The following is a 72,089-nucleotide window of genomic DNA, read 5'->3' on the forward strand; positions in this document are numbered from 1 at the left end:
TTGCTAGTCAGCGCTCCTTGAAATGGGAAGATGGTCCTGAATTGTTCAATAGATCCAATGTAATCACACCAGCCCTTCTAATTGTAAGAGGAAGGCAGAGGAGGAAATAAGAGTCAGAGAAAGATTCCAAGATGCTATATTTCTGGCTTTGAAGATGGAGAAAGGGAAGAAAATGGGTATTCTCCCTTGGCCACTAAAAGGAACTTATTTCTGCTTGATTTTAGCTCAGTGAGATTCGTTTTGGATTTCTAAGTTCCGTAACTACAATATAGTAAACCATGCTTCTAACCTGGTGTTAATGTGTTACCTTAGAATAGGAAACTAATGTTTCTTATTCAAACCAAAGGATCGCGGTTAGATTCCTAGTTAGGGCACATGCCTGGGTTGCAAGCCAGTTCCAAGCAGGGGCCAGTTCCCAGCAGAGGACACATGAAAAGCAACCATACATTGATATTTCTCTCCTTCTCTCTTTCCCTTCCCTTCTAAAGATAAATAAAATCTAAAAAATAAGTAAGATTTAAAAAAAATTTTTTAATTGCTTTTTCTGGACCCAGTCAGAAAACAAGAGAGTGATTGATACATCTTGTTATTTATGTATCAGAATGTGATCACTCTTTTACCTTCTTCCACAGAGCAAGCAGCAGATGATTCTTTAGCCAATGTTTTTTCTTTAATTCCTGAGTGAGATGGCATTCTTGTAAATGAATGCAAATCTACTCATCTTAACTGGGAAAACATATACATTGCTTGAAAGTTGAACATGCACACATGGGCAAAATGAAGGTCCATGCCTCTTTGTTTTTGCTCAGGATAAGTGTGTCTTTGTTCCACTTACTAATGATGTAAATTCAAATTGATGGAGGATGGGAGAGGCGCCTTCTCTGAGTCTGGGAGCCCCCGGGTGCCTACGAATGTAAGATTTGTGTTCGAGGCTACTTCTCCAGAATGTATCCCAGAGAGGGAGTTAAATATAGTCTTGCTACTTAAATTTAATTATAACTGTATTCTCGTGTTCCCATAAGAAATATTTCAGCATGTGAAAGTCTGGTGCAGATGGAAATAGGAAATTCATCAGGGCCTTGGGGTACCTTGTTTCACAGGAATATAAGGAGCCCGTTTCATTTTGAATACCAAACTTGTTCCAACAAATCTAGAGTTTTGTCACTGAGTGAGAAATTAGAGTTAATACTCAGAGCTGAGAGTGACGCTGAACCACATGGCTGCGAATGACCAAAGAGAAAGGTCGTGCTGCTCATTATTCTTAAGTAATCAATTATATTCTAATAAAATAAAAAGCCTGCTCCCTGCTTGCATTTTGGGACTATTTCTCTCAAGGGCGAGGAAAGACTTCCAAAAAATAGCTTCAAATAACTTCTGATTTAGCAATGAAAGGAAAAGGCACTTTGTGGCCAAGCAAGGATGCTAGTAGAGAAGAGGAACAGGCAGAGGGCTCCTCAGCATTCCTGTGCACACTGGTACATCACATTCTCCTTACTTATCGTCACTTATGAACAGACTCGCACACTCTTCTGTGTTCCTCTTATGTCCACTTTGACCACTGCAGGTGAGGTTCTACAGAGTTGTCATGTGGGACAGATGAATGAATATCCCAGAAAGAGATTAAATTTATATTCAATGAGTATATACTACCAGGGTGGGCAAAACTAGTTTTACTGTTGTGAGTACGTAAAATAGTTTATCCTTGTATTATTGTATTAATTACTGTGTTGTTTATTTGCATTACAACTGGAAACCTATTTTGCCCACTCTTGTATGCGTCAGTACAGAAGCTTAGTAAATTTGTACGTACCCATTTAGTGTGATTACCCATCTTCCCAATGAGGATACAGGTGCAGACTGGTTTACCTGCTTGCTCAGTGACTACACTGGCAAACTGTAGAACATGACAAAGAACCAAAGAAAACCAAATCCCAAAGTATAGACAGCTACCAGGTTGCCATACGATTTCCATTTCTCCTGTGATCTCCATACCACGTCCTGTAACTTCCATCCACCATTTTTTGGCAATTTCATTACAGGATTCTTCCAATACTAAGTACCAATTATTTGATGTCAGTGGGACTGATGAAGGGGGGCCGGGTAACGATGTGGCTTCAGACTGAAGAAAATGACTTCAGTTTTTCCAGTGCTTTTCGACAGCGGTTTTTTGGGTTCCGGGAGACAGTTGCCGCAGGTCTCAAAGGGGTCTTCTCACTGCAGCTGCTGAGATAATAGTGGTGTTTTGGGACCGTGTTTTGGGAGGATTTTTGAAAAGTACAACCACAATATAAAACTACTCATTTTATTTTCTTCAATTATATAACAGTGGGGATATGGGGCTTATTTCACTTCACTTAAAATGTAAAAATTCATGCGGGAAATTGAAGGGAAAGGGGGAACAGTTCTTGGCATAAGGAATATCCTGTGTCATGCAAGAGGCAGGTATACCCACCATGCTTAACTAGCACACCAGAGTTTAATACTGAGAATTAGATGACATTAATCATGATTCCAAGACTTTACATTAAACAGTAGATTGAGGTATCCATCTCTGGGCATGAAGGCAAATCCTCTTTTCTTACAATATGAGACAGGAAGAAATTAGATGAAGCAGAATTAGAAAAGTAAGCTTATGCAGCCATACTCTGACTCCAGTGTACAATCATAACAAAGTCTCCTCTTTTCTAGAACATGTATCTCCTACAGGATGGGCTTTATTTTTGTGGTTCCCTTGGCAGTGAGCTGAGGATCGGATGGGATAGACAAGAGCCTTGTATTGAGGTTTAGGCGAACCTGATCTAGTTTTTAGCTTTGCACGTGCCAAACTGCATCACCTGGTGCGGTGTATTTGACCTTTGTAGTTGCCAACTATAATATTTGGCAAATAGGGTTAAGTGAAGTACATCAAGAGAGAAAAAAAAAGAGACAGCTCTTGTGTATCTTTTTCTAGCAGTTGATAGTACTTGTCTAGAAAGCCATGTTGTAACAGTCACACACAACATCATTGAGGAAGGTTGCAGGGATCCATTAGTGATGTCTGCCATGGGCACAGGCTTAGGAGTCGTATCCTGCTTGATAGATGTTTGTCATCTCAAAATTTCACCATCTTCCACATTTAATATTCTAAGGGACCCTGACTCGCTTCCCCTTACTCTGGAATAAAACTTTTAGATTTAGAATGAGAGGTTGGCCAAAGAAGGGGCAACATTTGTGCATTGTTCTCTTATGCATTGCCCCAGAAATGCCATCATAGCAAGGAATTTGTGTCTTCTGGTTCTACATTGTATTTACAGAGATTAGCCAATTATTGGCACACAGTAGGTGTTTCATAAGCCTGTTGTAGAGCCACTGACTTTTTCAGCACTGCTTCTGAAAGAAACATGTACTATATTCCATCTCAGGCTGGCTTCCCCTGAAAAAAAAAGCAGGTGTTAATCTAGTTTGTAACATTGTAGTGTATTTAAGAGAAAGAAATCAACAAAACAAAACATAAAACACTATTTGACAGAGTTGATGCCTCTGGAATAAATGCTTGTAAACCAATAAAGAAGAAAGGGGAGGGTACAGAGTCCAGGGATGTGTTTATATTTCAATGTTGTCATGGTTTTTAAGGTCTACTATACAGTTTTCTTTTTTCTTAATTGTATTTATTAATTGAAGAGAGAGAAACAGGGAGAGAAAAAGGTCAGTTTGTTTTTCCACGTGTTCAGTGATTTGTTAGTTGCTTCTTGTATGTGCTCTGACCAGAGATCGAACCCAGAACTGTGGCATATCAGGGCAACACTCTAACCAACTGAACCACCTGGCCAGGGCTCTCCTCTGCAGTGTTCTGAATAACTGGCTGGCAAGTTCATCCATTCATTGATGAACCTCATAAGAGAGAGTGTCTTCCATCCCAGCTGCCAGCTCACTTTAGTCTTCTTCCCATGACTGAGAGTCATGGGGTTGGTGCATCTGGCAGATAAATGTATAAAGGTAAAGAAAAAGACACTATAATCATGTCAGCTCATCAGATGTCTGGCTCAAAAGAACGAAAGACAGACTGGCCAGTTTTAATACACCCAGCAATAGTTTGGGGTTTTTCTTCCCAAATCACCCTGGGGGGGAATAGTAGTAGTTGCCATTATTCAAACACTAAAAAGTTGGCATTGCCCATTTATTGAGAATATGTGATGTTCAGGGGCACTGGTATTTCCACTCTAACCTTCACAACAGTTCTCCCTGGAATACTTTTATACTCAGCCCACAGGTTCCTGAGTGTCTGTGTCTGTTTTTAATGGGGCCCTCCAGCTCTCTCTATAACGTTCAGACTTCTATTATAGGGCATTAGTTTTACATAAGGACAATTAGGATCCTCATGACCACATTTATGAGCAGCTTCTGCCACTCACATCAGTACCTGCAGGAGACTGACGTGACCATAGACAGAGAGTGTCTGGCATTAACATCAAGCAAAGCACCTTTCACACCAAGTGCCTTTGGCATCTGGGTGTTTGCAGATATTTTTCTTGATTGACTAATGTTTTCCTGTTTGAAAAACATACAAGAATCATTGTCTTGAGAGTCAGGTAGATCAAATTTTGATCTGTGTGACATCGAATAAATTATGTAAACTCTTTTTACCTCTGTTTCCTCATCTATAATATGGGGACATTAATACTTACCTTAAATGTTACAGTGAGATAGTAAATGTAGTAATGTTCACTAACAGCGCACAAGAGTTCTGCTTTCTCGACATCTTCCCAACACTTGTTATTTTTGGGGGGATTTTGGAGATGGCCATCCTGAAAGGTGTGAGGTAATACCTCACTGGGATTTTGATTTGCATTTTTTTTTCTGGTAATTTGTGATATTCAACATTTTTTCATATTCTTCGTGCCTATTAATATGTCTACTTTGAGATGTAACTATTTGCGTTTTTAACTCATACTTAAATTGGGTTATTAGTACATTTTGGATATTAACTCCTTATCAACTATAAGGCCTACAAATATGTTCCCCTGTTTGGTAGGTCGGCTTCCACACTGTTGGTTATTTCCTTTGCTGTACAGAAGCAACGGTGCCGCTGCTATGGAAACCAGCATGGAGATTCTTCCAAAAATTCAAAAGGAGACTAGGATGTGGTCCAGCAAGCAAACTTCTGAGTACTTATCCAAAAGATTTTAGATGAGGAGCTCATCTTAAATGAGCTTTTCCATGTTTATTGTAGCATTATTTACAATGACCACAGTGTTGAAACAGAACTAAATGCCCATTAACAGATGAATGGATAAAGAAAATGTGGTATGTACCCACAATAGAATACTATACAGCCTTAATAGTGAAGGGAATTCTGCAATATGTGACAACGTGATGAACCTTGAAGACATCGTGTTACCACAGGCAGCCGTCAGTCAGTGCTGGGCTTGACTGGCCACTTCAGAGAGGTGGGCTGCACAGGGGCTGTGCAGGGGGTGCTGGCACCCCAGAATCTGGGGGAACCCCGCGTACCCCAGTTGGCTCCCCTGGATGTGTAGGCACCATATCCAGTGTCAGGAGGTGGGCTGAGATCTGTGGCATCTCCAGGCTTCCTGATGGCTGGTCCTGCAGCCCTGGCTTGCCCACTGGCCAAAATGGCACAGGGGGAAGTAGTATCCCCCAGGCACCAAAAGCCAGAAAGATGAATGAGCAGTGCCCTGATGCTCCAAAAGCTAGAAAAGTGAGTGGAGAGGGCCTCATTGCTCAGAAAGATAGCAAGATAGTTAGATAGGAAAAAAGCCTTCCCCTTCCTACCCCTATGAGAACCAGGGGTCGAGATGGAAGGGAGATGGCCATGGAGAGGAGAGTCCACCATTCTTCCAAGTCGTGGCACCTGCGTACACCTCTTTCCTCTCGTGCCACAACTTATCTCCTGAGTTTGGCTTTCCCTGTGGCGGGCAGCCAAACCTGCATTTTTGGCTACAATCATGCTAAGTAGAATAAACAGTCACAGAAAGACAAATATCACTCATGATTCCACTTAATATGACATAGCTATAATAGTCAAATTTATAGAACCAAGGAGTGGAATAGAGGGAGGGGTCAATGGGGAATGACCCAACAAGCATGAAGTTTCAGTTAAGGAAGATGAAATGAAAAAAGCTCTAAAGATCTTCTGTGCAACATTATACCAACAGTCAATAATGCTATACTGTACTCTTAAAATGTGAGTAAGAGGGTACATCTCATATTAATCATGTTCTTACCACAATAAAAAATTTAAAAATGAATATAATAAGACGGCATGTTCTTAGAATGCTGCCTACTACAGTTAGTCATCATTAAATAATGACTGCTTGAGAAAGCATTATTTTTATCAATGTAGTAGACTGATCCCTACGTTGCATGGAGACGGGGTGGGGGGTGTGCAGCTTATGGGTAGAAATTCCCAAGTGATACTGATAACTACTTTTTTGCATGAAAATATTAGTGTATAAAGAAGACCCATTGCATGTTCATTCACTAACGTTAAGTTTGAGATAAATAAAGACATGGGAAAATATTTTGTGAATGACCTCTGACTTCCAGCCATTTGTATTCAGTAACCATAATGAAAGTGACTGAAGACTCTATGTATTTGTGATGTTTTCATTAGGCTAGTCTGAGCAAATCAGCATTTAAAAGCAATAACCCTTCCAACTTTTCATGAACAGTGTTCTACTAATTATCATGTAGATTTATCACATGCTTGACTAGCATCAGTGATGAAAACTCATATAATATTTATAAAGAAATAGAGAGGTTTTCAAAACATTCAAATATTGACTTTGAACATTAAAATATAGTTGTAGGAGCTCTCTGGCCAGGACTTTTACAAAAAGATTTCCAAGTTTCATACTGGAAAAATCCCCAGGGAGTCATTTTAATGTTAGAAGTCACTTAAACTAGTATTTGATGTTTCATAATCTCTTTATGATCTCATTATGATGTATAGGCTATGAAAATTTGATAGTGTAAACTCATTTGAAGGCTTAGGAACTGCTATAACTCCCAAATAAGCTTGTCAGTAATTTGGAAAATTGTCCACAGTGACACTCACTAAAAGCATTTACAATAAGTATATATTATCCCATTAGGACAAAGTTTTGGCTCCTGAAAACAAACTTAACCAAATGGAGAGATTTTTGAAAATGAATGTATATATTCCAGGAACAGCTCGTGGAAATATGTTGATAGGGTCACTACAATAAATTTATTGGGATAATTTTTTAGCCATATTCTTTATTATTCACACTTTTTATGAACATGTAAGGACAGGAGAAAACGATCCAATTACGTACAACTATTCATCTAAAAAGTCACTATGCCATTTAAGAAACTCAGTAGGTTTTAAAATAAAATAAAATAAAACTCTTAATGGCACCATTTCAATCAAACTGGAAAAGGAGGACGTATTGATTAATGCAGCTGGAACTCCAGCGGAAGTACTGTCTCCCATCACAGATGGATACAGAGCTCAGGAAAGTTACCGAGGTTTTCTGCAGGACTTCACATTGATATGCGTCAGATTTTTAAGTGGACTGGGGAGTGGAGAGAAGGATGGATAGATGGAGAGGTATATGAAAAATCAACTGTGGGGTAATGTTCATCTGAGAATCCAAGTGTTGATTACATCATGTGATTACAGTAAAAGAACCCTACCTTTTTCGCGCATATGAAAATTTAATAGCAGCATTAGCCTAAATACTCTCGGGTAATTTTGACTGAAATACTAGCGATCATCTCTATGGAATTTAAGGAAAACATTGTAGTGAATTTCATGGGTTGTTATTGCATCACCTGGCCCTTGCTGAACCAGTCACTGCAGTTAGGAGGCTGCAATACTCTGATTGGCTAGGAGTGAATCATGTGCTTCATTCTTCGATATAGGCTGAATCCCACCCCAGAACAAAGGATTGAGGGGTGGGGGAGGGGGCATGACTCTACCCAGCTACCAAAGCTGGGGGCTTTTTGTGGCTTAGCATTCAGTTCCTGGAAAATCATTCAGAGTTGATGTGTAGACTGTTAACACTTGTAATAACAGATAATTTCTGTTGTTGGAATAGAACTGTCTAGTCTCCAAAAGCTATTTGTCCTCTCAACAGAGTGTGTGATGTAATGCAAATTAATATAATCTTAGGCATTTCACCTGGTTTTGGAAGGCAGCGATGCTGCTCCTGGAACATCTGCAACAGATGAAATGAAAACAAGAGTGTGCCGGGATGTTTGTGCATAAACACTGGCTCTGAACAGTGCAAACCACTGAAACACTGTTGGGTTCCCTGCATTCCATGTCACACCCAAGAAAATGATTCCCGAGCATCTTCCCCGGCCTGCTCTCCTGTGAACACTTCTCTTGCGCACTTGTTTAGAAATAAGACACGACTCCCAAGTAGCAGTCAGCTGGGTAAAAAGGGATCGACAGTGTGTATGGAAATATTACAGGTACAGAATTCCCGTTGCCCTGGCCAAACAGCTCTCAATCTTTGAGATCCATGGACACACACATACTGTATAATCTGGATTCCTAGAAAAGAGGTGGACGGCATTATGTTGGAAGGTACGGGTTGAAATTCCAGATTAACTTTGGGAAGTCATTAAAAGTAAGCATTCTGGTTTTAGTGAAGTTGGATGCCAGGTGATTACTGGAGGATTAAGCAAATGCTTGTGTGTGATGGTTAAACAGCTTGGTATGAAACAGGTATGCATTATATAGACAGAAATAGATACAGAAATTAAAAAACCTAAGCTCTAAGTATAAATAATTATTTAGTGGCTTCAGTTATTTTAGGCTTTATAGTCCACAAATTATTTTTTCATACATTCTCTCCTATTCCTCTTTGAAAGTCCCATAAATAAGTCGTGACAAATAATATTAACCTCATTTGGCAAATGAGGAAACTGAAGCTTAGCAAGATGAAGTGTCTGGCTGAATTTTAATATAGCCAGTAGATGGAAGATTAGATTTAAACTAAAATCTGAACAACTTAGAGAATCAAAAGCGTGTGGAAATATATTGCAGATATTTTAACTAAAGAAAATCCTCCTAATTTTTAACGTGCGCATTGAATTTTCTCTGATTCCAAAAGAGAAATAAGTTTTAAGAAGAACCCCACAATGCGTTCCGTGCCTTCCTTCTATAGGTCCCAGCCCAGATGATGCCCCTTTCTTATTATAAAATCTTTTACTACAAAATCATAAACACGTAATTCTGTAACCCAACAATATCACACTCAAGCACACCCTATGTCATTTTAGGTGAAACGTTCAAATTAAAACTGTAAATTAGTACACCCATATTACTGCCCTGCCCACCGCACTCAAACAGGCCTTACCGCCACTGGACACTGCGTGTTTAGCTTCTGGGCAAAGCAACTCTTTAACCCTTGGCAGTCAGTAGCCTGGGAAATATAACATCAATGGGTTATAGATTATTCCGGTTTCTTAGGGGGAATAAGTATATTAAATGTGACACTGTATGGATAAAAAGAGCCCTCCAGATGGTCAGAGTGGTGTGTCCCAAAAGGATAGACACCTTTTTGTCACCTCCCTTTGCGGCACAGCCCAGGCATCAGTCTATTCAGGGTACTTGTGCCTGAGCTTCAGCCACAACAAGCACTTATTTTCTTTCTTTATGTCCAGTGTAGCTCTGAGTTTTCCTAGACTCCCCTTTTGCTCTAGCAAGAGGTTTTGATGGGTTTGGTTATAGATTCTAAGTCTCGGAAGTATACTTAGAATACTTTCTCCATGGAACTACAAGAAAGAAAAATATTGATAGCCATTAACTGAGTTCTCCAAACTGGACACGTCGTCTGGCTGTGACCACACTTTTCATGGTTAGGCCTGGTTGCCTGGTTTTAGGATGTTACTCTCGGGCAAACCTCGGGGAAGCAGCCCAACCCTCTTTGTTCTCAACGTTGCCCCGTTCTGTAGCAATGTGCTTCCTCAGCTGTTCTGTTTCGGTTGAGTGTTAACTCAAGTCCTTTTTCTACAGGCAGACAATGGAGGAGCAGATGGCACTTGTTCGAGTATATTTTAGCCAAGATTCCACTCCCGAAACATAGGCAGTTCTTATTCACTAGCCCTAAAACATGGGCCAGTTCATCTCACTTGATGTCACGTCACTTATGTTTTTCTGACGTAGGAAACCCGTGCTGCAGCAGTCCGTTTTTCAGTGCCGGTAACAGTGAGTTCTAACTCTACCCCGGGTCTTTCACACTCATTATGTCCACTGCCATCGCAAATCTGCTAAATAGACGCTCTTATTATCTCCACTTAATTTCTTTTTCGACCTCATCGTTTAGCTTTAAAGAAGCATAGTCCAAAAACACTCTAAATCCTAATCGATGCTCCTAATGATTATGTGGACTCAGACAAATAGCTATTTTACTTTAAAATCTTTAAAGTGGGGATGTAAGACAAGAGTGAGGCAGACCCAACACAGCAGACTCATGCTCCCCATTTCTCTTCTTTTACACTGAGCAGATTTTGTTGATTATGCCCTGCATTCCGCTTTTCATAGGACTAAAGACACAGCCCTTTGGGCAGTCATTCTTACTTTATGGGCCTTGAAGAGCTACATAAAATGCATATATATACACATATGTATGTGTATATGTGCATGCATATGTGTGTGTGTGTGTGTTGCTACTACCTGGCTATCTCAAATGTTTCCTCCAGCTCTCACATTGTAGCTCTGGAGCTATGTGTGCGCCTCTGGATTTTAGACTGATTTCAATGTTATTATGTGTACAGATAATTGCATCAAATATCTTTCAGATGCCAGTCACTATGGTGGGTATTTAAAATACAAGATTGAATAAAATAGCCTCTTGCCTCAAATGCATACCTAGTGAGAACTTTCATCAGTTTAAACCACTTATTTTCATTGAGATAAAAGTATGTTTTAATTTACTCCAGTTAAATTTATGTAAAGAGAAATGCCGTTGATTATCCAAACTTTAAAGCGTAAATTTCCTCATTGACAGGTTTCCATGACAACAGACACAACAGACAGATCTGTTGCCCCCAAATCCTCTTGGCCTTGGACCTGATTTCAGCCATGACCATGGTGCCATTTTTAGGCTTGCTACTATTTTTTCCTAACAGTAACACCTCACCTCAAGTACTGCGACTGTAGATTTCCATTTCCTGCCCTGAGCAATACCCGATGCAGCAGACCCCTGCCAGATTCTGAAAGCATCCATCTGTCCCTCAGCCTCCTTCCTCATCCCTCAGCTCTCAATCTTACCTCCAAACATGGCCCCTTTCCATTTATAAGAGAACTACATAGAATCCAAGTTCCAAATAGTCACAACGTTTGAATGGCAGAAGACTAAACTATGCCACAGTGTGTTTGTCATTTGGCTTAAACTCAGAAGTTCCCTGGGTACCCAGAATCTCAGGAATTAGATTGGGAAGCAGAAACTCAATCTAAGCTCAACTCTTAGCAAAAATGTTATGTTGCCAGTGTTTGGTTCTGGCTCAGCAAAAAGCTATCAAGGCAGAGGTCATTTGCAAGAGTTGAGGATGAGAGGAAAAAAAAAAGAAACTATTTGGAAGTGGGACAGATGCTTCAGAGTAGTTCAAGCAGTAGGTGATGGGAAGAAATCCAGCCAGGCACAGAAAATATCCTGTAGATGGCAAAGAGGAATACAGCACCACACACAGGCCAACGTGACAAGCAAAAGGAAAAGCTTTTGTAAAGTCACTAATAATATTTATTGAGCTTCTGTACTTTTATTTTTCTCCTATGATATGGTAAGCTCATTGAGGACAAGAGATATGTCTAATCCACTTCTTCATTCTATTACTTAAGACTTGAACCTTATTCAATGGCCCACACGTGCTTGAGAAATTCACATAGGAAATAAATGAATGCTAGAATTCTACCACTAACCAGACTTTAAAGTCTCATAGTTTCTTCTTCATGCTACTGGTCAAGACTTCGTCTTTTCAACAGGCACACCATTCCATTTATGTGAAGATTATTTTACTCTTTAATTTTTTATGTAAAAGTGATATTTATTCAAAGAATGGTAAAGAAGATTAGCATAGGCTATGTGCCAGGGCATCCTATAGAAGGTTAACGCGTGGTCCAAGGACAATTTTAACACTGAATCAACAAAGGGAATGGGAAATTATGAAGCGTAAGTAATGGCAAATGCTTACCATAGAGTATTACATTATCTGAGTGTTTAACTCAGACTCGTAGCTTATCACTCAGCACTCAATGTCCGGATGTCAACCGTTGCAAGGATGCCATTCCTTTCTATCTTCTGTATTTTGTACGCTTTCTTAAATTTTTTTCAGCTATGTTCAAAGTTCTGAAGACCATTAAATATATTTAGCAATGCTTTAAGAGGGTGCCTGGGGGCAGTGACTTTGATACATTAAAGATATCTTATCTAACCAAAGGACCACTGGGAACATGCCTGGGTTACAGGCCAGTTCCCAGCAGGGAATGCACGAGAGGCAACCATACATTGATATTTCTCTCCCTCTCTCCTTCCCTTCCCCTCTAAAGATAAAGAAATAAAATCTTTAAAAAAGATGTCTTACCTTGAGCATAATCGTTAACTTTTCTGAACCTTAGGTTTTATATACTGTTATAACAATAAACATAGAATAATTCTGTAACACACACAATACCTTCAAGTAAATTGTCTTGTCCAATGGCTGGAACACAGAAGCCCAATTCCCGTTTTCTCCAGTGGTCTTCTCTGTCCTGTTTATGGTTTTAGATATCAAGAAGGTGGGTAACACCCAGCAGTTACAGGCGGATGTTCTGGAAATGAATGGAACTTTGAACATTAGCCCATGATCAGGTCTTCAGGGCAGAAGCAGACTTCCAACTCTGAGGAGGATGGTCTCGGAAATTACACACGAATAGTATCCTGCCAAAATAGCGTTTGAGGGGGAACATGCCCCCCCCCTTCTTGTGGCTCTAGGGTGAAGATGGGAATACTGTGAACATATCTCAATTCTGTGGTTAATGCCACTGGAGAATTTGAGTAGAAAAGCAAGATCACCAGTAGGGTTATCAAACTACAGTGCCCTATGACTAGGTTTCCTAGAATTTGGAGTAAGACTGGTCTCCAGGAAGGGGCCAAGGGGAAGAATTTCTGAGTAGGAGAATCTTCAGCGATACACAGCTAAGTTGTCCCTACGCAAATGGTGCACTCTATTGATTCCTCTGGATTCCAAGTCCTCACAATGCTTCTGTTAGGATCCCCATTTCATAGCCAAAGAAACCATGAATGAGAGGCAACACAGCAGAATAAGAATTTCATCGTTTGATCTGATCATGATGTAATCTCGGTTGTGATCATTTCTCTCCCTGAGTTTCATTATTCCCGTCTGTGCACGAAAGAAAAATAAAAATCATGTCTCTCAAAAGCATGCACCATGACCTATTACTACATTTGACCAGATATAGGACTGGGAATGTATGCAGAAAAGGAGATTAAGAAATGGGTGATTCAAGGCAATAATCTATCCCTCTGTTAACACATTATAACTGTACATTTCTTAGGCCATGACAATCTTTGATTATCTTTGATTATCTTTGCAATTATGAGCACCAAAGTCCTGGTCCCATTTTTTCCTCAAATAAATCCACACACAAATGCTGGGAATTTAGTAGAGCCCACACAACACAAGTTTGCTCTTGCTCCTTGTGGATAATTTGCTTCATTCCTGATCTTGTCCTCAGCGTGTACCATTAATTTTAGTGACAGCCAAAGACACTTGGGATTAGCCATTAACCAGTAAATAGTACAGCCCCCCAGGTTCTTGGCAGTGCCACCCGGAAGTACAAGTTGTCTCAAACAGTGGCCTCCCTGGAGGGGGAGACCCTGTCCTTGGTCAATGAGGTGAGGATAGGACAAAGGGTAATGAACACAGTACAGATTCTTTCCCATTGTATCTCCCCACTGTTGTAAAGGGAAGCCCGGTGAAGTATCTGCGGCACGTTTTAGAGATTAGTTGATCATTAATGTTATAATATCACAGCCAATAAGGTTTAATGTTTCAACTATGTCCATATCATTCATTCTTTATTTCAGTTATTCATTTTTTAAAAAATATTAATTGGGTACCATCTTTTTGTCAAGTTTGGCCACAGCCAACAAGGATGCAATACAAATACGGTCCCTGACCCAAAGGAGCTCACACTGTGCATGGGGATATAAACAGTAAACATTTATTCCATGTTTTTAAATAAATATTTCATGTGCCTAATAATTATAGACAGTTATTATACTGGCTACGGAGGATTCGAAGCCCTAAACAGACCAGAAGCACGTGGAGCTTATGAATCCCTACCTAATTGTGAAACCATCGCGTGTGGCCTGTCTGCAGAAGGAGTCTGTGCAGGGTCTCTGTCAAACCTTCAGCTCGTCAAACTCACTGTCCTCTCGCTGTCCCCTCTGTCAGCTCTGCTGCTCAGTTCTCAACGTGGCAGGCTCTTCTCTCATCTTCAGACCGCGGTGCAGACCTTGCTCCTTCAGAGGGAAGAGTTCTGGTTACCTGATAGGAAGCAAACGGTGTCTCTTCTCCTGGTGATTCATTCTTATTACTGGGTTTTATAGATTTCAAAGTACTTGATAGAAAAATTCTTATGTTTATGCATCTGTTTGAGAGTAGGGAATGTGGGGTTATGAGAAGAATGTGTGTTCTAGAGTTAGAAAGAATGCGGTCGTGGTGCTCAATGGCAGCTCGCTGACTGGCTGTGGGAGTGAGCACTGATGGCCAGCAACCGGCCTTGAGCTTCTGTGTCACGGGTGGGGACATGGAAGATTGCTAACCCAGGGATGAGAATGCATGCAGGCTGCTGGTCACTGGGCCTGAGGAGAGGAAATAATCTGGTAAAAACTGGCTGTCTTGGCAGTGGCCTTAGCATATTAGAGAAAAGCTCAATAGCACCCAACTCTCAACCAGGCACTCTGGAGAGTATTTGGAACGGGATATTGGTAGCAATTAGCATAAAGGTGATCATTCAGTTTGCCTTTCCAAGAGCATCATAGATTCTGTGGGTGCCTGAGGTCACAGATAGCCTTTATGGGTGATGACAGAACATTCTTATTTTCTAAGGATTCTCTAAAGTTAATCTGTCACCAGTTTAGGAGAGAGGTCAATTTCCCTCCTAGCTCTGAAGGTCAGTAACCTGGTAGGGATTTTCTCTCCCCCAAGTCAGTAATTACCACCTGAAGGATTTACCAAAGATCCGTCTACAAGTGGTGTGTGTAAGGCTGCAGCCACACACACACCTGGGTTTAAATTGCACTTCTCTGTCACCAGAAGTGTCTGCCTGACAATTTTCTGAACACCTCTGAGCATATTTTCTTCATCTTAGCAGAGAGGGATAATAATGAATTCACAGCATTGCTATAAGGATCACTCATAACCGATCCAGGGCCTAATGCAGAGTGAGCTAGTCAATAATGGCGCTTAGTTAGTGTCAGGACTACAAGGGTATCATTAAGTGGTTAAGACCAAAATGTTCTTTGGGAGAATGAAAGTCAGATCTTCTGGCTTTCAACAAGAGTACAGGACTGCGTTTCTACCCCAGTGCTTATTCATCATGAGGGGGAACCTTTTTCTTTTGCAGAGAGAACGCCAGAACGAAAGGGCTGGAATGAGTTTTATTTTCCCATTTCTGTGCGGTCCGAATGGTGTAATGTTATCAGAGGAAATAATACTGCCCGTAAATAGCTCTGAGTGAATTTGCCTGGCAAAACCGCAGGAGAAGATTGACAGGATCTTAAACAGCAGTAGTCAGGGAGGCTGTGGCGGGGGTATTGACAGGGAGTGATTTCGTGAGTAATGAAGAAGGTTATATGATTAAGTTTCCCGAAGCGTGCAGCGCCCACCGCGTGCACTTGCTGCCCATGGCCACCCTTCTGCGTTGCTGACCGGCCTCCCCGCTTGGCAGGCAGGATCGATAAGGTTAGAAGCTTTGCACAGAAAGCCTGCCTGCAGTTTCTTGTTAGGGGTGTAGGGTACCTTGGAGCTCTCCTCTCTGGCATTCTGCACCATTGCGCGCGTTAGTCGCGTAAAAAGCCATCCCCTGGTTCTGTTTCATGACAATTTTTCTCCTACTGCTTTTTTTCAAACCTCAGATTTTGATTTCCTGCTCCCCTCATCCCCGCCCTGGAAATAAGCTAGTGCCCAAGATAGCATCCAGTATGGTTAAATCCTACAGATTCTCCAGGGTGTCGGGCTCATGTTCCCTCAGCCAGGGAGCCTTGATGAGGTCACAGACTTGACTAAGATGTCTCCATGGGTTCCCAACTCTTCATACAGTGCCAACTGGCACACTGTCCACCCATAGCACTTCTCCCCACTAGAGTGCTCGGTTCTCCAGGACAGAAACGGTATTTTGTTCATCTTTGTAACTTTATATATATATAACCTATGGTATGTGTTCAGTGAACATTTGCTGAGTTTTCTAAATCACATGGTCAGTCATCTAAATGCAAGTAGCTTAATTTATTTGTTTAAAAAAACACACAAAATAAATCTTTGTACCAGCGCAATGGGGTTGTTACAGTGAATAAATGTTTCAGAGACTCTAAGGAATGGAACCAGTGACAGAGGTGAGCAGTGAGGCTGGCACTCAGATGTGGGTTTGTCTGAATTAAAAGTCCATATAATTGGCCATTCTCTTCTACTCTTTCTGGAAATGACACGTCGCATTCATTAGGTACATTGCATTTATTTTTTTAATCTATTTTTTAAATTTAAATACATTCTCACGGTACTCCTCTGAAATCTAATTTACCTATCTCTAATTCAGGTAAATAGCTGCTGCTCTGCATAGCTCTAAAGTTCAATGACGGGTGCAAGGTCAAGTGAACATGACAGACAAGGCAAATCAAGAGAAGATGAGTACATTTAAATCCGTCCAATTACTCCATCTCCCTCTTTGTCCCCCTGGGAAATTGCCTTCTTCCTACAAATACGACACTGATAGCAGCCAGACGTGTGTCAAAACCAAAATCACGTTTTCTTCTTTCTCTGTGTATCTTCAGCTGTTAATATTCCCTACGCTTAGGCATTGTGGTCCAGGTCCGATTGCTCTCACAGCATCACTTCCCCAGGTATTCCAAGTGCTGCAACCCAGCTGCCTCCACTCACATTGGGTCCTGGCGGAGACTTCCACCGTCTTCTTACATGCCCGGCAGGTAATCACAGGTGGAGAGAGACTGAAATTGTCTTCTAAACCCATACACCTGTATTAAGTTATCCTAAAATTTCAGTCTCCGAGGGGGAGAAAAATACTTGTAGCCATCTGTGATTCAGCAGACCACCCTTATTACACAGCCCAGTGTGGTGTATAGTTCGAACTTCCTGCATTTGTGCCTAGTGTAAAAGTTTCTATGTTCCTCTGTCCAATATTTGAGTCAAATTGATCAGTTAATTCATGATGGCAAATAATTACTGAGAAAGATTAAGTACATTTTGCATTAATAAGAGAATTAAGAATCCCATTTTTAATGGCATGTGCTCATAATAAATACATTAAAAGCCCGTATTCTGTTAAATTATTTAGGCTGAATGAAATAGTATCTGTCATGACTCTGAAAATTCTCTAATATCCCAACAGTGTATAAACAAGTTTCAGTATTTTTATTTGGCAACTACAAAGCCCATATTTAATTCGTAGAAAGACTTAGAAACAACATTGGCCACAATGCAATCTGTGTACTCATCTGTGTAACCCCAAGGTGAGGTTTGCTACATGCCTAATATTTACTTGCATGTAACATTTGTTTGTATGTGTGTGTGTTGAATATTTGCATTCTTGTGGGGTTCACAAATAATGAATAAATAATACATAACATATAAATAAGCAGACACATAATATTTTATATTTCCAAAAAATTAAAGAATGAAGGGCAAGTTGCTAGAAATATATGATGACACAGAAAGGAATCCAAACTGGTGACGTGATACTTGCTCAGACATCTGAACAAATTGAGAAAGATGGGTCACGGAAAGGTACTTGGAGAACTATTCACCGTGGTAAACACTAAAATAAGTAAAGATGAAGATAGAGATTCAGGACAATGGAGGAAAGAGAGAGTGTCTGAAATAATAACCTTTTACTCCCTCTAACATCTAAGGTAAAGGAATTACTACTCAGTGTCCCCTGCCACAGATAAGCATTGGTGAGGATGAGAGGAAAAGGGAAGGCTTGAACCCTGTTGCGGGGATGGTAAACCGGTACGGCTACTGTGAAAAGCAGTGTGACGCTTCCTCAAGAAATTAGAAATAGAATTATCATATGACCCAGCAATTCCACTGTAGGGTATTTATCCAAAGAAAATGAAAACACTAATTTGAAAAGAATAGCCAAGATATGGATGAAACCTAAGTGTCCATCAGTAGATAAATGGATAGAGAAAATGTGGCATATATATAACGAAAGAGTACTCAGCCATAAGAAATAATGAACTCTTGCACTGACTGGTGTGGCTCAGTTGGTTGGGCATTGTCCCGCAAAGCGGAAGTTCTCATTGTTGCTGTAACAAATCGCCACAAGCTTGTTGGCTTTGAACAGCAAACATTTATTATCTTACAGGTTTGGAGGTCAGAAGTCCTACAAATCAAGGTATTGGCAAGGATGCATTTGTTCAGGAACCTCTAGAGAAGAATCTTGAACCCTTCTCGTGGTCTTCTTCAGCTTCTGGAAGGTTCTCAAATTTCTGGGCTCATGGCCCTCTTCCCCCTTCAGAGCCAGCAATCTCATCACTGTGCTTCCCTCATCAGATTGCCTCTTCTGACTCCAGCCTATCTGCGTCCTCTTATAAGGACCTCGTCATTGCATTGGGCCCAACCTAATAATCTCAAGATCTTTAACTTCGTTACACTGGCGATGTCCTCTTTGCCAAGTATAATAACAAATTTGCTGGTTCTAGCAATTCATATGTGATTGTATTGAATAATAGGGTACTATTATTCAATGTACCCCACCATTTTTAACTACCTCCCTTCTCTCTGTGATTTGTCATTTTGCAGATATCAGCCAAAGTGTCCCTTGCTCGGAAATGCTTCGTATGACCCCTAGGGTCAAGCAGGCAGTGTCATGTGTTCTCAGATGACTACCTTTCTCTCATTTACAGCACAACTCTTGTTTTTTTATACATTGATATGTCTCTTCTGACCTGGAGTATGAGCTTCTCAAGATCAAGGAATGTGGTCAGTTCTACTCAATGTAAATCCAAAATGCCATTCACAGTACCTAGAACACAGTTCAGTAATCAGTAAATATTCCTTCTGTGAATGAACAAATTGTGTATAACTGCACCCTAACTTTTGAGGAAGGTCTCAGTCCCACGCCCCAGAGGTCAGCTTTCATTGGCACCAAAGAACTCTCCATCAGCCTTTATCAAATAGTATATCAACAACTGACTCTGATCAACTCATTTCATTAAGATAGGTTGTTGTTTCACTACACATTTTTATTAAAAAATAGGTTCAGCAAGAACCCACTACAATGATTATTCTTCTAAAACTTTCACTTGCCCTCCACACAGTCATGAATTAAATGAGCTAAATGAAATAAATACACCCTCTAGCTGTGGTATGCAAGTCTACATTAAAAATGCACATTATTCTATCTTAGCTTAACAACAACAACAAAAAAACCTGCATCTGCTTTTTGCTTCTGGTTGTCCTTCTCATTTTCCTTGCCTGCAATGCTGGCTGCAGCAAGTTGGGAAGCAGATTCCTGTAAGCATTATGCATTATTTAGTGTGAATTTACATACCGCTCTGTGTTAAGTGCTTTACAAGTGTCCTGTCAATACAGGGAGTTATTTGACTATCTAGGCAGAGAGAAAAAATAAGTTTGGAAAAGGAATTTGCAGGATGACACAGGTCTAATTTGAAAATGCGACACTGATGAGCACTCTATTCTTTTTGGTTGATTTGAATGTCTTAAATGGATTGAGACTGCATAATACATCCATTTTGTAATATTTACTGTTTTATACTCCTATAATATTATATTGATATGTTTCATATAAGTTTCCATATTGTCAATCTTTCCTCTAATCTTCACCTTCAGCATTTTGTGTACATGTAACATAATTAATGAAATAATTTACATGGGAATTATTTTCTAAAAGTAGCCCACAGAAAGAAAGAAGGAGGTAAATATATTATGGATTTTTTGATATATGAAATATACAGAAGAGCAAAATGATGTTGGACTATCAGTGGCTTTCAATGCCACCTGGAAAGTGATTGTCTCTTTTCTTAAAAAATTAAGGTCATATTGAGGATTTCTAGGTAGGGAATGGCAAGGAAGAGTTGAGCTTTTAGAAAGATAAATCGCATTGATGGTGTTGAGGAAGGACTGAATGAAAAAAAGGAGGAAACCATTTGAAAAGGAGGAGCTCATTTCAAGCATCTAAGACTTTAGATGCACCCAGAAAGACTTTAACCTAATTGAGAAAACTGACTACCACTTTAAGCCAAAGTCAGCAAATGTTTAAAATTCCTCAAACGATAATCAGTTCTCTGGGGTCAATTTATTCTAAACATCATAAAGATATATCTTGAAAATCTGTTTATAGTATGAAATCAGGTTTGAAAAAATGTTAATACTTATAGAAAATAAACTAGTTTTGTATTTGGCAGCATCGGATATGAAGGCAACATCTCACCACCATATTCAAAGCATAGAGTGATACATAAAATCACCCTCGCCCCCAAAATGTTTGTCTTAATGCCCTAGAAGTGCCATTGGTACACCCACAGCTGAACATAAAGGTTTTTACCTGCTTCTCATAATGGTGGATGGCAGCCTTCTCTCACTCTGTGGCAAGATAAGGCGATCAGTTCTGTGTCTAATTCTTAACCCCAGTATGTTATGAAATGAACTTGGAGGTCTAATGGAAAATTCAAATTGTTCTTTCACAAATTCTTCAAAGGCGGGGGGAAAATGAATGTTTATTTTTCTGACATACCTTAAAGATAACTGAAATTGCCCATTTTAGAGTGTGCTCTAGGTGTTCCATTTGTTTTGAATTCCTTAATTTAAACACCTCTTGATAAAATGTTGTGATTATGAGAGCAACGAAGAGAGGAAATGGTGACCGCACACATAGTAAGTGCCCAAGGCTCCAAGTTCACACTGCATTTCACAACAGTGGCAGTTTTCCTAGCCACCCAAATGGCCAGGAATAAAGAAAGGCCCTGCCCTAGGTATTCTCCTGGGTCAAAGACAGAGGGAAGGGCACCTTCCTCCAGGCCCACGGTCACCAGGCCCCTGTCACCAGGCCCACTGTCACCGTTAGTATTCTTAAAGAGCTCGGGCCATGAGAAATTTCAGGCATTTAGTGGAACAATTTTTAATATATTGGTTTTTTTTTCTACTGATATTCCTTGTTTTTCCTTTCTATTGACACTGGTTAACCATCTATCCCTGGTGGTCTAGTGGTTAGGACACTGGTTAACAAAATTATACAAGTTTCAGGTACACAGTTCTCCATCATCTGTACACTCTATTGTATGTTCACCACCCCAGGTCAAGTCTCCTCCAAACTAAAGTGAGAAGCATGCAATGGAGGATATCCAAAGCATAACCTGACTGGGGTAGAGAATATATTATTTTTTATAATTTTTTAAAGATTCTATTTATTTATTTTTAGAGCAAGGGGAAGGGAGGGAGAAAGAGAGGAAGAGAAACATCAATGTGTGGTTGCCTCTCATGTGGCCCCCTCTGGGGACCTGGCCGGCAACCCAGGCCTGTACCCTGACTGGGGATCAAACCAGCGACCTTTTGGTTCGCAGCCTGCACTCAATCCACTGAGCTGCACCAGCCAGGGCACAACATGCATTCTTCTGGAGTACTGATGCTATGGGAAGGCTCTAAATTTGACACCTGTTATCAAAATATAGATTTCTTTAAAGTAGCTTAGAAAATGGAGACATCTGTAATAGTGTCAACAATAAATGTTAAAAAAAGAACATGATAGGTGTTTGAGACACGTTATCATCATTGACATAATCTCTTAGTCGAGAGCAACATATAAGTGAAATGAGAGTAATTCACTATTGAATTTAATATTGTTTAATACTATGTTTATAGTCAAAAAGCTCTCCCATCTAAATCATGACTTGGGCACCACGCTTTGGAAAACGTGGGCATTTCACAGCCAGCTTTCAGGAAAAGCTCATTAGGGGAGCAAGTTACTCGGTTGGTTCAGAGAGAGAGCAAACTCTGGCCCCCCTACACTGGGGAAAACAATGCCTGATTCTGCCGTCCACATTGCTGCTGTTTTTGCTCTGCCAGCTGACTTCTGGACGGAGCTCCCAGTAAACGAACAGCAGATAAAATAGGCATCAGTGTGTCAGCACGGACAGGCTCAGCCAATTCGCGAAGAAGTTGCAGGAAGCCCTTCCCCGCATAGTTCTTCTAAATGGCAGGTGTATTCTCAGTTAAACCTGCTTCTGTCTTCTAGTGAATTTGCCTCTCTGGACCATGGCAGCAGCCTATATTTTAGCTTGCAATTTCCCTTGTTAAATTTTCTGACAAATATGGAAATACTTTCTTAGTAATCAGTTCAACATTTCACAGAGAAAATTCCCCCAATTTTCCAATGTTTAAACCCTCAAATTTGTATACACTTTCTGAGTGGACTACCCTGCATTCCTTATATATCTCATAAGAGATGGGGTTTTTGGTCTAGTCAGCAGCTTTCTTGAGTCAGATTGTGAAAACTTGCTTTAAACAACTTCGTTTTTGGATAGTTGGGAGGAATTGAAATACAAACTCTTTAACAGGATTTCCGGTCCCTTTACCTATAAAAGCATCATGGTCTTCTGGCTCTAACTTCCAGTCATACAAGCTTCCAGAGTTTTCTTTTGCTTTGTTTTTTGTTGCTACACAGTTTTTTATGTCTTTGGTCCAAGATTTATGCTACAACCCTTTTCCTGTCTCATCCTCCAATTCAACCTCAGCTCTTTCTACAGCAGAAAAGAAATGCCTTGTAGAATAGGCTAAGTCAGGTCTCTGAGTTTACAGATTTTTTTTTTTACCACCCTACACATTTCTGTCCACTGGGGACCAAAATACTGCAGTCACTTAATTATGTCACACCTAATTATGTGACTCTCTCATTGTGTAAGCTCATAAAAGCAAAACCAGGATTTTCTAATGTTACTACCGTGTTCCTAGTGCCAGGCTCAGTGTCTGGTGCAGAGTAGAAGCTCATGGAATAGTCCCTGGGTGCAACTCAGTGCACACACAGATGTATGAATGAATAGATGGGTGACGTCTCTTTAGGGATTTGTATCCAAGGAGGAAAGGGCATTTTCCAGATAACTACAATGGTCTCCATACATAGCACATCAGACATTAAATGCAGCACAGCTAAACGTGGCATATGTAGGAACAAGGAGGTGAGGTATAGGCAACTAGGTTGAAGCTGGATTTCATTTTATTTTTTTCTTTCTTGCTCTCGTAGGGTGACACCTATGCACTGCTCTCGCTAATTAGCATCACCTGGTGGTGATTGCGCAAGGAGAGCCTGTGAATCAAGATCTTGATTGGATGACTGTTCAAGATCCGTTTTCCCTGCAACATTTTCTTTTTCCTTTGTAAATTATCTGTGACTCTTTTTTTTATATTCTCCCATTTATGGAACTTGACAATCTGCTTTATGTATTTCCTTTGAATCAGCACGAAGGCGGCTATCAGTCAAAATCATTTGGCAAAACATGATATTGGCCATGGAACAGCAAAAAAGGTTTCAAGGTGAAGGAAGGCAGTCATGGGGTTTGCAGGCCCCAGTGCTTGTCATTATTATGCCCTTCACCTTGGCTGTGCTCCTCGCCACACCCCTCCCCTCACCCAACTGCTCCACGCTCACCCGCTTACCCTACCCACCCATGTGTTTTGGACGAGAGGTGAGGAGGTGGAGGAGGGGGGTGGAAATGGAAGAGCAGGTTTAGAAGAGGAGGGGAGATGCAAAGCAAGAAAATAGATGAGAGCAGCAGGAGTCAGCGGAAGGCCGGCTGCGAGTGGAGACAGGCAGCATTTATATCCCAACCTTATGTCTCCCAGGCCAGTGTTGGCTCTGTGCTCCTCCTTACCATGCTGGTGTTCTCTCTGTCTAGAATGTCCTTGTCACCTAGAATGTTCATACTGTCTTCCAAGACTCAGCTCAAAAATCACCTGTAACGCCCACATTAATCAGTCCTGTCTCTATGTTCCATTTTTTTACATTAGTTTTAATGTATGTGTTTATATGTCTCATTCCTAGTAGACTGTGAGTGCCCGAGAAGTAAATGTTTGTTTATTCATGTACATATTTCAGAATCTGTCTGGTGTAGGGTAGATGCTGAGTAAATATTTGTTGAAAGAAAATAAGACATAAAAGAAGGAAGGGAGGGAGGAACGCTGTTTGTAACTTTTTTCTCTTTTCTTTTTAATTTATATTTTATTACTTTTTTATCGCCATTAATCCTCCTTATACTCCCCTCCCCCAATCACCACACCATTGTCCATGCCCATGAGTCCTTGTCCCTTTTTGATTGATCCCTCCACCCCCAACCACCTCCCACCCAGGACTGTCAGCCTGCTGGCCATCTATGAGTCTGTCTCTATGTGGCCTTTTACTTCATTTTGTTCATTAGACTCCACATACGAGTGAAATCCTATGGTACTTGTCTTTCTCTGATGGGCTTATTTCAGTTAGCGTCATGTTCTCCAGGTCCATCCATGCTATTGCAAAGGTAAATTTTCTTTTTTATGGCCAAGTAGTATTCCATTGCGTAAATGTCCCATCGTTTTTTTTGTCCTCTTATCTATTGATGGACACTTGGGTGGCTTCCATATTTAAGGGATTGTAAATAAGGCTATAATGAACTGAGGGGCTTATGTTCTTTTGAATTAGTGTGTTGGGTTTCTTCAGATAAATTCCCTGATGTAGAATCACTGGGTCACGATGCACACTGGTGTAGCCACTGTGGAAAGCAATATTAAGATACCAGAAAAAATTTTAAATGCAACTGCCTTATTTGTAATATATTTTTAAAAATCTGTTAGCCTATTAAAACAATATTGGGCATTAAAAAGTGACTGGGTTTTGGAGTCAGGCAGGAGTCCTGATTCCTCTTGTGTTATATGAAATTTCTATAAATACTTAAACCTTGATTTTCTCATCTATCATCAAGCACATAACGTCTAAAGTAACTCATGTAATGCCTACGGCGTATTTAGGGTTCATCACTTCCTGTTACTACTCTCTCTCCCACAAGCATATAAACGTGAAATAAGATACATACCTATTGTTTATGACTCAGGTGATATAAATTGCATTTGTTTAATGCTTCTGTCTTTTTTTTCCCCAATGACACCAATGGTTTTGCCACTTACCATTGAAAGGGAAGTCATTCTTGTGGGTGCTAGAAATTTCAGGGAAAAAACTTTGTAAATAATATGATTGTTCAGTCAGGGTGCTGTACGCCTGAAAGTACTACAACATAATATTGAATGTAGACTGTAATTTTGTAAACAAAACCAATTCATGGCCCTGGCTGGCGTGGTTCAGTGGATTGAGCATGGGCCTGCAAATCAAAGGGTTGCATGTTCGATTCCCAGTCAGGGCACATGCCTGGGTTGCAGGCCAGGTCCCCAAAAGGGGGTACGCAAGACGCAACTACATATTAGTGTTTCTCTCCCTCTCTTTCTTCATCCTCTCCCTTCTCTCTAAAACTAAACAAATAAAATATTTTTTAAAAAAGGAATCCATGAATATTGTACCATTCAACTTGGTAGTCTATCTGGAGGATTTTAATAGTCCCTCCCAGAACTGACTCATGGTTGAAAGATAGAAGAGTCCCCTCAACTCTTAAATGAGGTTCCTCACACAGTGGTTAGCAGGTTTTGTATTATTTCTTTTTTGCCTAAAATTTCCCAAACTACCCCAGTTTCTTCCACAGGCAGAGCACAACTAATAATCTGAAGCTCCCCCTCCACCCTGAGCTTTCGAAGTGGAGGTATGGAAAGTAGCCACGTGGCCACTGTAAATACATAGCTCCCTCCCCAGGGACTCAAGCTGCTGCTTCTTCACCTCTGCTTACAATCAATAATGCCTATTTCCTGATTCTCACTTTCCTCATTACCAAAACTCGGATGAAGAGAATATCCTGGTGTACTTATACCGAGAAGTAAGCAGTATAAATCACAGGTCCTGGCACACAGTAGTAGCTCAGTAAATACACATTCTCTCTTATCTGACCTCTGATAACACGCGCTCTGAACTTTGCCAGCATCCTGTGATCATCAACCCATCTCTTCTTGTCCTTCAACCCTTGGAAAATTATTTCGCCCTACCCATTTAAAGAGGCTAAATGATTTTTTGTAAGTATTACAAACACACACACACACTTACTGAGGGTCAAAGAGCCTGAGAATGGTTGTAATGAAGCTACTTATTTACCAATTTTATAAAAAGAACCCCAAATAATCACTATTATTAAGGTCACCAGCCAGGCAGTTGTAGGAAAAATACTGATTTTTTTTTTAAATCATGGAAAGTTTAAGAAACCTAAAGAAAACTGCAGCGCTCCTAAAAGATGTCAAGGATGTTTTAACTGCAAAACAACTATTACTTGTTGAATTTTACATGTAAAAATTGAGTATCTCAGTCCCAAAGGGAAATAGCTTCTCCTACATATTAACACTGTGAAACAGAGAAAAATTATAATTTATTGATGATCATTATTGCAGACATTCAGTTAAGTGTTTTTGTTAAAGTACCAACTTACTGAATTCTTACAGACCCTCTATGACCTCGCAATCTAGAACGATTAGAAAACATACTTAAATGGGCTAAGTATATGCCCAAATACAAAATGTTCAGTATTTAAACTCATTTTCCTTACTTTATAGTATGCAGCCTAACCAAATATGCAAATGTTGAACTGTAACAAGCTCCAAGTATATCGATCTATATAATATGTGATGTATTTGCATATTTTTGAAGAAGATAATTTACTGGTCATGGAAAGAGCTTAATGAATTCTCCTATGAAATAATATCAGACATTTGTCATTTCTGGAAGATTCTCTCTCTCTCTCTCTCTGTCTCTCCCCCTCCCTCCCTCTCCCTCCTTCCCTCTCTCCTTCCCTCCATCCCTTCCTCCCTCCTCCTCTCTCTCTTTCTCTTCCTTTGTCCACCTGACAAGTTCTTTACAAAACTGAAAGTCCTTTGATATCAAACTTCCCATCCCAGTGGGATGGAAATCTAATCTCATCCCAAATTTAAATCTGACTTATTTCATTCCAGTATTTCCACACTACCTATTACTCTATATGTTTTACTACCTAGGTGTTAATATCTATACCTAGAAACATGCCTCTCAGTTTTATTAGATTTTCAGCTCCTGGAGGGTAGATTTTTAGTTAAACTGTATGAACCTAATATTTGTGATTAAAATGATAAAATGAAAATGTTAGTAGTTCCTATTTAGTGGAGTCTACTTAATTTCATATCTATCACAATCCCTAGAATGATGCCTAACTTAAAGAAAAATTCTTTAATGCATACCCTGGGCCGGAAAATCCACCTCTCTAAACAGCATGCCATTTATCATCATTTTAACTACTTAACATTTTATTGTAACAAGTTTATAGATAACAGAGTATAGCTGTAATACTTAAATATTGTGCAGCTCACAATATTTAAGTAAAATTTTTAAAATATACATTTTTAGATATGTATTGAGTCGGTTAGCATTTGTCTTATCCTCAAATACAATGTCACGGGAGAAATTCCCAGACACTCAGGTCTTACCGATGCAGCAAAGAATTTCAGGTCAGCAGGCCTGCTCAAGTGCAAGCAAAGTTTACAAGTGCTGAGTTCTAATAACAGGAGAGCAAAAGCAAGTGGGTTGAAAGTAGGGTGGCCAGAGGCCAGGTGGCCACCAAGGGAGGCCAGAGCCCCTGCCTCCACCAGATGCCGAGGGGCCGGGGGCTCCCCATGTGGCAAAAAGAGCCAAGAGAGTGAGTCCTTTGTTCTGAGGATTTCTATAGTGGGCGGGACAGGGGTGAGGGAGTCACGTTTTGATTGACAGGTGAAGGTGGTGCCAGCTTCCTGCTGGGGAGACATGACAACCCAGACACAGGTATGGGTGGGGGTCAGTTGGCCCGAATCCTTATCTTGCTCTGGACGCTCTCTGTTCATTTTGCATGTGTCATGGGAGGCAGGCAGTTAACCAAAGTTATTTTAGGGCCTTTTCTTTGGGCACTGTAGACCCCTCCGCTTACCCCTTCTAGACCCTACTATTATAGGTCTATACTTAGTGAATGGATCCAAACACTATTAAGGTGAATCAAAAGTGGAAATTAGTCTGTGAATTTCAGAATATTGTGTTTACTCATTTTTCCCTGAGATCTGAGATACACGTATAAATTCATACAATATCTAGTTTCCAGTATAAGAGCGTCCAGTGAAAATTGCCATGGTCCCTTATACTTTAAGACAGAAAATCTCGCCTTACCATTATTTGTCTTAATTTTACTCACACAGGACCTCAGCTGCTTATTACATGCCTGTTTAATCACATTTTCATCAAAACGGGTGGCATAATTCTGCTTTCCGATCCCACAATGAAACGTGTGTTTATTATGCAAGGGACATGGCCACCGGCCCTCACGTCTCCTTGGGACTGTCTGGGCGCGTGTCCCACGGGCTGCTTCAAGGGTGAGCGGGAAGCGTCTGCTTGGACAGTTGCCTCGGTAATAATAGATCCTGCTCTTTCTCCCCACGTTTGTACCTCGCTCAGAGTAAGACCCTCTCAGCAGCTCTTTCTCTTCTTTCATTTCCTTTAAGTTGGGCATGATGAACAGAAACCGAGGGGGATGGGAGAAAGAGAGAGAGAAAGAAACCAACTGATTTAAGGATGGTGGAGGATTGGAACCAAGAAACCATCCCATGGCACTTGCCCTCTAGATCCCTCATCCGAATCCAATGTTGAGCACTTCAACTACAAGATAATAACCAGCTATGTAAAAATAATAGGTGACAAAAGAACTATCAAAATATATGAATACTGAAGATGTGCCGACTGAACACTTTCAGCTCTCATTATGCCGGTGCACAAATCAGCCAAAGCAGCTGTTTGGGGGACTGCGCTGTGTTGACTTCAGATGAGCGGAGATTTGAAAAGGCATTCATCGCCCGTGACATTGCGTCTGTCTTTCTCATCCCTGAAAGGCCATTCTGTGAGACACTGTTATGATTTAAATGTCATTTACACTGGAGGAGCAGGAACAAAGCAGGATTTCCAATAGAAGATCTAATTAAGAGAATACTATTTGCCTATTGTTAGTGCCTAATTACTTTCCCCTGTATTCATGTTTATAAAGGTGGCTCTGTTATAATTACAGTTCAACGAGGAGTCATTATGTAATGTGTCTGCGCATGAAAAACAGAGCTGAGATACTTGAAGGTCTTCTATCTTCTTCCCGTGCACTTACCAACACACACAATAGAGATATCAAATAGCTCCATTTCACTCATTACTTTTTCTTCACCGTGTGAGGCACACTAATAAGTTCAGTGGAGGCGGTGGGGGGGACTATTATTCTCCCGTTCAATAAATCAAACTTCTGCAGCATATATAAGCGTGTGAACTTGGGGGTTGTTGGAAGTTCACTGTAAGTTTTCTAGCATTTTAAAAATGATCATTCTCTCTGGCTCTCCCTCACTTTTTGCCAAAGGATAATAGAAATAGATGAAGATAAAAATGATACAGGCATGTGTTACAAATGCATGCAAAAATACTCCATTTGTAATGATAATCTGTGTTAATGGAGAGGCAAATTGGGCTTAAAGACAATAACATGATTTTCCGTGCTTCCCTCCAAAAAGAAAAGTTTGATCAAGCCAATATACTACTTGTCTTTGAGACGATGTGTTGAATTCCATTCAGAAACATAGAAGACCCTGGACATCTGACCCAGGCCAACTCAACCCCCCTCCCTGACATCCCTTGAACACCCTAACCAAAAACAGCTGCACAAGAGGATCGTGTCATCTCCTGTGACAAACAAGTCATTTTCCATGGCTTAACAAAATAGAATTTTATTTTTATTCATGAAACCGTAGACTGAGGGGAGCAGGTGATTTATGTCCACACAATGATTCAGGGTCTGGGCTGATTCCAATTCTCAGGCTCCCAGATTTCTCTTTTAACAGAGATCAAGACAATGGACAATAATAACAAACAAGGAATCACTCCCCCGCCACACACACAAAAGTCATACTTCTTAAAATCCTGGCCTGGAAGTGACACAGATCACTTCCATTCATGTTCCACTAGGGAGCATGAAGTCACAAGACATGTGTCTGTTTTTTGCCGGGCAGCCTTCTCCCAGTGACAATTTCAGATTATGAAAGAGGAAGCAAATTCAGTTGCACAGCTAACTGTCTCTTCTGCACCATTCCTACTGAACAGGCTGCTTCATTACTTGGCCATTTCATTTGGCGATTTCTCACTCAACCTTCAAACTGTGTTCAAGCCTAATTTCCCTTTACAGTCATCTGTGATCTGCCCAGACAAGATAAGAAATTGCCTCTTCCTTACAGCTCTAACATCTGTAAATATTTCTATTAGAGTAAAATGTTTGTGTGTAACTATTTAATTGCCTGTCTCTGATGGTCATTTCTAGCATCATTTCTACTATTACTTCCACTTACTCTCCGTGAGTTGTTTCTTCTTCCTGCATTGCTTTATTTATTATTTGTTTTGGTGAATTTCATATCTATACCTCTAGAGTAAAGCTTTCTCTAGATTTTAATGCTCATAAAGTATTAGTTAAGGTTCTCAGAGAAGAACAATAGGGGGTATAGATAGAGCGAGAGAGACCTATGAATATAGCTAGATATACAGACATACACATACAAATACACATGGGCATGAGGTGGGTTACAAGTTGCATAATTACAAATTGGAATATATACGTATATAAGTTGATTTATTATAAGGTATGGGCAAATGCAATTATGGGAGCTGAGAAGTTCTACAGTCTGTCATCTGCAAGCTGGACAACCAGGAAAGCCTTTGGTGTATAGTTTGAAGGCCTGAGAGCCGAAGAGCCAATGGCCACTCCCAGCCGGGTCTCCAAGGCCTGAGAACCAGGAGTGTTGAGAGCAGCAGAAGAGTGAAGTTCAAGGCCCTGCAGTCAGACAGGGAATGAATTCAACCTTTTCTACCTTTTTACTCTCTCCAGGCCCTCAGTGGATGGAGTGTCCCCACCCACCCACCTGAGGGAGAAACATCTGCTTTACCCAGTCCACCCATTCAAATGCTTATCTCTTCCAGAAACACCCTCACAGACACACCCAGAAATGATGTTAAGTCAGTTCTCTGTATGTTCCTCGGACCAGTCCAGCTGATACACCAACATGTATAGTAAATACCTACTTAGAGATACTGAGTGTAAACCACACTGTGTTCTGTGGCCGCATTTCAACCGCCTAAGACAACCATTCGGGTGTGCTCAGGATTTTGTGGCTCAGGATTCCAGGAAGAGCAAGGAGGGGTGTCTCATCTGTGCTCCACATTCAGTGAGGTCCTCCACTTAGATGACAAATGCCTGCAGATGGCTTGGTGTGAGGAACAGAGTGCGCATGTGCAGGCCCTCAGTTCGACTCCTCTCCTCAGCTCTTCCTCCTTTTATTTTTTTCTGGATTTGGCATATCCAAATATTCTTCTGTGGCCATGTACCTAGGTGCCTGCACAGAGATTCCTGATCAATCTCTTCCTCAACTGTTTTTTTAACATCGTGAATCTTGCTAGGGGGAAAAAGAAATTTTGTTTTAGAACTAAAGGAGTCCTTCCTCTTTTATGATTTCTCTAAATTATCTTCAAGAACTCAAGTTACTTCTTTAGTTTTCTGTCATCAAATGTTAACATAGGAAGCTCGAAGAGACTAATTGCTGTATTTTTAACGTCTTGTCTGCAAATTTCCCAGCAGAATCCACGAGTCAATTAGACACTCTTTTTCTTTCCCACATTTCCTCATGTAACTGTTGCCAAACCTTCTGCCTCTACACAACAAGAAAGACGCACTGCTAAGCTAAGAAACGGAGTAAGTCACCCAAACTCTTCACTCTGTCAATATAGGTCACCTATTATTATTTGTCCAGGGTGCTATAAAACATTTAAAATTTAATTAAAGAAAACATCTAAGCAGGTGTACCATATACGTGTAGTATAAGAAGAAAAATGAACGTTATAAATATTTTGGTTGCTGAAGAATTTCTCTCCCAAAATACTCAACCTCAAAACAAGTAAACTATATCATAATATCTCAACTTGAACTGGGTATACTTTAATAAGTCTCTAAAGTAGAAAGTAAAACACCTTGAGTCACAGATTTATAGATTCAGGAAAAAAATGGCTCATAAAGAAAAAGAAGCAAAATTAAAACAGACCAAACTTAAGAATTAAAAAAAAATTTTTAAATGGAAAAATGAAAGTTTTGTAAATAAAAAATCACACACACATGCACTTTTCGATGCAATCAGCATAAAATATCATAAAAGGATTTGAAAAGAGGGGTAAAATTAACATAAAGCAACTAGACAGTGATGCATGTAAAAGATTGTTTAGGATGATCCATCCATCCTTGAAGAAAAAAAAAGCCCTAAACTGTAGATGAGTGAAAATATAACCACAGGAAATGTTGGGGCTATAAAAGCCGACCTGAATATGTTGTGTGGTATTTAAAAGTATACTGTGTATATGGAAAACTTGACCTCAATGATCAACTCTAAGGCATATCTGGCCCAAATATTACTACCCTTGAGGAATTATGAGTTCTGATGAGGTAATGATGACCATAAATAAAATTTGGAATTCTAAAACTTATATGCAGAAAAACAAAAACAAAAAGAAGCCTGGATAGGTGGACAGAGCAAGCACAGCTACCCAACACTCATCCCATTGGCATCATTAGATGGCAGAGAAATTCATCTTACCCAATGTATTTGTTACCCAAAATACATTTTAAAAAATTAGGATGGGGGATATCTAACTATGCCAGGAAGTAGGACGTGCTCAGAGGAAACCAGAGATATCCAAAGGTCACGGGGGTAAGTCTGAGAGACTTCTACTGTCCAAATCTTGGACCTCTTGGTGTCAATGACAACAGTACTGGATTATGATGCATAAACATATTCAAAATAAACACCCAGTTTCCTATAGGTGAGGGATTAACTGCCTGGAAACAGAAGTCACTGTCTCTTCCATCATCCTCTCTTCTTCCTGCTCAGTCTGCAGGCCACACACTCTCCTGCCTGCCTTGTGGTTATGCCTCAGAACGTTGAGGAAATCAAGGACTCACTGCTCACAGCCAGAGGAAACAATGCCAGAGCTGTCAAGATCAAGAAAAATAAGGGTAATATGAAGTTCAAAGTTCAGTGAAGCTGCTACATCTATGCCCTTGGTCATCACAAAGAGAAGTCAGACACACTGAAGCAGTCCTCACCTCCAGGTCTGGCTGCAGAAGATCTGAAATGTACCAGGTGCTTGGATTTTAATTTTGTTAATTAAAAAAAAAAAAGCAAGAAAAGGAGAGGAAGTGTAAATTTAAAAAAGAAAGAAAGAAAGAAAATCTATTTGGAAAGATCAGAACCCCAGTTACTAATTATAGAAAGAATGATACATATTCTTTTACTAACCATTTTGTAGGGACCAATGTAATAATTATTCCAGGCAACAATCATTACTGAATAGTAAATGCTTAAATGAAATTGCTTAGGAATTGGCATATTGACATGCTTCCCAATGTATAACCTCATACGAAACCTCTTGTTAACTTCTCAAACCATAACCCCACAATGTAACCCTTAATTATAAAAGGAAAAATAAATTAGAATGGCAAGATCTGGCAGACATCATCTTAACCGAGTGCTTTTGTAAAACCAAGAACATAATATCATTATCTATGTTTTTGGCAGTAAAAGCTCTTGCCAAATGTATGAGCCCTGCTATGAAGGACATACTTTACAACTGATGAAACTAGCTCAGACGTTTCATGAATAAAGAAAACCAAAGACTCGGTTGAGATCCGGGAAGCAGACTTGAGCATTTCTAGCTACAGAGCCCTCACGTGTAGACCAGAGCAACCTGAAGTCGTGGTCAAGGACTCCAGTAGGTAAGTTGTCTATTGCTGATCCTCAAATCGTCCCCCAGGGATTGTAACTCAAATAGTTGAGAATCTTGGAGAACATCGTTCCTAATTCATCTAAGTGGCTTAAACTTCTGTCTGGGCAAGAGCTTAGTAGAAAATATTACTTACCTAGTAATTACCCCTAGTGTGTTTCTCCTGTCTCTCCTCTTAGGTTCTGAACTTCAAGAGGACAGAGGTATTAGTTTTCTTGTCTTATCACTAAGTAAAGCCCCCGGGCCCATGCATTTACTCAATCACTTATGATACAAGTTGAATTATATTAATAGATGTCTCCCCTATCCCCAACAGAGTCAGGAGATACTAAGTACGGATCAGCTATTTCTTCCCCTATCAATTTTTTTTTAACACTTTATTTTTTCCAAGCTACTTCAATGTCAGTTTTACAGGGTTCTAACTCAATATGCACCTAATGCATGAGGGTGACTTGGACCACAGAAACCTCCACTCTACGTGGTAAGGAATTTCATACATACATAATCAGAATATTTACAATGTGTTTTGTCTTTTAACCTTAGCAAAATGTAGTTGATGAGGAAAACTCCATTTCCCTATACTATCTAGCAGTACTATGCATAAACAGTATGTACACTTGAAAATCTCTGGATCTCACATTTAACTAGGTTTAAGGCTCTAAATCTTAATGATCAGATTATAAAGGGACTTATCTGTGATCTTAGCAACGAGAAAAGGAAGGCAGAGAAGAAAAAGGCAACACATCTGATGCCTATGTGCTACACATGTTTTATATAATCATAACACCACAAAGAAGTGCATATCACAACTCTAATTTTATAGATGAACAAACAGCAAATGTAAACGATTCAGTAATTCCCTTTTGATCACATGAAAGTAACTAAGAATTTTAAGTTCCGATTCTTACAGACTCCTTTATGTTTTTTCCCTCCCACAACATGTTGACAAGGCCGCCTTTGTGAATTCAGGATTGTAGTCTGGCTCTGATGGAGTGCTCTTACCACAGACTGCTGCTTATGCAATCTCAAGTACACTCCACGGTACTTAAACTCCTTGAGATGCATGCGTATATAGGTATGTTCCTGTTTGTTGAATAAACGAAATCTTTGGCGCCAGTAAGTGCCTCACTGCTCTTACACATTAGGATTGTATACCATGCCGAAAAGTATTTCAGGTAGTTTTTTTCTGCTGCAAAAATGTCCTAGGCCATGTTCTTCCACAAATGACCCTGCTACCTCATCCTCCGCTGGGTGGACAGCTGTGCTCCCTCCAAACTTCACATTTGCAACTGCGTCTCTAAGTGTCTGGGTCACGGTGAGAAATAGCTGATATAGACAAATTACCGAGATAACCCTTTGCCGAGGTTGTTAACGTGATTGATAGGAGTCATTACATCAGTGAGAGATCATTGTATTTTATTGGCAAAAGGGGATTTTCCCAAGAAGCCACAGCAGGCAGGTTCTAACAAAGATGGAGAGGAGGTCTCCCTAGGGACAGTGAGAGTCCTTCCCCTGAACTTCTGACAGTGTGAATCACGGGCAGAAGCCGAGAGATACAGCTGTAGAATGGTAGTTCTCAAGCTTGAAAACTTCTTAAATCAGTTGTGATTGCTGGGCCCTAACTCTAGATTTCTGACTCGGAGGCTGGCAGTTAGGCATGAGCATTGGAAGGTCTAGCAAATTTCCCAGGTAATGCTGATACTGCTGTTTCTAGGACTATGCCCCAAACGCCACTCCGTGAGAATGATGTTTGGTACAAACGCCAGAGTCACCCCTTAGGATGGAAATCTCTGTCTTTCCCCAAGAGCTCCAAGTAGGTTTATTAAGCATATGCACTATAGGTTCTCATCTGTTCAATTAGAATAAAAATAGGATGTGTTGACAAGCGCGGAGCACAATGCCATGCCCACCTAAGGCATTCAATAAGTTGTAGCTGTTTCTCTGACTTCTTCCAGAATTGCTAGATTCCCCAGGCTTCCCACTCTTGGCAGTGCAATGACGTCACTTGGAAAATCTGTAGGGTCTTTCCCAGGAGCTTCAGCCAGAAAAACCCCTGAAGGCAGTGACTATAACCATCCAATCCCCAAGCCCTAATTCGGACAGGGACTGTGCATTCCAGTGTTCATTTTAACAGACGGGGACCTTGAAAGTCAGCAAAGGGAAGCCACTCTGTGACCTAGTGGTTCCTCAGACATTTCTCCCACACAAAGGACCAGTTGCTGGCCTTGGCCATTGAGTAAGATGTGTGACTCTTCGAGGTGGGTTGTAGGTCAGAAAAAAAATGATTTCTCTTCCTCCTGGGTAATTAAATCTCTAACACTTCTTTATCCAGTATTCTGGCTGCAGAGGTGATGAGCACCTCAACTCACACTATTTTGGTGGTTATACCAATTAGCCTGTGGTGCTTCTCCTTAAGAAATGTGTGAGTTGTCCTTAGGGAAGTGTAGGGCTGGATTCTACAAATAAAAAGATGTGCCAAAGGGTCTACCACCCTCATTTTCAAAGTCATTTCATTTGACCTTTCTACCCTGCCGCATGTTAACCCTGATTTGGGCTGTCAATTGCTTTTTTGCTCCTGTATGTAAAGTCTTCTTTTTCCTGTAAAGCGTATCCATTCGTCCACATCCCAGTACAAAGCACCATGTGAAAACTTTAAGGGAGAACCGGTGGGGAATACAGGCTTTCCCCGAGTGTTGTGCACGTTTTCTCTCTGCATAAAAGGGGAGCTATATAATTGACCGTATTTCCAGTTTCACTCGGATGGCCAGGAAGGCCGGAACTGAATCCGTAAACGTCCATCACGGTAATTCCAGAAGCATCCTGATTCACTTATGTTTTATTCTGTCCTCTCTGTTGATCTCCAGCTTCTCTCGCAACTTGGCATTTTTGCCAAGCTTGAGGATTTGCTTAACAATGCTATTGCATGTGGACTTCACCTGGGCTACCTCGCCCCAGTCTGCTGTGGAATGCAGTTAGACTGGACTTGCCTTTAGTCAGAATTCTGCTTTTCATGTTATGGATGCAATATCCTCTTTAAAAAGCCGTGAAGAAATTGTCTTGATTAAGATCTCAGGACTCCTTGAAGTTCAGTTCCATTGGAAAAAGTGACAGAACGCTGAAGCGACCTAGTCTCTAATGGAATGTTTAGACAAGTACCATGGAGGCTGGTATCTTTTTTAAATGAGGAACCTCCAAATGCTAGCCATCATGTGTGTGTGTGGGGGGGGGGGGGGCACAGCTGAGCAGGAAAGACCTGAGATTTCAGGTCTTTCATAGTAGTTGATTAAAGCAACAAGACAGGAAAATGGAAGTAATAGTCAAGCATTTAATCACTCACTGCAATAGTAGGATATGCAAGAGGCTGAACTGAAGACACTGCCTGCTCCCCTGGTGGTCCATTGCCCTCATGGATGAGCAGGTGGGGAGAGGGCCAATTGCATCAGCATAGACATGAGCATTATCTCTATGGAGGGAGCCTGAGATGAAGGCTGCTACAGTTTTATAGACCCAGGGGCTGGGGTGAGGTGGAACAGGAGATGCTGGGAGGAGAAAGGTGCTGAGGCCCACCAGGGAAAAGTCATCTTTAAAGATTCCCCAGAGGGGGGCTTAGGAACAAAGGTACCTGGGCTGGGAACGCAAATATGTGTAAGAGCATGGCCAGCCAAAAGGGGCAAGTCTGCTCAGAGACTGTGTGCCATGAGTGGGAGACTGGGGCTGGGAGGGGCAGCTTTCCCCTGGGAGGAGTGTGAAGTGCCAGGTAAAGCTTTAGTCATTGAACGTACATAGCTTGCAACCAGGAGCCCTGCATGTTTGTGTGAGGAAGAAAGATACTGTCTATGATATGCTTTGTTTGTGATAAAGGGAAATTTTGGAACACATTGAAGAGCAAGGAGCATTTCCTGATTTAAAAATAAATTTCTTGCACCCTGGCTGGTGTAGCTCAGTGGACTGAGCACAGGTCTGCGAACCAGAGGATTGAGATTCGATTACCAGTCAGGGCACATGCCTGGGTTGCAGGCCAGTTCCCAGCAGGGGACACATGAGAGGCAACCATGCATTGATATTTCTCTCCCTCTCTCCTTCCCTTCCCTTCTAAAGTTAAATAAATAAAATCTTTAAAAAATAAAAATAAATTTGTTAATTCACTTGTTCATCTAACAGGTATTTATCCTGCACTTGCTATGTGCTAGATTAGTTGCATTAGTGAGAATCAACAGATTTTTAAAAAGCTCTATCATGCCCTTGCTGCTGTGGCTCTTTGGATTGAGTGCTGGCCTATGAACCAAAGCATCGCAGGTTCGATTCCCAGTCAGGGCACCTGCCTAGGTTGTGGGCCAGATGCCCAGTAGGGGGCATTGGAGAGGCAACCACACATTGATGTTTCTCTCCCTCTCTTTCTCCCTCCCTTCTCCTCTCTCTAAAAATAAAAATAAATTTAAAATACCCTATCACTGTGAAATTTGAAGTAGTTGATATTCTCGCTGAATCTGAATTGCTAAAAGTGGGGTTTCCTGGTCTCAGAAGTTGGCATGAAAGAGAAAACTCATAGATCATTGGCATATTCTAGAGATGATCTCAGATGTGCTTTATACTGTATGTGTAGTGGAAATCCTACATTGTAGTGGCAAGGACAGGGAGAGATATATGTTACCGTCAATTTGCAATCAATTTGTATATTGTATGAATCCACAAGGCTGCTATAACAAAATACAGTAGATGGGGTGACTTACACAACATACATTTACCAGAGGCTGGGAATTCCAAGATCAGACTGATCTGGTGATGACCCTCTCCCTGGCTTGTTTCTATGAGGCCTTTTCTTAAGCAGGAAGAGTGGGGGGAGAGAGAGAGAGAATGAATCACTTCTTGCTCTTATAAGGCCACTAATCCCAGTTTGAGGGCCCCAACCTTATGATCTAATTCAACCCTAATTACCTCCCAAAGCCCTATCTCCAAATGCTGTCATAAGGGGAAAGGGGTGGGTGGTTAGGGCTTCAAAGTGAATTTTGGGGGGGCAAAACATTCAGCCCATAGTAGATAGATAGCTAGATAGCTAGATAGAAAGACAGACAGATGGATAGATAGACAGATGATTTTATTCTATTATATCATGTAGTTTCTATAGCATTAGGTTCTTTTCAACTTTAGGAATCATATCATCTGAGAAGACTCTCTTCCTACAAATGTCAGAAAAAGAAATACCCACAATATATTGAATGCCTTTCCTGAGCTGAGTGTTTTATGTGCATTCTCTTATTTAATTTCAAAGCAATCATTCTAGAGAGCCAGAATTAGTCATTATTGTTCCCATTTTACAGAGAAGGAGCCTCAGAGTTAGAGGCCAAGTTGTTCCCGCTGGCCCACCTAGTAAACGTGAGTGCCAGGATTTGAACCTAACGGCCCTGATGTCAGGCATCGGTGCCATTATTTCCAGTTGCCTGATGGTTGAGAGGTTGCTGGCACATGCCTAAAGAAGCTGCTCATTCAAAGTTGATTAGAAATCCACTTCCCTGCCAATATACTTTGATTTCTCTGGTAGGTCCAGCGTTATGTGCCTGGTCATGTTTGTTTTGGGTGTTTTTGCCTGTTTGTTTGTTTTTCTCCCATTGAGTTTGTTGGTAGCTCCCATTTTTTGAGAAACAAACATCAGGAGATGAGCCTCTTTTTTTACCCTGGCAGATCTGTCTGTTGTAGATACTCTTGGGGCCCAATAGCTCCCACAAGGACTGATGTCCATCACACAACCCATAGGCCTTGACATCTCCCACCCCTTTAAGCCACTCTGGCACACATGTCCAAAGTGAATAAGCATTGTCCTCTCTTAAAGTTTAAGCAGTGTTCACTGAGAAAGTCAGATGATTATTTTAAGGATGTTCAGAAATTGCCCACATTGGGGATGTGCAATGAAGACGATACCTCTTCACTGCTCTCCCAGTTTGAGAATGACTTTCTTTCAACATGTCTCTGACCAGTCTAGAGAAATACTTTTTTTGCCCTAACAATGTAATACAATTATGCTCGTCTTAGGCATATGCATCAAAATGTCTGCAATATGTTTTACTGATATTAAAATGTCTTTTGCTCCTGTTCAATATTTAAAAATTATTCCCTTCATTACCATAATAAATGTCGCTATTCCAAAACTGATCCCTATCGTCAGATTTTAGCCCTACCATCTAGAAGACACAGGGCATAAGTTTTCAAATCTGATACTAGGAAGGGTGAGGAAAAGCAGAAACCACATTTTAACAAAGAATACATTGAAATAAAGACACATGTCACAGGACTTTTATCACATGGGAAGAAAAATGGTAAAGCCAATAGAGATGAGAAACGACTCTGGTCAAAAATCCTTAATGTTGCAGATAAGACAAAATGAAGTCTGATGTGACTTGTCTGTCCCAGCATCGCTACCCTGGAGCAGATTTAGTTTCTTGGCTCTCGGTCAATATTCTTCCACAAACACTGCACTTCCTTATAATAGCTAATGAGTTTCTTTCATTCACTTGGTCCCCCCCACTCCCATACCACACCCATTCATGGGTAGCGGTCTTAGCTTGAAGCTGTCCTTCCCATTGATATACAGAGATTAGACACAACGTGCCAATAAATGCGTGTTTATAAATACGTATAATTATGCTGTTGGGTTTTCTTGGCAACTACGAGTGGCTTGCTGATTGTGCACACTGATATAAAGGGTTTTTGAAACGCACTGACTTTACTCCTATAGTTAGTGAGTGGGAGGTTTGGACTAAAGCTGAGGAATGAAAATCTTGGGGCAGATAGAACAGGAAATAAACTACAGACAGATTTCCTTACTGCTTGCCAGGGACTGAGTTGTTCTAGAAAAACATATTAAAAAGGAGACAAAATGGATATAAAAATGGATTTTGCCTTCACTAGGATGAGACGCTCGTCACTGTGTGGAAACATTAGTGATTAACATTAACATAACTGTTTTTCCTTGGAGCATCCCAATGTATTTTATGGAGCTATTGAAGAATATGTTACTTGCACTTTTTGGATGAGGATTTCTGGGCCACATAATTTAGGGGAACCTGTAGATGTCATTTCTCCAAGTGGCATAGCCAGGTGAGACCAGAGGAATTGTGAAAGTTCTGTGAGTAAACTTTATCCATGCCCTGGGACTCCACATCTCGCCTCACAAAATGTTTACCTTTGCTTTGAAAGGAGGATGTGATGAGTTAGTCTAATCAGCCCGACCTCATCTACATCAAATAAGTAGATGTCCCTTATCCATGTCTGTCCCATACGCATGCGCACTTAGGAGAGCTACCCACCCCTAGCTTGTAGTTTGAGTGATGGGTCTATGCCCAGCAGCAGAGGCGAGCATGTGATTTAGGCCAGTACAATCGGAGTGTGGCATCCCCTTCACAATGATTGATTAAGAAACCACCCAATCACAGCTAAACAGAGTGCATCAAAATTAACCCAAGGACTCTTTCTGAAACCAGAGTAAAAAGACCACGATTCCATGACAAAGCACGAGGATCAAAGCGTGTCTTTCAAAGCGGGTGGTGGTAGGGCAACATTTTAGGGGATTATTCTTAATTTCATAGGAAGGAAACCTTCTAGGAAGGGAGCACAATGACTGGGAAAGAGGGAGACAGACACAGAGAAAGGTTTTAGACCTGATGAATGACCCCGGCCAATTTCAACTTAAACGAGTACTTAAAAGGAAGGAAATAAATTTGGCTGAAACTAGAAAGGGTGAATTTGTCTTTCCTGCTTTCCATAATTGATAAAATATTGACTAATATATTATATTCCTTAAACATGGGAACTAGAAAATGCCTTAATGTCAGTTTTGCTAGGCATTGCATAAAAACTGAAGTCAGTGTTCATTGCAATAAAAATTATTTCGAAAATGCTTTATTTATTGGGCTGTTACTTGCCATTTAGTTCACTTTAGAAGATGTAATTGTGTGATATTCATGCTTTTATATTTTTTCTTTGTTAGTGAAATATGAAACATTTTCTCTCAATTAATCAAATTGCGACAGTATCAAAATTTTCACATACAAAATGGGAAATTTCCACACATCTCAATAACTATTTTGGACACTTGTAGTTAAGCACATTAAGATGCTTATTGCTGGAGAGTTGTGGAATGAACCTCAATTAGTAAATTAGACTGTATTCATTACACTTCACCAAATGCTCATTAACAGATATTTGATTTTCTTCCCCATGCAAAGGGAGAAAAGAAAGAAAGAAGTGTTACGGGGAGCTAGTTTGCCCTAACAGCAATGTGGAAATGAAGTCACGTGGTAGTCTTCTTTATTTATAGCTGCCTTGAGTAAAAAAGAAACAAATGCTTGTAGCTGTTATCAGTAAGACTCTGCATTAGCAGGATGAACTAATTTCTCCAGGCCACTGTGGAGACCATTGGCACATTTTTTTTTTATGAAAGTCTTTCACTCTTAAAAAGAAAGCATGTTCATTTCTGGGGGAGAAAAAGAGAACATGTCAAACAGTTCATTTTGGTACAAGGATACCCTGATAGTCTTGCCAAATCTTTTTTAGGACACGCAGCAATCTAGGGTGCTTCCATCTAAATTTCCTGAGCTCCCTCGTTCCCTCAGAGACAGAACCCCGTTGCTGTCTAAAAGCTGTCTCAGCCATTCCAACTCCCTCCTCCTCTGTCTCTCACAGGTCTTTCTTAAAATCTTTCCTGTTTCTTTCTGTCTCGTTACCTGCTGCTTGGACGATTCATCCTAACACAGTAAGCAAAAGAATTTATTGCACACACACCCAATTTCTCAGGCTCCATAATTATGCATATTCTGTAACTTTGGTGAAGGAAGTGGTGACAATGATGAGGAAGAAGAACACGGGTTTCATCTCGCCCTTTCATGGGAGGCTGGGATGATGATTCTGAATGTGCTGGGCGGAAAGTCAAAGAGGACTCAGGGTCAAGTTGGGCACTGAAGTGCCATAGATCCTTCAGCTGGTTCTTGCCATGGTAATAATGCACTTTTGTCTTTTAAGAATAAACAACAAATAATAAACAATTATTTTATAAAGTTTAGATTTTGATGAGGATAGCGCTGGGTAGATACATTTAAAGCTATTTATTCAGCCCTGGCTGATGTGGCTCAGTGAATTGAGTGCGGGCCTCAAGAGCAGCAAACCAAAGGGTGACTGCTTTGATTCCCAGTCAGGGCACAAGCCCCGGTGGTGGGCCAAGTGCCCAGTAGGGGGCGCAGTAGAGACAACCACACATTGGTGTTTCTCCCTCTCCCTTCCTTCTCCTCTGTCTACAAATAAATAAATAAAATCTTTAAAGCAATTTATTCATGTCAAATAAATAGACATACTTATTTAAATACTATAAATATTGAAAAGTTATGTCTTGATTTATATTAGTTCAAAAAGTTACAAATCATCTTTAATACGAGACATTATGCATATGTTTGTTTATGTTTAATATTGTATGACAAATTTAAGCATTATCAGGAGTACCATGTTTAATGTCACAGAAATAAAGAGCTAGAGATTGTAGACAAAAATATATAAAATGTGATGATGATATAATGTAGAATGTAATATATAGATAATACAAAAAATATAAAATACACATAATTGTTGGCCCCATATAAGTACAATTGTCTGATTATTATAAAAACTTAAACTTTTACAAGCACAATGAAAAAGAGAAAGAGAACAATACAGGTGAACTTTATAGATTCCTACAGGGATAGCCAGTGTTCGATTTTATAGGTAAGCCTTTGATATATTTTACATAAATGTTCATGTTTGCCATTTTGAATGCACATAAAACTTGGTATCTTGCTTATATCGGTAACTGGAAAATATGAAATGTATCTTTATTAGAAATAGTTTAAAGTCATTTTAACTTTCAGTAATGTATATACGTATCAGTCGTTACTTAGCCAAAATACCTGGAATGGTTTCTAGCCGTTCCCACCCACACGTTCCTTTGTATCACACAAACCCCATCTCGGCTCATCGGACCTGTGCTGAAAACCAGACCCAGGGGCGAGGAGGCACCTTTGGGTACCAGGAGGCAACAAGGCACAAGCAGACGTAAAACATGGGGACCAGAGGTCAGCGGGTCCCATCAGATTGTTTCAGAAACCTGAGTTAAGAGGCCCAGGAGGAGGCTGGCAGCTGTAGAAGCTGCATGGGAGAACTCTTGCTGTCCGTGGGCAAGCTGAATTTATGGAAGCTCTGAACAGAGACAACAAACAGCCACAGTCAGGCCAGCACAGCCTCGGCAGGGGTAACAACACCAATAATAAGGGCGGAGAACAGCAAAATTATCTGTGCACTTATTTCCATAGACAGCACTGCCCGGGTCCAACAAGACTCCCATTTCAAATTGCGTCATTGCCGTCGTTCCCAAGTTGCCTGTGTGTGTAAACTCTTCCTGGAATAGTGCGGGGTGGTCTGCGTGGCTGAACCCAGCATCCTTGTCCAAGGGCAGGGGCTCGAATCTGGCATCCCTGTATCACTTGAGGAAGTTTGAGGAGGTTGAAGTCAAGCCCTGCCCTTGCTGGGTAGCACACTTGGTTAGAGCACCATCCTGGTGCTCCCAAGTTTCAGGTTTTATCTCTGGTCAGAGCACATACAAGAATCAACCAACAAATGCACAAATAAGTGGGAAAACAAACTGATGTCTCTCTTTCTTTCTCCCCACCCTGTTCCCTCTCTTTCTTTTCTTTCTCTCTCTCCCTGAAATCAATCGATAAAAATAAATAAATAAATAAAAATCCCTGAAACAAATATGTAGAACACTGTCTCTGTGGACTTAACCAAGTCATTTATTCTGCTTGCTCAAACACGAAGTGGGGGTAGGAAAACCCACCGCCCATTCTTGTCCTGAGATTCAGTGTGGTAACGCAGACAGACGTGTCTCAGCACTAACTGTTCCAGTGGGATGACTATCCCACTTCCTTCTCTATAGCACAGGGTTAATGTAGGTAAACCCTTCTGATCTTGTTTTTTAGTCATCTACTTATTTTTCTGAAGGGGGTCTGAGAAGCAAAATTGTAGAATTGATTCCCATCTTCTTACTTTTCCTCCAAAGTGTTAGAGTTTAAAAGAAGGAGGGGTTAGGGTTTCTGATTAAAACCCCAAACTAGGAAGACACCAACTCCCTAAAGCACCATGCTACCAGTTTACCTATCAGTCTGTGGCACATGCTGGTTAAGTTGCACAGTCTGGCATTGACCTCTCTTTCTTTCCTTTCCCAAGAGGCAGCTGTTTAAAAAGATCCAACCTTACTCCTAACCATATCTGTCAAAGAAACAGGGAGACTAAAGAAGATAAACCCCATTACTAACAATTCACATTCTGTCAAAGAAAGTTTCCCTCAAACTTTAAACTTCCAAGTGAAACCATAAATCCAATATAGTTTTCTCTGTTGTCCTTTTTAGTTGGGCATCAAAACCCTTGAACATTCTTTTTGTGGTTCTGTGGTTTGTTTTGTTTTGTTTTTAAATTAAGAGTTTCTCCCAACAGCCCTATACGAAAAGTAGCGATGCATTGTTACTGTAGAGTGATTTATAAGGTTTAAGTACAGAACATATGGGCGTGTTGAGTTTTACTGTCAAAAAAAAAATCAAGTTTGGCCCAAACAATAGGGAAATCGGACACTATAGTGGCATTAGACGCTTGCTATTTCAGATAGTTAGATTCACCTCCACCTTTACCTTGTTGAACTGTAGTGCCAAAGACATTCTGTTCATCATCCAACCGTCAAAGATGCTTTGTAAGAAAGTTGTGTTGACTGGAACGTGTTGCCAGGGATGTGCCATCTTTAAGACTGTCTTGAAGAACTCTCTTATCTTTTTCTTATCCTTCCCCGTGTGAATAGACTAGATATTTGGAGAGAGGATTTTGTCAATGGAAGTCACATGGGACTGGAAATTCCACTTTGACAGAGCACTGATTACATTTCCTTAACCCTACTGACATTCTCAGCTGTGCAGTGGCAAGCTATTTTCCATGAAGTCCAGGAGCGTGTTCTTTAAGTGCCATGCTTCTTTATTATTGTTTATTTATATCTAACTTATGTGCTGGGTGCATCTCTGTAGCCTTGGGTTCTGAGCATCTTTGAGTGAAGAAGCTCATTCTGACATTCTGAGTATAATCACTCCTAAGCAAACACAGAAAACACTTACACAGTGATGTGTGAGCTCAGGAGATCCCAGACCCAACTCACCAGCAAGTGAGCAAACTCATAAAAACAAGGAAAAGACACGTGACAAGAGACATCTGATTGGAGTATGAAAGCTTTTAATTTTTTAATTTGTTTTCAAGTGTGAAGTAGAGCCCTGGCCACTGTGGCTCGGGGTATCATCCCGCAAAGTATCACCAATTTGATTCTCCATCAGGGCACAGGCATGGGTTTCGGGTTCCGTCCCAGGTCGGTGTGTATCCAAGGGGCAACTGATCAATGTTCATCTCTCACATTGCTGTTTCTCTTCCTCTCTTTCCCCTCCCTTCCCCTCTGTCTAAAAATAAATAAATAAAATTAAAGTGCAAAGTAGAACCACATGGAATAAACACTTTACTATGTAATGAGGTTCATGTCTATACACACAAATTCTTCTACAGGTCATATCAAAACCCCCACAGCCAGAAAAGTTTAACTTCTCATATACCCTGAACCATTTATCCTCATGTGGGAACAAGCTGTAGCAGTAGGTTAAATCCTCTTGTCCAAGGATAGGAAAGAAGAAAGTAATGCTAAAGTTGAGTAGACAGATTACTCCACTTTCAAGTATGCGGAAACAAAATTGAATTAACAATATTAAGTGGTCACTGTCAAGGTCATGGAGGGTGGTAAAGCAAGTCCCATCTCTGAATGAATTTTCAGTTTGGGATTTGTTGAAACTCATAAGAATCATTACACTATCGGCACCATCACCATCACCATTACCATCACTGACTCCATTGATTTACATCACATATTATTATCTTTGAAACTTGAACATCTGTGATCTCCCTTGGCGCTAATAGAAAGTTTATATATTTTTAAATGGGAAGTAAGGAAAATACCTACATAGTGTGAATTTGTAAGTTACATTCAATACATAATAAGCTAATGACAAGGGTGCTTCTATCTTTTTGAAGCTGTTTTCCTATCTCTCATTTAACTGCATTAGCCAAACTGAAAATATGCTAAGTTTGAATTAAATAGCTTTAGTAGGCAAGACATGAGACCAGCATAGGTCTGACCCCAGAGTTGACACAGGGCATTTTTTTCTAGGCCATCTTCTATCTGTGTCTGATTTTCTAAACACTTTTTATTTTTGATTTCTTACTAAACTATGACCCAGTGTAACCCTCTGCGGCTTTCTTCTTTTGGAGAAGTGGAGATGAAATGAGATATATGTTGAAACAAGTACTTATTTCATTTTATTCTGAGTCAATCTTCAGTTTCCTTTATATCAGGAATGGTAACAACGAAGCGCCGATAGACTAAAAAAAGAACAGCTCTTTCATGTGTTTTCCATCATAAGGACATGTGAAGTGTGAGATTCTTTTTCTAAAAGATCAACACTTTAAAAATCCTTCTGATGACAAACTGTGCCTACTCACAGTTCATGTGGCAGTAAAATAGTATTACATAGCTCATCACACCCAGGATGAAGCGTCGGCTGCAAAACATGATGATTTATGTGTATATTCAACATTTGTTTTTGGAGCCAAACTGACATCTCCCTTCATTCGTTGCGACGAAAATGATCTCTACTTAATTCTCTGTAATTAGCAATTCTTATTTCCACGTAATTCAGTGATACACAAAGCCTGTGCCGCACCTTGTTTTCCTGAAAAAAATACTCAGCAGTGCCCTGAATTGTCTTCTGACATCGCTGTGTTGTGGTTGTGCACTTCCACACGTTGCTGTGTACCGCATGGCTCATAAAACCTAATGAGAATAAGCTCATTAAATTAATCCCAATAATTAACAAACTTGCTGCCTGCTTCTCAGATGTCTAATTTGTGGCACACACTTGGCAAATGTTTCCATCTGTGGAAGCAGGGTTGAATTAGAAAAGCCCTTTGGAGAAGTTGAAATTCACCTTTATTAGAATGACTTTGTGGAATATACAAACCACTAATGATATATATTAAGAAAGAGACTCATCCTCAGTGACAATAAAAACAAAATGATATATAATGTTGACCAAATGAGAGAAGGTTTCTGGTGGTGATTTTCCCCTCATGGAATGTTTTTAAAGTGGAAAGAAGAGAAGTGATTTTGTTTTCATATCTCAGTGACTTTACTGTGTCAAAGGACTTACCTTTTTCCTTCCCAGCTGCCGTCTACTCCCTAAATGGCTGGTTTGAATAATTTCCTAAATTGCTCGCTTTACCCAAGTTATTTGTTGATATGACCAAAATGTATACTAACAGGTCATTAGTACCCCACACATTCATAAAATAAGGGTCAAATTCACTCTTCAAATAACCCTAAAATTATTTGATGTTGACACACATCCCACTCAAATCTACAGCATAAGTAAAAGGGTAGAATGAAATATAACCCTTTCTATTCTCTATTCTTGTGCCTTATTTTAAATCGCTGCAATGTAGAACAGATTCCAGCTTATAGTAGTTGCTCAACCAAGTCAGCTGAATTAATGAGAAAGTAAATCAAAAATATTTTAATGATGAATTCATTCAGTGATTCTATTTTTTCAAAATAAATTATTTTCTTTCTTTAAATTCTATATGGACCTTATATACAGGGTAGGGCAAAAGTAGGTTTACAATTGTAAGTATACAAAATACAGAGCTTATGCATGTATTATTATTTATTAATTACTATATTATTTTCCATAAGAACAATTGTAAACCTACTTTTGCCCCACCCTGTATTTTGCCATTTCCCAGCAATATGCTATCTAAACACTTAATAAGTTAGTATATTTTGTTCATTAGATTGTACATATGAGTAAAATCATACAGCACTTCTTTTTCTCTGAGTGGCTTATTTCATTTGACATAATGCTCTCCAGGTTAATCCATGCTGTCACAAAGGGCAAGATTTCCTTTTCTTTATTTTCTTTTTTTTTTTTTTATGGCTGAGTAGCAATCCATTGTGTGAACAAAATAAACTAACAAACAAAATAGAAACTGGCTAGTAGCTAGAGAACAGACTGTCAGCTGTCAGGGGGGTGGGGCATTATGGGGCTGGGTGAAAAGGTGAAGGGATTGAGAACAAAAAAGAAAAAGTCATAGACACAGACAACAGTGTGGTGATTACCAGAGGGAAAAGGGGGCTGGGGGAGGTAGGAGAGGGTAAATGGGGTGTAAGTAGTGATGAAAGGAGACTTGACTTGGGGTGATGAACATAGATGATGTATTATAGGATTGTACACCTGAAACCTATATAATTTTACTAACGAATGTCACCACTTAATTCTATTAAAATTTTAAAAATAAAATATAAACACCAAGCTAAAAGTGAAAAATATTCAACACTTTGCTGTTCAGCTCCTCCTCAAAGGCACTCCTCTGACCTCTACTAACTTAGATCATAATTGTAATTATGTTTGTTGGCAATCCCATGGAACTTCTTGTTTTCCCGTTTTTTTCTATTTTTACTTTTTTTGTCCCTAGGAGATATATCTATCAGACTTACTCACATCAGGGAATACTCAATGGGGCTTTGACCCAAAGAAAAGCCCTATGATAGAAATCAGTATCCAATGATAGAACAAAATAGAGATTTAAGTGATAATGTCATAGCTTATAACCCCCTTTTACAAAAACATTATTGCCTTTGTTAACTTACTTTCATCTGGTAGCCAGGTTTTGCATAACCATTAAGAATCTAAAACTTCGCCAGCAGTCTTTATCTGTATCTTCATTGACTGACTTAGTATAAAAATTAGTATAGGTATTTATGCATACGGGTTTTTCCAACAAGCAGGTGTAGGTTTGAATCCTCACTCCTACAAGTGAGCCATGTGACTTGTCCCTAACTCTCAGCATCTCAGACTGTGCAACAATAAATTGGGGGTACTAAGAATACTAACCCCATGAGGTAGTTTTGAGGTTAGAATGCTGAATACTTACAGAAAGTGCTCGACAAATTGTAGCCATTTTTAGTAGGAAAGTTAATGTCAATGAACCCTGGTATGTCTTAAAAGAATGAAGATGAGAAACAAGTCATGGAGGTATTCTCACCCATGATTCACCCACATTTGAAAATGGGATGGACTGGGATAGATTGCAAATACAAATCATGATGCAAATCCTACTTTCATATTGAGGAGGAAATCCCCAATTAAACCCTAATACTCACAAAGCCCCAGTACTTTATTAGGCACGATGTAGACAAAAAGTAGAAACTGATTCAAATGTAAGATTTAAGGAAACTGCTGAGAAAAGGAGCTTAAATGCATTCATGACATGTTGACCGTGTAAAAGAAAGAGACCAAGTATAGCTGTATAAAACATGGTCTTTGAAGTCCCCGGACCCAGAATTAATATTGCACATTTGCACTTAAAAGTCCATGGCCATGGGCAAGTTATTTGACATCTCAAAGCCCCCGATGTCTCTCCCAGGGCACAATTTGAAAGCAGCAACAACAAAAAGAAATCTCCAGATAGGGGAAAAAAGCCCTCTTTGGTAAATAAGATTCATCATTTACTTCACAATGAAAATTGAATAACTAATTCTCCAAGTTTACAAATCATACAAAGAGTTTCCAAATACCTTCTCTCATTTCATTCAAACAAAACTCTTTAAAATGGCATGGTAATGCTCAACTGAGAGAAATTTTGCTCCACCAAGGACCTCTGAAAATGTCTGGACAGGTTTTTAGCTGTCACACTTAGGGTGACTACTGACATCTGACTAGAAGCCACAGATGCTGCTAAACATCCAATAATGAATAGACAACCCCCTCCCAGAGTCACCGGCCCCAAATGTCAACATTGCCAAGGTTGAGTAATCCTGATCTACAAAAACAGGAATGTTCTAAAATCTGGCTCATTTGCAATAAAAATACATTGACTTGTATCTTGTTTTTATCTTCTATTTTGGTACTAGTGACAATCCTGATTTCTCTAGTTCACCTGCCTGAACTGATCCCATCACTCATGTGGGGCTTTTTCTGACAGATTGCTCTTTCAGCCATGAACAAATAAGCCGAGAGGCAGCACGGGTCCAAATTCTGATCATTACAGGATGTTCATAATCAAGGGCTGTTGGTTTGCGTCCTCCAGAGTGTTAACTAATCAGTTATTGCAAATAAATAAAATCTACTTAGTACCTATCAGGTTTCAGAAACTGTCTTTCTCATTTCTTCAGCACCAGCACTGATGTTTAGGCAGGTCACACTCAATAAACAGAAGATAAGAAAGTTTCAAGTTCTGCAATATGAAAACGACAGTTCTGTGAGGGTTGTGGACATGTCACTATACTGCTGCCTGGGCACTGCCCTAAAATGGACAGCTCTCTCCCTTGTCAGGTAGGATGGGTGTTCCTGTCCCTTTCCTGTTGCATTCACTGCTGTCCGTCTGTCTGAGTGTGTCATCGCTACTCTAACCCAAAGCATCTTTATCAAGTTTCTGTGTCTGGGAGAAGGTGCCTTCCAATTCCGGCTGAGAGTGGAACTCCCATTTCACTCTTCTTAAATGGTATGAACGTAATCTGGACTAGACTCAAGATTCCAACATTTGAGGCTGGGTTGTGATCTATTTTTTTAATTCATTTTTTTGGTTATTTTATAATTTTTTGAAGATTTTATTTTTCAGTTACAGCTCACATTCAATATTATTTTGTATTAGTTTCAGGTGTACAGCACGGTGGTTAGATAACCATATGCTTTACAAAGCGGCCCCCCAACATTTCCAGCACCCACCCGACATCATGCATATAGTTCTTACCATATTATTGACCACATTCCCTATGCTGTCCTTAATATCCCCAATGACCATTTCTTAACTACTGATTTGTTTTAATCTCTTTGCCTTTTTTAACCCAGTCCCCCAGCCTCTTCCCCTCTAGCAAACTTCAGTCTGTTCTCTTCGTCTATGAGTCTGTTTTAATTTTGTTGGTTCATTTATGTTGTTCTTTAGATTCCANGACCCTTTGTTCGGTAACAACATCATGCATATAGTTCTTACCATATTATTGACCACATTCCCTATGCTGTCCTTAATATCCCCAATGACCATTTCTTAACTACTGATTTGTTTTAATCTCTTTACCTTTTTTAACCCAGTCCCCCAACCTCTTCCCCTCTAGCAAACTTCAGTCTGTTCTCTTCGTCTATGAGTCTGTTTTAATTTTGTTGGTTCATTTATGTTGTTCTTTAGATTCCACATATAGGCGGGATCATGTGGTATTTGTTGTTCTCTGTCTGACTTATTTCACTTAGCACAATATGCCCTAGGTCCATCCATGCTCTCACAAGTGATAAGATTCCCTTCTTTTTTATGGACAGTAATATTCCCTTGTGTAAATGTACCACAACTTTTTTATCCACTAATCTACTAATGGGCACTTGGGCTGCAGTGATCCCAGAGACACCTCCAGCCTGGCCACCTTTCAATACCCTTCTCTGCATGACAAGCTGCTAGCTTTCTCTAGCCTGAGTCTGCATGGTACAAATGGTGATTTTAAGATTGACACACCTTCTCTCCCTGAATTTTATTCATTGGAGGCTGTTGAAATGTTATAAAATCATGACATACTGGTGTTTGTGATGAATGAAAGTAATCATGTCAAAAGAGAGAAGGAGAGCGGAAAATTGCTACTTTCTTAAAAGTCCAGATTTGTGAGAATGTAAAAACAATATGAACTCTTTCAGGAGAGCCTGGGAAAGGCAAAGCAGAAGTGTGATCAGGGAAGAGGAAATAGTGTGCAGACAAATGCTCAAAACTTAAAAAAAAAAAAAAAAAGAAAGAGCACAAACAGATTGTCAAACTATTCAATATTTTTAGAGGATGGCAAGTTATGCCAGACAGTTCAGAAGAAAAACGGGACTGGAGATATAAGAAGGGGACTTTCTGAGAGGCCCCAGGAATCTGGTTTCAGTCCGTTGGGGGAATCGTGGCACAGATTTGTAATAGTTTATGGCATGAGATAGTATTTTAGAAAAAGCTGTCTGATATTCACATGAGGAAGAATGGATGACAGTAAGGCAATGCCCTGGCCGGGTAGCTTAGTGGATTATAATATCATCTGACATGCCAAGACTGTGGATTTGATACCTGGTCAGGGCACATATAGGAACTAGCCAATGAATGCATAAATAAGTGGAACAACAAGTTGGTCTCTTTCTCCCCCCTTCCCTCCCTCTCCCCCACTTCTCTCCTTCCCTTCCTCTTTCTAAAAAATCCAACACATTTTTAAAAAGAGAGGTAAAGCTAGATGCCTGATGCCCGGATAGTAAGGGAAAGACAAAAAACCAAATGTAAAGTTTTAATCAAGAATTCTTGGCAGAAAATAGAGAGAGAGAAATTTAAAATAAATATAGGAAACATCAGTTTAAAATACGTAAACCTTTGAATATTCCTGCTTTCTTAGTAAACCTGTGGAGTAGGATTTAACCATGGCTATTTAAAATTTTTTAATGATATCATGAATTGTTGTCAAACTTTTAATACCATGACATTTCCCCAATATGCTGTCTTTGTTTGGAAACTAACACCACACCTTGCTCATGCAGATATTTGAGACTCACCAGCCCTACTCTTTACAGATGGTCAGAGACACCAGAAGTGACTAGAGAAAGAAGAAAACATGATGATGTGTCTGTATTTTGGCAAAGACCGACAGCATGGATTAACTTCTTGCAGTTGAGCAGAATATTAACAAAGATTCTCTGGCTCATTTGGAGAGGATGGGATTAATTCATGAAGAAGAGGGTTGCTATAGGCAGAGATTCCGTGGACAAAAGAGAGAGACAAAGTGCAGATTTCGGTTTAAAAAAAAATTAACTAGTGAATGGGATGTTAACCTCCAGCTGGGGAAGTAATTGCATTATAATGGTGATGCAAAAAACTATCAGCCAAAGAAATGAACCTGAAATGTTTCTAAATGGCAAGTCACTGTGGTTACCTTTTGGGTTTATGTATGCTTCATTTATGTACACCACTGTGCTCTAAAATCTCCACAGAGACCAGAAATAGGAATTCTGCAAGATTATGCCCAATAAAGCTTTGTCTCCAAAAGACTTTCTTCTGTGGTGGTTTCACACCTAAGGCCTTTGCTTAATGAATTCACACATCAAAATACCTTTTGTGTTGCCTGGCACATTGCAGGTTTTTTCAAAGTCTGATTCTTTTCCCACCGTTCAGATTGAGCGCATGATTACTTTTAGTAATGAATCTGCGCGAAACAAGGACACCTTTGACACCAAGCCAGGTGCAGAAATTTCTGGGCTCTGAAGCTCAGTGACTCCATGCCAAAGGTGGTAAGAAAGACAGACATAATGGCTACACCTCTCCAGATTCCACCGTGACTAAACCATGGGAACAGCTGAGTGGCTACGGTCTCCTGCTGCTGGCGCCCAAAACCTGTAGAGAATTTTTATGATTTTATTTGAGTCAAACTGAGGACAATTGCCTGGAAGCAAAATCTCAACAGACTGAGAAAATGCTTCAGGAAATGGCAGTGTTACCACTTACTTTATGCATTGGAATCAAAGGGGAAGATGCAAGGGTATTACATGAAATCCATTGGTAATTGATTAGGGGGTGTGGAGGCAGGAAATCAGCACATCTCTGGGATTGGATACAAAGTTAAAGGGGTAGACACCTACTTCTTCTACACAGGTGGTTTCAGGATAATTAATAGTCAACAACTCACACAATAGCAGTAACAATGAGGGGCTTTGTTGTCTGTGTTCTGGTGGGAGATTATGCCCTGCAGGGTCTGGATAAAGGAAATTATCCTGGCATTCTAAAGGTTTGTCATGGAAGATGCAAAAAGACAATAGACAGGCTCAGGCATCATAAAGATTGACCTTTATCAGGGAAGACTCAGACCCTAGGGCATGACTACCGCCATGACTCGAGTTCAGTTAGAAAGTTGTCATTTCAGACCATCGTATGTGTTTCCTTTCAGTCTCTGAGTCTGCCAGGCCCTCCACGCAGGCCTCCCCTGAGATTGTCAGGTTTAGCATGTGGCTGCTTTTCTCATCCACACTGAAAAACACGCTCCTGAGTACCACTGTTTCTAGAGATCCCCATGATTGGAGCTACAGGGTAGTTTATATTTTGAGCATATGTGTTTCTATTTCCTTTCTCAGTACACAAAGGCAGCTGTGTTCTTCTGTCCTCTTGCCTAGCAAGATTTGGGTTGGAGAACTTGAAGAAACTTTCACATAGAACTGCATTTCTCACAGTTTTGTTTTAAGGAAATGATGCTGGTGTGTGCCATACAGTGAGGTAAAAGAAGTAATACAATTCTTTAATGGACATCAGTTTTTACAGTGGTCTTGTGTCCATGGTATATTGAGTGGGAAGTAGAGTGTCCATTCACCCCCTAGTCCGACATGGCCCTAACCTCCCCAACTATCCATACCCTGTGTCATAACAGTACTTTTGTTACAGTGAACGTCCACTGGAACATCAGTATACTTTCTTAAATAAAATGTTAGAATTTTTAAATGATTTTTTCTCTGAGTGGGTAGCTCTATGAATTGTAACACGTGTGCGGACTCATCCCACCTCATCACAGTGCAGATACAGGATGGTTTTCCGAAGAACCCCTCCACGCCGACCTTCCATAGTCACCCTTCCCTTGCTCCTAGCTCCTTGGCAACCACTAACATGCTCTCTATCACTATAGTTTTGCCTTTTCAAGGGTGTTACATAGATCGAATCACAAAGTCGGGAACCTTTGGGGACTGGCTTCCTTTATGTATCATAGTACCTTTGAAATTCACACAAGGTTTTCACATCAGTCGCTTGTTTCTTTTTATTGCGAAGGAGTATTCCAGTGTGTGGTCCGTGGTCTATTCTCTGTGGACCCATAGAAGAACATCTGAGTCATTTCGAGACTGGGGCAACGATGAATAGAGCTGCTATAAGCATTTTCTGAGCAAACACGTTTTCATTTCTGTAGGCTAAATACTCTGGAGTAAGTTTGCTAGGTCATATGATAAGTGTTATGTTTAACCTTGCTTAAGAAACTGCTATTATTTTCTATGGTGGCAAGTCCCAGTTTGCACTCCTGACAGCCTTAGAGGAGAATTTCCGTTGCTCTGCGCCCCCACCAGGACGTGGGCCTTTGGGGTTTTTTGTTGGTGTGTTTGTTTGATTGCAGGCATTGCAATGGATAGGTAGTGATCCCTATCATGCTTTTCACTCGTGTTTCTTCGATGGATAATGACAGTGAACATCTTTCCGTGCACGTATTTGCCATCTCAATATGTACTCTGTATTAAAGTGTCTGTTTCAGTTGTTAATCCGTTTTTACTTTATCTTGTTGATGAATTGACTATTTTATCATTATACCATGTACCGCTTTGTTTCTTCAGTCATTCTCTGACTTTGGACTGGTGTATTTGACTATCTGCATTTGATTATTAAAGTGTTTGGATCTAGGTTTACTGCCTTACTATGGTGTTACCTCTGTTTTCCTTTCCCCACCTTCTTCTGGGTCGTTCCCAATTCACGGTGTGAATAGTGGTTTGGCTTTCTGCAAGAGGAGGGGACTCGTGACCTCCTCTCACTATCGCCTCTGGGAAGGTGAACATTTCAGACGAGATCGGGCGCATTCAGGGTGGTATGGCCATTGACGGAAGGCGAATGTTTCGGAGAGAAATGGCTCCTGGTGCACGCGGAGAGGCTGACTTTTCAGTCATTCGGCTCCTAGAGTCAGTAAGATTTCTACTATTTAAGATAGCACAGTCTGAAGAATCCTCGCCCATCAGAGAACATGCTGTCATAGATTAGGAGGGAATATCCATGGTGAATGATGTGGACTAGAGATTTGGTATGTTTCTTAAATATCTTGTATAGGACCCACGAACCTTTTAATGACTCCAGAAACACACAACAATGACTGGGACTTAATTTCTTGCCCCCAGGTGCCTGTTTTGGTACAACTGAATATAGATTAAAATCCATATCCACCATCATCGCCCAGTAAAAAAGAAAAAGTGGACGTGACCAAAGCATTTGAAGAAAATATTACCCTTTGCCTCTGATTTACCTGGAAATAATTCTCCTGGCAACAAATTCCATCACCAGGAAGTCACTATTTGCTAAGGGACACTATTATACTTTAAAAGTTGTAGGCAAGATCCTTAAAATTTTTATTTATTTTGTTTGTTTATTTCCTCCAGTTTAATTCCATTGTTTAATTTAATTAAAACAACATTTTAAAAACTTCTAATTTATACCATATGCTTTGTCAAGGACTAGAATACAGACATCGATATGGTATGTCCCTGATTTTATAGTATTTTTTTAAATTTTATTTGTTTATCTTTAGAGGGGAAGGGAAGGAGAGAGGCAGAGAAACATCAATGTGTGGTTGCCTCTCAAGCTTCCTCTGCTGGGAACTGGCCTGCAACCCAGGCATGTGCCCTGACTGGGAATTGAACCGCGATCCTCTGGTCTGCAGGCCCATGCTCAATCCACTGAGCTACACCAGCCAGAGCTGCTTTTATAGTATTTACTAACTAAGAAACATATAGCCGCTTCCTGTGCTCTTTGAGCATCTCGTGGAACAAATGTCCTGGCCATCTCAAATGAGTGTAGGTAAAGGGAGAGGAATTCCTGGCTCACAGTCCGGGCGAGTGTGACTTGACCATGGTTAAAGCCCCACTGGTTTAGGGAGAATAAACAAGGTCTCAGCTCTTTGATGGCTCCTCGCTTGATGTTTCTTTGCTCAGTCGTACTTCATTCTCCAATAAACTCAGTTTCTTTAACAAAAACAGTGATAAACAACAATAAATAAGCTTTAGCACCACTTTAAATAGTAGCTGCTTTTCAAATGAGAGACTATTCCCCAAAAGGTTGTAAGAACATCAAAATAAACCTGACTCAGGCCAGAGAGCCATTTCTGCAAGTGGAGGAACTTGAGTAAAAAGGGAAGGCCTAGGTACTTCCCCAACAGAAGAAGTGCTTGCCATTAACTCGTGGAAACAAAATGCAATGCAGATGGTTTTCTTAATGGGAGTGTTTTATGGCCATGGTTATGAATAATCCTATGTAAATTTCCAAGAAGAATTTCCACATGTAATATTATCACCAAGAGCACCCTCAGTATTTCTCAACAATATGCCCACATGAGTGCTGTGTCCAGAAAGTGCAGTATCATTATTTCCTTCAATTTCACTATAGAGCCAAGTATATACTTAAACAAGTAAGATTCATGTTCTATTCCAACGTGCTAAGCTACAAGATACATCTGCAAGTAGTAATAAACACAATATTCTTATTTCAGTTTTAGGTAGTCAGGGCTTTTGCTTGATTTATCTGATACTAAAAAATCAAAACCACAACAATTTACTTAGGAGCGTGATTATACTGACAATTATATCAGAGTAGTAACACTGATCCATGGTTCACCAGGTGCTATAAATTACTCTAAGAAGAAATACCTTCCAAATGTGAATATGTAATGAAAGGTGCAATAGTGAATTATGTGTAAATGTCAAAAGGACAGTGATTTTTAATATGTCAGGGGTGGGCTGGATTAATTCAATGTATTATGTGGAGACCACAGACTCATTGGTTACCAGACAAATGATATTGTCATATGATGAGGTCTATTTCATATGGTTAGCGTATGAATTATTACAAGGGATGTGTGAAATATTCAGAAGCTCTGAGCTTCTATTAAACCAATTCGTTGAATGAAAAAGCAGTATTTAATGTCATTACACATGTTTATGAAACATTGTATACACACACACACACACACACACACACACAAATTTAAACCAGAAAAGAGAGAGGTTGTAGGAACAGTCCTGTAATAAGTGGATACTTTAGAATCTCTGGAAAATCAGAAGGATAAAGAGAAACCAGTGCTACTTCCTATTGTGAAACAGATATATAAAGGCACTAATGGTCAGTTATCCAATATTATTTTACTATCCACATAACAAGGTATAAGCATGCTTCTGAACTACCAAACTGGCCTCGGTTTTCCAAGGGCAAGGCCAACAGAGAAGAGTGAGAAGGAAACATATAGCCATTGAAGACACTTAAGTATATGACAAGGAGTCAGTTTTTACTTGATATTATCTTATACTCTTGAAGCTGCGTTGAGAATATTTGACTCATGTATTCGTTTTTGTTTACTTGCCAATATTTGTGCACCTCTTACCTGCCAAGATTGTGCTAATTATAGAACATCAAGAGACAAAATTCTTGCCCTCATAGAACTTTCTATATGCTGCACAAAGAAGTTTGAGTTATCTTTCTAAAATGTAAAGAACATTTTGATTTTGTTTTTGTAGAAAATGATATGAAGGATTCTGAATCACTCATCCTTAATCTTGGCTGCTCATGCTGTATCTGAATCTGGTAGAATGTGATCTTTCCTAATTAATTACCTGATAACAAGTAATGAGCTTTGATATCTTATTCTGTGGAAGCACTCGACAGCCTCTCAAAAGCTTCTCCTAAGACTTAAACCTCTTGGAAACAGTTGACTGCATCCTCTTCTTGTACGGTGGGCATTCGCTTCCACATCTGCTATGACCTAGACATCCTGACCTGGACACTTACATTATTGCATTTGGTTCTTTTCTTTTGTATGAATGGTTCCATACATTTCTAAGCCTCTTGTACTTTGTTAAATTCCAGCACCATGAAATAAATTAATTTTAACTTAAGTAGAGGCTTTGATATCTTTAAAAATATGTATCATGCCCTGGCTGGTGTAGCTCAGTGGATTGAGCGCGGGCCTACAAACCACACGATCGCAGTTCAATTCCCAGTCAGGGCACATGCCTGGGTTGCAGGCCAGTTCCCAGCAGGGAACTCACCAGAGGCAACCCTACATTGATATTTCTCTCCTTCTCTCCTTCCCTTCCCCTCTAAAGATAAATAAATAAAATCTTAAAAAATATGTATCATGATGAATATTGATATATCTTTCTCCTATTTATGTGTGTGTGTGAGGGGGAGGCTGTTGTGTTTCCACCAGAAACCTTACACATATCAGTTAATTTTCTCTTCCTAAGTTTGTTGTGCCAATGCCAGCCCCTCACTGTTCCTTTGAGTATTGAGTCTTTCAAAATGTCACTCAAGTTCACTTGGCTAGAGAGCAAGGATTGGACTCTAGCTTTCACCGACATGTCAGCTTCTGTTTCTCCTGTCGTGCCACTCTCAGACACTTTGACTTTAACAATTATGGAGCAAATAAGTTTACCATGAGCCCCAGGAACTAGACACCCATATGACCAGCTTTATATCAGGAGCCGACCAATCCCAGCTCTTACCGAGGCTCTGTTGGTCAGGGTTCTTTTTTTTTCCACTGAGATAAGCAGAAGTCTATATTTTCTCCTCTTCACTATTAACTTTAGACTTGAGTGCTAGTATAATGTTATGCTGAAGTACAAAATTCATATAGAAAGTGTGTCAGACATCTACAGATTGATGAGTCTTCATAAACTTAATGCCCTCGTGTGTCCAACACCAGCCTCAGGGACAATCATTACTAGTCTTCTAGCCCTCATTAAGACCTCCTTATACTGCTTTTCTTCATTTCCCCAAACCTCCAAAGTAAGTGTTTTCTGACTTCTAACAGCATAGGTTTTGTGAGGGTTTTTTTGTTTTGTTTTGTTTTTGCAATTGTACTTTATCTAATTGGAATCATATTGTGTCTGACTTATTTGGTTAGCATCATAATTTCAAAAATCATCCATCCACATTGGTGTGTAGTTATATGAAATTTATACTCATTGTGTTGCATTCAGTTAGGCATAGATATCAATTTCTTTTACCCAGTGAAGACGATGGGAATTTTTGGTAATAGCCAACTTTAGCTATGATGAAATGTTATGATGAACATTCTAGAACATATTTTAAAATAAATGTAGCCACACATTTCTACGAAAGAGTTGAACTGCTGTATCACAAAGCGAGCAGATGTTAAATTTTAGGAGATACTGTAAATTACTTTCTTTGGAATTGATCTTTGTTGTGTGAAGACTAGATATATTTTCCAACCCTTCTTCCTGCTTTGAATGCAATGCCCTTTTCTAACATGCCGGCTCAGCGGTACACAGTACATTTCCTGCTTGGCCAAGTTTATAGTTTAAACTTTCAGAAAGATTCCAGTCTCATTGCATCCCTCACCAATGAGTGCCTTGCTACGATGTTTTTGGTTTTATGTATGTATTAAAAAGTTGTCCTCTCTCCCAATAATGGAGAGTGTATGAAAGGGATTGTATGGCTCAGTAAAAGCAACAAGACAGGAAAAAAATCTTGATTGCTAAATTAGGCTTGTTTGGTTTTAAAATCATATCCACTTATTTCCCAGCATCTCCTGCAGATTTATTCTCTGCTGGTAGGCAGCAACTAAATCTCAGAAGGGAAGGCCGCTTACTGGGTAAACCACATACTGGGTTGTGTTCCTACAGACAGAGAAAAACTCTGTAAATATCAACTACTTGAGTCTTCCTGCAATTGAACTTGAAAAACGTGCTTGAAAGCATGCAGTGAGGGGCAGCTGGTTGGAAGTCACCTTTTATCACGCTCCTGGAAAGGCAGGTAAAAGCATGGCTGAGTAATTTTAAACCACTAAATTGCAAATATACAGTAAATTGTACTTCCCAGTTCTTCCGATTCCTCCTCTTTCTACTCCTAGCCTCATAGGTACAAACAAATATATTTATATCACAATAGCAATTACAAATGAAAGCACCATGACTGACAAATTTGGATTGATGATTTATAAAGAGATGGCTAAAGTTATTTTTTCTACTAAATATAGTTTTGAGGAAGGTGGAGACTATCGGAATCTCTTTTGGGCCCTCAGATAACTGATGATCTAACTCTGATAAGTCAAAATTCTTGTGTCAGTGTGACAGGGACTCCTCAAATCAAAGACAGGATGGAAACCTGCACGAGAAGGTTAACAAGTGTGTGGTGAGCAAGGTGCTCTTTCCATATAATTTCTGCAACCATTTATATGAAAGTGCTAAAAATGTTCGTACTGAATAAATGCCGCCATTTAATTCAAGAGGCAATAGTATATGTGCACCTTGGGTTCTGATGCCATCTTTTGGGGTTCGAAAATCAGTCTCTTTTATTGTTTAACCTCTCTCATCTCACTTTCCTCATCCGTAAATTGAGGATATAGTCATCTGCCTCTTATAGTAGATTGTTATAAATATTAAATAAGGCACGCATGTAAGCCATTCAGCCTGGTGTCCTTTGCCTATAATATCGCCACAGCTATGAGCAACAATAGCAATAGTGATAATAGTAACTATCAAAATATGGAGATGTGCAGGTAGATGCCTTTATTTGAAAGAATATGGTGCACTGTTTATATTATTTGCTTTGATGTGGTTTTGTCGCTATTTTTATTTAATTTTTGATGCACAGCAATTGTCCATGGTGAGAGAGACTCTTTCTGGAGCTGTGGGCATTGTCTCTCCTCTATAAGCTGTGTAGGAACAGCATTCAGAGCCTCGATTCCCATACCATTTCTTCTCTCCAGAACCAGGGCACTGGGGGTTACACCACGAAAGTGACTTCGACTGGATGTATACTTCTATTTTTCACCACTGTTATTTAGTACAAACTGCACTAATAGTGCAAAAAAGATTGTGAGCAACTTCCACGAGCCAAATATAAGACAAGGTACTTTATGTTACATGTTCCAGCTCTGGACATAAACTTGCAATGTGGGCATTATCGCCCTTCCGCACAAATGAAATCCGAGGATCACAAAGATTAAGATTTACCGAAACACTTGAGAGTAATCCACATTATTTTATGTAGTAATAATTTGTCCACTGAGTAATTTTTCCATTGGAGATATGTGTGTGTGTGTGCAGTTGTTGATATTTGAGTCGTTTGCAGTTTTCTGGCAATTATGATTAACGGCTGTAAAAAATTCAAATACAGGTTATTGTGTGACTATAAGTTTTCATTTTTCTTAGGTATGCATTTGCTTATCCTCACCCGATGGCATACTTACTGACTTTAGAGAAAAGGGAAGGAAGGGAAAGAGAGAGGGGGAGAGGAACACTGACATAGAAGAGAAACAGATCAGACGCCACTTGGCATTCAGCCCGAACCTGCAACCTAGGTAAGGGCCGTGACCAGGAATCAAATCTGTGACCTTTCCGTCTAAGGGACGAAGCTCCCACCAACGGTGCCATTTTGGCCAAGGCTTGGGTACGCATTTTAATACGTGAAAAAAGCCAACCTCAGAAGGCTTCCTGGGATTTAATTTAAATGACATTTTGGCCAAGAAAAAAAGTACAGGAGTGGAGGGAAACAGGTGATCAGTTGCCAGAGTGTGAGAAAGGCATTGACCTCCAAGGGGGCAGCATGGTAATACGGGGTGATGAAGCTTTCATCTTGATTGGGTTGTGGAGATGATTCAACCCCAGTACACACTATTCAACACTCATAGACCTGAATACTAACATGAGGGAGTTCTTTGTGGATAAATTTCAAAAACCAATGAATCAATAAGCAGAAACACCGAGAGAAATGGTAGAGTCAGCAAGGTGACTCAAGAAGATCTGTCTCCATAACTGTGTTCATTCTGCTGCTAATACTGTTAAATTGCTCTTGCCTTATCAGGAATTACTACTAGAAGCTTTCTCTATTTGTTTGATAACCTCCAAAGAGAATATTTTACTTTATACATTATCAAGTGGAACATGTCTTAATACAACCACTGTATTTTTTACGATTTTATTCATCTTTAGAAGGGAAGGGAAGGAGAGAGGGAGGGAAATATGAATGTATGGTTGCCTCTCATGAGTCCCCTGCCAGGAACTAGCCAGCAACCCAGGCATGTGCCCTGACTGGGAATTGAACCTCGATCCTTTGGTTCACAGGCCCGTGCTCAATCCACTGAGCTACACCAGCCAGGGCAACCACTGTATTTTTATTCTATTGTATAAATGCAGTTTTAGGGGCATCTGGAGCACTGTTTATTTTCGAGAAAGAATTGAATAAATTAATGCTTTGAATTTGTTAATTTTTTAGAATCAGAACTTTCTCAACATTTAAAAATATTAATGAAATCTATTCTAGTATTTCCATCTGTTCCCCACATCAGCCTCTCCTTAAGATACTAGCTATGACTCTAATTCTTCCATGCTTTTCTGTCCATAAATACAGGTTGGTGTATGCACCACCTAGTCAACGAATCAGTAAGCATGCATGGGCACTTAAGGTAATAGTGATGGGGTAATAGTGATTTAGCTGATACTAAAAAAAGTTAATGAGCCTTTTCACCAAGTGTTGGTTAATCAGGAAATGTATGCCCCATTATTGATAATGATTGTTGTATAACCCCTAGAGGTTTACTGACATTAACAGATTGAAATTTGCCTCTCATGTTGAACAACAATTTAGAAACCAAAATGATAAGGTAAACCCTGGGATCAGAATCTAGCCATGTTTTCTAGCATAAATTGTTTAGCAAATGAACATGCAGATTATTCCAGGCTCACATTGCTTACTTGGATACTTAAAACCACTTAAACATTCAGGACTTACAAATTATCTGTAAATATATTAACTCTCAAAGAACCTGCAATATTAATTGTTGAATGGGGATTTTATCGAACAAACACATTATTCAGACAGAAAAATGTGTGCCCTTGTTGGCTGTATTTCCCCAGAAGGTAAAACAATAAATTCTAAACCTTAAAGTCACCAAATGTATTTATCTTCTGGAATAAGTACTTCTTTTTTCTCTTCCGCGGTGAGCCCAAATGAGCCCTGCAAAAATAAAATGTGTTGAAACTCATTGGTGTAAATGACAGAAAATTCTTTCTAAATAAAATTCGAATACCATGGCTTAAAAATATTCAAAGGGTCTTTTTAAATCAATAACTTATGTTTAGATATCAAAATATTTGAGCATGAACGCGTTGGAATGAGAAAAAATTTGTTGCCCTTTGAAGGTCTGCTGTGGAAAATATCAGGAGTTTTCATTTGTATTTTTTAGAATTATTTTATTGTTGTTCAATTACAGTTGTCTGCGTTCACTCCTCACCACTACCCCCTGCTCAGCCATCCCCACCTCCCTTCCCTGCTTCCACCTCCCCTTGGTTTCATCCATGTGTCCTGTATACTTGTCCCTGAAAGCCCTTCCCCTTTTCCCCCGTTATCCTCTCCCACTTCCCCTCTGGTTACCATCAGATTGTTCTTCATTTCAATATCAGGAGTTTTTAATCAAGCCCTTCATTCTTTCTAAAGATATTTACTGAGTATGCACTACATGCAGGTTGCATTCAACAGAGTTAAAGTTCACCACCACAACATACGCTAGAATGTGTCCAAAGAAAGAGGGAACTTCAGCAGATGATATCTGGGGCTTGGAGACTGTTAGCATCCCAGCCAAGACTAGAGCCCACCTGTTCAGCACTGTTCTGGGACCTTTTCCGTGGTACCTTGCTGCTGCTACACATGGATTGAATTATTTCATTCCAAAAATGGTAGGTTCCCTTAGACCTTAATGTATTTCTGATCATTTGTTCAGAACTGTACTTTGTAGTGGATTTAAATATCCAAGCAAACAATAGCAATCTGGCCCAGACTGGAGGGCTATTACTGCCAAGAGGAAGAAGATGAAGATGTGAATGGGACACAGTTTACAATGGATCTTGAGAAAGGCACTCACATGCTATCTGGCAACGTAGGAAGCTTGTGTTATGGAAAGTGATGGGGTGCCTGAACCAGGCAGTCCTGAATCTGAATCCACACTGTGAGTTTTTGTAAGTCCGTAGCTTGGAGCAAATTACTCAATTACATATTCCATCTCTTTATCTGTAAAATGGGGTTAAAATAATTATAAGAGTTTAGTAAATGTTAGCTACTTTTTCTCTTTTTTAAATATTTTATTTATTTATCTTTAGAGGGGAAGGGAAGGAGAGAGGAAGAGAAATACCAATGCACAGTTGTCCCTGGTGAGTCCCCTGCTGGTAACCAGCCTGCAACCCAGGCATGTGCCCTGACTGGGAATCGAACCTCGATCGTCTGGTTCTCAGGCCCACGCTCAATCCACTGAGCTACACCAGCCAGGGCTACTTTTTCTATATTAGTCCCTACTAGAAGCACCTTACAGTAGCTCCTGCTTATCTACAAGAGGTACATTACAAGTCTCCCCCATGGATGCCTGGAACCACAAATAGTAGCGAGACCCATACATGATGTGTTGCCCTACACATTACTTACCTATGATACAGTTTAATTTATAAATTAGGAACCGTAAGAGCTTCACAACAGTAACCACTAATAAAGTGGGACAATTATAACAATATACGGTTGCACAAGTTATGTGAATGTGGCACTAAGTAAAACAAGGATCACTTAAACACAAGCACTGGGAGAGTGTGGCCATTGATCTCACAACCTACAGGGCTACCCATTGGCTCGCTGGTGGGCCCTGTACACAGAATGGATGCGCTGGATAGAGGGGTCATTCACGTACTGGCTGGGTCAGCATAGGATGGCACAAGATTTCATCGCATTACTCAGAATGGTGCGCAATTTACAATTCATAAAATATTTGTTTCCGGAAGTTTCCATGTAATATTTTTGGACCATGGTTGATTGTCAGTAACCGACATTGCAAAAAGTGAAACTGCAAATTAGGAAGGACTATATTCAATGTACACATCTACCTGTGAGGTAGATACTAGTTCTTTTTTTTTACATGTCCTCTCTTTTACCTTATTTACCTTCTGATGCTTTTACTTTATTGCCTCTTTGTCCTTGTCCTTGTTGAAACTGAGGGTTGTAACCTTCTTGAGACTGAAGTTGTAAAGGGATGGCGGTAGGATCGGAAGCCAGGCGGTCTGAAGCTGCACCTGTCCCGGAGACCATGCAGAGCAGAGGAGATTAAGTGAGAAAATAGACATGAGTACCTGGTGACACTTCTGCCACAGAGCGGACATGCCATCAAGTGTGTAATATAATTAACAAGGATGACATAACCTTTACGCAGGGTGGGTAAGAAGGCAAAATGTTGGTTTTAGGAAGAATCATAATGCAAAAGTGGCCTGGATGTTCAAAGATCCCTCTTTTTATCTGTGTCAGCGGTTCTCAGCTGGGAGCGACAGGGCCTCCCCTCCAGCAGGCGTTGGGCAATGTCCAGATACGTTTGCTTGTTGCGATGAGGGAGGTACTATTAACAGGTAATGAGTCAAGGCCAGGGATACGGCAAATTATCCTACAATGTACATAATAGCCATCAGCCACCATGGCAAAACAAACAGACAGACAAACCAACCTGTCCAGTCACAATAACAATGTCACTGCTGTCTGATCAGTGTTGTCTTACAGGTGTCGTTTGTCATGCTAGGCTAGACAAAGGCCCTATTGACAGCAAAGTTTATCAAACTTTGAGGTTCAGCAGAATCGCCTTAATATTTTGTTACGCCAGAATTCTCATCAGGGACTTTGATTTGAGAGACTTGGGTGAATCCTGGGCATCTTCCCCCTTCAGGTAGTCCTGACACAGGTGGACTTGCTGCTGGAGAGGAATTGGGCCCGAGGGCCTGCACCCCAGCGCTGTCTGTACATAGGTCCTTGTGGTGTCACGGGAACGTATTTTGGGAGAGTTTGAGTGATATTGGCAAAACGTATTGAAGCAAAAAGAGACAGTCGCCCCTGGGGAGGCAGGAAGTGGGCAGGCTGCAGCACCAGCTGCGTGGACAGAGGCAAAAGGAGAGTCCTCCGCAGCTGTTCACGGTTCCCCCAGTTGCAAGTCTCATGGGGACACTTGGAGTTTAGGAGAAAAGAAGGCAAGAAGCATGTGCCCAAGAGAGGGGCATGAGCCTGCTCCAAGGAGGGCGTGCAGGCCACAGATGCCCTTGAAGAGGCTGCTGCCCTCAGTGAGGCACATCCCCAGTGCCAAGCTGGTAGATGGCATACACTGCCCCCAGTTCGCTAGAGGGCCCTGAACACTGGCCCCATGCTGTTACCATGGAAACGGGCCTTCGTTCCACCTCTGCATATTTGTGTGGGTTTAGGAAAGAGCGGGTTTTCTTTCAAACTACACAATCTCCTTTCTGTTTTTTCCCAGGTCAGTGCTGGTGTCCTTCCTCTATCCAGTGTCTTTCCTGGGTTGACTGGGGGTTCCTGCCTCTTCTAAGTCAACTCTTCTCCTAGGAGTTCTCTCCCCCGTGTGGTCGCTGCTCTGGCTTCTGCGGTGCATGCACGCAGTGAGAGGGATTTGTCTTCACGTTTTCTCTCTCCCCCTTTAATTCAGCAGGAGGGTGCCCGTGGTTCCCTGGGGGCGGCTGCAAAGCATCTGTTTTGGTCTACTCGGATGCCCAGAGTGACAGGAAGACTGCCCTTCCCTAGTAAAATCTGGCTGAATACGATGTCTGGCTCCCTTCTCTTTTATTAATATCTAACCGACCACCTGCTGCAACAGACTCATCGGTCCTGCTTGAGCTAGAAACGCTCCAGCTAAAACCCTGCTCTCCCTGAAGCCCTGGGCTGGGAAGTGTAGAGCTTCACGAAGGACTCAGCTTACGGATCGCTATGGCCATAAATAGGCACCACGCTGCTTTGCCATTTCTCTTGTTCTTCTCAGCCAGCTTCCATATTAAACCAGCACCCTGTAGTTCAGGAGCAGAGACATATTATATCAAGGGAGTGTGAGCTGCGGTCTGACAAGGAGGTGCTAATAGCTCTTCTGAAACTCAGATGTAGTCCCTGCTCCCGGTGCCCAGAGGGGAGGGGAGAGAGTGCAAACAGGTGTTCAAAGAATTCAGTGTGAAGCCCAAGTCTGTAGTAAAGCCAAGACAGTATGTGCCTAGGAAAAAAAGGGACAGCAGCTGGCACAGTGAAGAGAACATGGAGCGAGAGTGACAGAGAGTTTCAGAGTCAGCGTTTTTTAGTGGCAAGTTTGGAGAAGGACACCAGTTCTGTGCGCTGGAATAGTGTTCCACAGGTTACTCAGCCTGTCGGAGGCCGTGGCCCTCTGTGCTGGCTGTAAGCTGTCCTCACCTGGGGACCTTTCAGACAAATACCGATATCTGGGCCCCAGTGTAGGCCAATGAAATCACAATCTCAGGGGAGGGTCCAGCGTATCAGTATTTTTTGACTGTTCCCAGGGTCATTGTATTGCGCAGCCAGGGTGGAGAACCACGGCTCAAAATGTGACTTTTGATGTTGTGGGGAGGAACGTAACAATCAGCGCGTAGAAGGGTTTCAGCCAGAGATCTGGGGCTGATGAACCACACCCACAGCGGATGTCTGTGGTTGCTGCTATTGTTCTGATCGTCCACAAAGATAGCAACAACCATTATGGTTGCCACTTCTGCTGTTGTGGGTGTCACGGCTACCCTGGTTTGTTTCTTGCCTGATGATCTGGAGTGCCCTCTTCGTGTCTGCCTTCTCATCTGTGAAATGGGAATGGTCAGAGTTACAACCTAACGCTGCTATAAAAAATGATATGATGTATTACGAGGTTTCTTTAACATATAATTTCCATAAATGTTAGTTTTTTTTCCTATTGACTTCTGCATTTGCTTGCACGATAAGATCATTTGAAAGTCTCCTTGGTAAAGAGGACATTCTAAGATGCCCAATAGCAGCATCCTATTAATGTGCTAGAAAATATTTTATAATATAAACTATTGTTTTAACTGATATTGTTTTTATCTGTACAAGATGCTGCATCCATTTGTGTTTAACTTAAACTCCCAAATACTGTTATAAGAGATTATGTTTCCATTTAATAGATACGAGGATTATTCACACAGGAAGTGGAAGAATTAAGAATTTGAACAGAGAACTAGCCTGCTAAATTGTTTCCCACCACCAATATCTTGGTACTAAGGAGAATAATGGTCCATGAGATTGAGTTGGATGGGCACAGAAATGCATTATCATCCTCCATAAATGGCTCGGTTCTGAAGGGCAGGCACCCCCACACTGCTGGGTTGCTTCTGGAAGTTTGAAGGAGCATCTCTTGCGTGCGGTTGTGGTGCACAAAGTTGTCGGGAAAGGGCTGGAAATAATGAGCTGGGGCATCAGAGAATATAGCACGTGCATTGGCAAGTCCATGGCCTGGAAGAAATGCCAAGGCCATGGGCGGGTACCCTTGGCAACCTAATGTGGCTGACGGGGCTACATTTGCCAAAAAGAATTAATGGGGGGGGGGAAACAGGTAGATGAGAGACTTTAGCTTGCTTTTTTCTCAAATAAGACATGTCTGCTCTTTATATATTACAGTCACTGGCATGGTTCTTGGTTCATAGATTCTATCAGAAACCTCTGGTCCAGAGAAAGTGTGAGTCCCACCACCAGACATGTCTCAGCATGTCCTTCTTTCACTCTAATATGTATGATCTGGCTCTTTCATTCTTTTCCTTGCACTTTAAAGTGTTGGTTGTGACAGCGGACAATGGGCTATACGTTGTAACCATCACCAGTGACAACTTAAGTTATTGGGAGGGGAACAAGTATCACTACAGCTTTTTTTAAAGGAAAGGACAGTCTCAGTGTCAAATATTCAGAGTACAGTAACCCACATCCATAGAGATTAAACAAAATTTCAGAATAGATGGTGTACTTTTACTCTGTAATATTTCTGAGGTCTAGAATATTGCAGTCATATATGTAATACCTCTTTCATCAAAAGTGCTTCAACTTTTGAAATTACTTTTGGAGGAAGGACAAGATCACAATCCCTATTTTCCAGATGAAAGAAATTGATGTTCCAAGATTTGCTTGTGGTTATTGAGTTTAATTAGAGAAAAGATGACCTAAAAACAATAGTGTTTACTCACTGCCTAGAAGCTTGTCATGGAAGTGTACTTGGACGTGGTCTAACATTATCATAGTTGTGTAGCAAGTTTTGTATGTTATCTGTTAAAATACTAAGTACTCCAGGGGGGGGAGTGGGCTGGGATGGTGTAAAAGACAGAAAATTGTACTTGAACAATAATTAAATAAAAAATACTAAATACTAATAAATAAGATTTTTTTCTATTTATTGGGGAGAATAGGGAGGTTATAAAATAGTGAGCACAACAGAAAAATAGTTCTGTAACTTGTTCTCCAAATACCTAAATGTTCCCAAATTGCATCTAATTTAAATTTTTTATTAATCGTATAAATTCATATTTAACATTAGTTGTATGTTATTATACATACAATTTTTATCCCGCAATCCCACTGCTGGGACTCTACCTGAAAAACACTGAAACACAAATTCAAAAGAACCTATGCACCCCAATGTTCATAGCAGCACAGTTTACAATAGCCAAGAGCTAGGAACAGCCTAAGTGCCCATCAGTAAACAAGTGGTCCACAAAACTGTGGTTCATTTACACAATGGAATTCTACACAGCAGAAAGAAAGAAGGAACTCCTACCTTTCAGAACAGCAGGCGTGGAACTGGAGAGCATTATGCCAAGTGAAATAAGCCAGGCAGTGAAAGACACATACCATATGATCTCACCTATAATAAAACCTAATGAACAAAACAAACACATGAGCAAAGCAGAACCAGAGACTTGGAAATAAAGAACAAAGTGGCAATGACCAGAGGGGAGAGGGGTTGGGGGAGGGAGATAATGGGGGAAAGAATGGAGAAGGGGCAAGCAAAGAAACACCAATAAAGGACTCATGGGCATGGACAATGGTGAGCGATTAACTACAGTGGGAGGAGAGACAGGGGTGAGCAATGGGGGAAAAGGTGGGACAACCGTAACTGAACCACAAACTCAATCAGTAAAATTAGGTTCACTGACAC

This window comes from Sturnira hondurensis, unplaced genomic scaffold, assembly GCF_014824575.4.
Source record: "Sturnira hondurensis isolate 20B ecotype Veracruz unplaced genomic scaffold, ASM1482457v3 Scaffold0003090, whole genome shotgun sequence".
In the NCBI taxonomy this organism is placed as follows: domain Eukaryota; kingdom Metazoa; phylum Chordata; class Mammalia; order Chiroptera; family Phyllostomidae; genus Sturnira; species Sturnira hondurensis.